Source organism: Aplidium turbinatum, chromosome 4 (genome assembly GCF_918807975.1).
Source record: "Aplidium turbinatum chromosome 4, kaAplTurb1.1, whole genome shotgun sequence".
Classification (NCBI taxonomy): Eukaryota; Metazoa; Chordata; class Ascidiacea; order Aplousobranchia; family Polyclinidae; genus Aplidium; species Aplidium turbinatum.
Window position 1 is genome coordinate 4069646 of NC_137475.1, and position 71922 is coordinate 4141567.

The 71922-nt window shown below is 38.1% G+C and overlaps 1 protein-coding gene, 1 non-coding gene and 1 pseudogene across 2 annotated transcripts; all 3 read right to left on the reverse strand.

The window, feature by feature from the left end:
* Nucleotides 1-7403: 7403 nt before the first annotated feature.
* On the reverse strand, nt 7404-8750 carry LOC145769338 (serine/threonine-protein kinase H1 pseudogene; annotated as a pseudogene).
* A 10704-nt stretch (nt 8751-19454) lies between these two features.
* Nucleotides 19455-39590, reverse strand: LOC145769680 (ubiquitin carboxyl-terminal hydrolase 33-like). The gene is made up of 23 exons (XM_082581354.1): nt 39468-39590; nt 38827-38880; nt 38648-38710; nt 38279-38383; nt 32231-32294; nt 31697-31892; nt 31049-31133; nt 30688-30795; nt 29704-29814; nt 29331-29488; nt 28659-28701; nt 27573-27756; nt 27088-27209; nt 26293-26462; nt 24879-24983; nt 24492-24627; nt 24132-24228; nt 23600-23726; nt 22984-23156; nt 22353-22543; nt 21407-21500; nt 20609-20677; nt 19455-20144 (listed from the first exon to the last, which is right to left on the reverse strand). Exons 1-23 carry the CDS (start codon nt 39531-39533, stop codon nt 20008-20010), a joined length of 2658 nt encoding a protein of 885 aa, XP_082437480.1. The 5' UTR covers nt 39534-39590; the 3' UTR covers nt 19455-20007.
* Nucleotides 39591-50214: 10624 nt separating this feature from the next.
* LOC145769776 (U6 spliceosomal RNA) lies at nt 50215-50317 on the reverse strand. The gene has a single exon (XR_014289089.1). It is a non-coding gene; the product is annotated as a U6 spliceosomal RNA (small nuclear RNA).
* Between the last annotated feature and the right edge of the window lie 21605 nt (nt 50318-71922).

The window sequence follows — 71922 nt, forward strand, 5'->3', positions numbered from 1 at the left end:
AAATTCAATTTTTCATTTTGCTGGGCCAACTTACCCGAGTCTCCCCTACTTTTGGATCCGGGCCCGGAATATTTAGGGGGGGCGGATTTAAAAGATTCCCCGCGACTTTAAACATTATCAAGATCTTAATATAATCAGATCTAAAGGAATTGCCATTAGAGGTTAAAACAGCCATTCAGCCGTCAGATGGTAAAGTACCGGACCCACTTCAGCTCTCTGGTGGTAAAATAGCCACTTCAGCCACCAAACAGTAAAATTGGAATTTAGTTTAGTCTAGTAGGCTATGTAGGCCTAAAAACAGAATAGCCTATAGTAGGCTATGTAGGCCTAAAAACAGAATATAGTAGGCTGTCATGTTTTTGACTGTTTGAGCGTAGACTTTACATTTATCGATAGGTAATTACATTGTAATAAAATACTTTTTTTTTTGTATTAGGAACTAGCACAATATCCGTGATCCCTCTTAGAAATGGTCAGGCTGTTATATGCCAATTTCATATGCGGTAGCCTACATGTAGCCTACTCTTCGAAGAAACAAATTTTGGTTTTCTAAACAATCTTTGCAGAATAAATTACCGTACTAAGTAGTGTTTGTAGTCTACCGCAGGGCTTCCCAAACTGGGCGTCGCGTAACGAACTTTAGGGGTCGCAGAAAGTATTTTGAAATTGATGTGGTAAAATGAAATCAGAATTTAAAGCGTTTTTGTTGCAATGTGAAGTAGGATAGCTTTCAAAAGTAAAAGACTGTCAGTGTTGAAAATTGGAGTCGTGATTTTTCTAACGAAAAAAAAATCAGACTGAGTCCACCACTTTCTAGGCAGTGACATCTGGTTTTTAAAATTATGCTATTTATCAAATTTGTTTGAAAAACTGAACGAACTTAACTTTTCCCTTCCAAGCAGAAAACATCTCGTACATTAAATTTAAAGCGTTCATCAAAAATAAGGGCAAAAAGTTGAAACATCTGTGTCACAATCAATGTGCAAGGCCTCGCGATGGACTGCTTTTTGTGTCTTCAACGAGTGTGTTGTTTTGATTGTAAAATTCTGGTGCGATGTGTTATTATCGGTTATGACCTGAAGTAACCTTTGATTGCGAATCTTTGTTATGTAACGTAGTTCTGGACCATTCTGTAAGATGCGAACCTCGAACATTCTGTTGTTTTCTCAATCACCAAATATCGTTTGTCATGATGTCACAAGGATGTTTACCAATGGATCTCTGATTGCGAAATCATTATTATGCAATGTATTTTCTAGAATCATTTTCCCTACGTGACAATCTAGAAACTTCGGCTTGTTTACGATTTAGTGCAACTTGACAGAACCATGAGTCCTATGATGTAACATTACGTAACCTTCTCGAAGTTACTATACCGAAAAATCTTCTATAAATAGGCTAGTGGTGTAATTTGCGTAATGATTATTATGGGAGTCGATTATGATGAGTTGGTGATGAGAGATCATTGTTGTAGTAGTAGCAATTGTTAATAAACGCAAAGATTATTGTTGATCGAGAGTTGAAGTATTGAATACGAGTAGGCCTAAAGCAAAGTTGATGCTAATATAATTTCTGATTGAAATTAGAATCGTATGAGAAGCTGTGAGTGGATCACGTTAAACTCGATCAAAAGCCGCAAGCGTTGGAATCTATTACTGTTACTTTGATTAATTGCTTGAAGTGGTGACGAACCATTCGTTGGAGTCCTTCAAGCGTTTTCATATATATCATTTCAGTGACTGGGAGTAGAACTATTCGACATTTAATTGACTGCTTTTCGGTTATAACCCATTAAACTACGTCATTGAACCTCTCCAAGTCTTTTTCCTGGTAAGAGATAGAAAAAAAAGCGTGACAATCTGCTTGAAAATGAACACCGGGTTGAAAATGGTCCATTTTTACTGAAAAGTTTTTGGCTGACAATGATGTAAAATCAGATGTTATTAGACTTCCGGTTACTAACCATTTGTCAAATCAGTTGAAACAGTTTCAGAAGTATTTTCTACCAAATTACATTGGGTTCAAAACCTAATTTATTTACAACTCAAAAACAAAGTACCGAGATCCTCTCTCAGGAAGAACTTGCTGATCTATCTTCTGATTTGATTGTAAAATATAAAGTGGTAGGCTTCGAGTGTCGTGAGGTTGTTTTTAGTTTTGATTAGAATTAAACCTTTCCATAAATATCACAAATGTATATTATGCTTATCATTTTTACCATGAAGGGTCGCGGGAAATTTTAGGAGATTGAAAAGGGGCCGTGAGCAAAAAAGTTTGGCAAGCCCTGGTCTACCGTATAGTGATTTTCCTAACCACGAATATTTACTGAAATAACACAAATTTCAAAATAAACAGGCTAATGTTTGTTTAAACTCAAAAACTGACATGGCACAGGTATAAGAAGATTGCTATCCGTATTTTTGCACTAAACATTAGACCAAAACCGCTTTTCAGATTGCAGCAAATGTTTGACCTAAGCCCAAACACCTTTCCCAATCAAATTGAATACTTTCTGACGGTCTGCATTAACGTTGCTGTAAATTCTTTTCTGGTGAGCCTAGAATGACCAATGAAACATCAATGGAATCGGGAAGTAATACCCTGAGGCAATGTGACAAATAAAAGTTCAAAAAAGCAACCGCTAGATAGAGATAGTAAGTTTTGTGGTTCAGGAAATTTCAAGATTGCGCAAGATTTGTTAAACGACCATGCTTTTGGCATATCGGGTTTAATCCAGCACAAAAAATGAAGCTCTTACATCTGACACTACAAACAAGAGCAGCTATTGCATTACAGGCTACCAGCAGCGCCAAGATTGTGATAAGCGCATATGGTGGTATGTAGAAAAATTTTAACACTTTTGAGAATATAATAATATATATATATAAATGATATTCCTCTTAATTTTCTACTTTGAACAGCGTGTATCATCCTCATTTTAACAGCACATCAATAAAAGTTTATACACAACCTTTATATTGAAAAATTGTCGATGAAGGAGGCCCGAGAAATCCTGTCAACGGCCCTGCTGAGTTGCGACTTTGAAAACAGGCGAAAAATGCGGATACTACGGTGGACGGTAAGTGCAGAATATCAAACTTTTCATGATAGGCGAAATCCACTGTGTTCCGAAAGCCAGTGTAAACTGCTACCACCACAACGTCTGCACACGTTGAATCAATGTAAAAATGACGGATATTTTTTGGGTTATTTTAGAGACAGAACAAAAGAAAGGCCAAAACAATCAATTTGTATCTAGCCTACATTGTGAAGTAAGCAACGATCGTGCTACTAAAAACGAAACTCAATATCAGTTTTGTTGTGTAACTATAGACTACCAGACACTTGAAATCCACAGCTAAAATTCAGGTTTTTATCCCTTCAACAACTAACTTACTCTAACCCACTCCAAGCTTGCTTTCAACATTGGTTCTCATAGTTACATTTGACTGTCCTCACAATTAGTTTGCATATATCAGGAGTTTGTTTCGTCATCAAGAATATTTGTTTGCAGTAACATTAATTTGGCTTTCAAGTTTATGCGCTGCTCTGTGACTTTCCATGCAACAAAATCCGTCGTTTTTACATTGATTCAACGTCTGCAGACGTTCGCAATGTAACTGTAAATGTAGACAATGTAACAGACAATTTAAAATGGACAGGTTTTGTTTGGGTTATTTCAGAGACAGAAGAAAAGAAAGTTTATTTTGCAAATGAAGACGAAGTTTTGCATAAAAGGCTAATTCGGACATCTGTAAATTAACCAATGAAAGATTTGCAGATGTGGATTGAAAACAGGAGTTACAAAACTTTTAATACAAAAGAGCTGACAACAACGGATTGTCTCGAATGTCTCGTGCCTGATGGTATCCATATAATGAACTCTTGCGCATCAACAAATTGGGAATTTGGTCCTTGATTATACTCATTTTCACATTAGTAAGCTCTTTCATTCGTCCAGATGTAGGCTAACTCACGAGGCTATCGTTAGATTTTGCTGATGTAAACCAATTCTAAAATATGTTCTTTGCAAATTAGTCTTAGGCCTACTGGTATTGTTACTTGACAAACGATGGGTGCAATTGTCTATGGAAGTTTTAATTAAACAAAAGCTAAGAAAATGTAAAGAATGCAACTTATTTTTGTTTTTGCGCAATCCAAGCCATCTAATTTGCATGCAAAGGTACAGGAAAACGAGCTTTCAAAACTGTTTATATAGTTCTCTATAATTAGAAAATAAATTCAACCTTGCGATTTTTCACTTGTTGAGAAAGTTGAAATCCAACAAAAGAAAAACAAACAATTAACAGCTTGGAGAGAAGCTTTAGTTTTCGAATGATCTTACCGCAGCTTAGTGGTGGTGCCAAGCGCCACGTTAGAGCAAGCAAATATTTAACCTCTTCAGATTATTTTTAGTTTCTGTTCTGCTTAGTCTAACAATTAAATCATCTCGTTTGTTTTTAAAATATATTATGTCAAAACAATTAAAAGAACAATGGCTCAACTCGAAGCCATTTTGTCGTGATAAATTTCAACATAGTCCACAGCGCATTATGCTTTGTATCACAACAGCTCAAAGCTGTCACACAACAGGGTTTTTAAAGAGATGATGATTTTTGATGCCCGTAACATTTCCAAAGTGCCCGAACACTTGAAAAACCACCGTGTATTTTTAGATATAGTGCGATTTGGGGCCGGAGGATCTCATTGGTACCTAGCCCAAACTATCTTCCCAACATTCTTGCCTTTTGTTTGCTGAATAGGCCAAACACTTCGGTACAACGTAAGTGTTGAAAATTTTTGGTTTCAGTTTGACTGGGAGTCCACTTGAGGTTGAAATCTTTTTATTCTGTCACAATAAAAACATAGGCTACCGTATTTTAAGCATTAACTTTTTTGCTTTGTCTTAACATTGTTACCACTGCAGTTCTGGCCAGAACTGTTTGAGCTATGGATAACTCAAGATTGTTTATGTGACGTGTTGCCAGATTCAACCGGTCCATCAACTTGCCTCTCTAGGAAGGCTTTACAAATTCAGAACATAATGGTCTTAATTTTGCAGCTTTAAAGCGTCTGTTAACGTAAAACAAATTATTTTATGAAAAGTATAACATTTTCAGCCACCTACTCATGAGCTATATACGAAGTAACATTAATCTGAAGCCAACAATCGACCAGTAGGCAAGACTCGGTTTGGTTTTAAATCTTTATCCTCGGACTGACAAAGCCTTGATTGGTTATTCCTGGTAATTTCGCATACTTGTAGAGGCTTTTGACGCAGGGCCGGTTACCGAGATTGGCAGAGTGAAGTTTTCCGATTTTTGAAGTCGTGTTGCCGGGGAATTATTCAATAAATTAGGAGCCACTAAATGGAGAGCAGTCCTTGAAATGCGTTGCTCCAGCGCACACCCCGAGATCCGAACCAGCGCCACTTGATTTTGAGTCGAGCGCGTAACCACTGAGCTAGCGGGTGGTGCGGGTGGACTCTTCTTACAATAGAGTTTGTCCCAAGGGAAAACACCTGACACGTAATGTTCAAAAATGAATGAACCAATTAAATAAAAGCATCACACTTTTATTTCAACTGTATAATATCGAAGCGGCAAAATAAAAATCCTGAAGCATACCTTGTGATTTTGAATGAAAATGCAGCAATATATTCAAAGCGATTAACAAATAGGCTTTCAAATTCAATTGCTGTAGTTAATTGAATTAATTAATCAACAAAAGATTTTAGCAGTAGACGATTTAAAGAAGTGCAAAAGCGGTTTGTAACAAAAGCAATGACAGGTCTATACACATCATATGCTACATTACCGACCTACCAAGGCCCGAGGGTGTAAGACAGCTTTAAGAACAATGAAAGGCTACATTGTGAGTCAACAATATAAAGCGATTAATATAGAAAACGTTTATAGCGCAAATTGCAATCTTAAATAATGAATAATCTAGAAACTTTAAGTTTTATCGAACACATCGCTTTATTTTGGTGTTCGTTATACTTCAAAATCAGCAGAATGTTCAGAACAAAATGTTTTTTAAGTGAGAATTTTATTTTTGTTAAGAAAATCGTTGTTTCAACCATCCATATAAAAATTAAACCAATCAAAACTAGCACAGCAAGACCAAAGTACACTATGTGTTCAAATCGCGTTCGATATTGTTATGGGGGCAAATATATTAACAGACGCAGTCACGATTCAAACACCGCGTGGCTGCGTTTGCATTTAGCAAAGAAGCTGAGCCACAGTAAAAAATCAATTCATTTTGGCATTGATTCAATGTCTGCAGACGTCGTTTCAATGCAAAAAAACGATTGATCACTGGTACCCCATGATATTGAACAGCCCACAAAACAACAGCAATATAGCGCATTGCACATTTAATTGCGTTTTGCGTATATGTTCTCAAAACCCGCTTTTTGTAACCAAGCTCAAACAAAACCATTCATAAACGGTAAACTTTGCAAGGTTGTCTGCATGTGAAAAATAATATTTTCTTATGTATTAAAATGCGATTTAACGTCAAACAATGACATCACAATGACGTATAACAGATACTTCGGGCTTTGTCTGGGTGTGAGTTATAAATACTGGCGCTTAGCGCACAGAAATAAACTTAATTAAAGACAAGCGCAAAGTTTATGGTGTAGCTGACGTAGACGTTTGACGTTACGCAAAACAGGACGTAAGCATAGAACTGTTTGTAGAGTATTTTCTCTTACATTTATCAATGATCGAAATGAATGCGTAGTAAGATATAAAAACAACAAAATATCAGTGAGTACTACCACACTAAATTTGAACATCAAATTTTATATTTTTAATGATATAGATCAGGGGTCACCAAACTACGGCCCGCGGGCCAGAACCGGCCCGCAAACTGATTTCATCAGGCCCGCCACGTGCTGCCGAAATTGCAGCTGCACTACAATAATTCTGTACATGTGCTTCCCTTGGCATTAGCAACCGTCTTTGGCTTTGCCTTTTTGTGTAATAGACACTTCTTTGTTAAAATTGTTCGTTCTTAGCCTATAGTTTGTTGTTGTATGTTGAATCTGTACATTTTTCCACCAGGCAGCCTACATGTTGGTGCTCTGTTTTTATCATTAGGCCACCACAAATGGGGACAGCCTAGGTCAAATTTGGAAAGATGTAATGCTTTTTCAAGAGCACGATGCCCTGTAATGTATCACAGCAGGGGATAACTTTACCAGCAACCTTTTGATTTTTATCACAACTTTGCTATTCCACCCCTGACTTGCTTATTTATTGTGCTCAATTCAAGTCAATGGAGATTCTAAATAGTTGTATATTTTTTTCGCAATTTCCATCCGGCCCGCAGCTTTTAATCTCGCAGCAATCCGGCCCTCAGAGAAAAAAGTTTGGTGATCCCTGATATAGATCAACAACATTTTTATTTTATCAGTTTAGTGTGTTGCTTTTTGCTTTTCCTTTTGCTCAATTAAAATCTTTAAAGACCTTAGAAGAAGAAGAGCTTTGCTCTGCGACCAAATCTTTATGGAAAGTTGTTGTGTCACAATAATTTGGAAACCAACAACTCAGACAACAAAATTCGCTATTTTTACGTTGATTCAACATCTAAAGACGTTGAATCAATGTAAAAATGACAGATTTTGCTATCTTGGAAATCTATGTTCAGTGCACCTGCTAATGATACATTTTTAATATATCATTAAGTTCTTTTGCTATAAATGCTCGATGTTGTGATCGCAATGAACGGTCCGAGATTACGGAAGACCCGTCGCTGTATGGAGAAGCAGTTCTTCGAAGAAGATTTTGTGAAATGCATCTGTGTAGATTTGTGTTTGATTGCGCGGAGTAGTTCACAACCCAAGGGTGCTGAAGTGCTTGTCGCGTATTCATACGCTTATCGGGGTTTACCGAAAGAAAAGACGAAACAAAGCTCTTTGCCGGTTTTGACACTTTTGGCCAAGGGTTGCCACAAAAAGTGTAGTTTCCACTGATGATATTTTTATAAAGCTGTTGCAGATTATCATTTTCAAACGGCATAATACCGCTTAGCAATATATAAGTAATCACACCAATTGCCCAATTGTCTACCGCACTTGTATATGGCTTCTTCATCAAGACTTCCGGAGCAATGTATTCAGGAGTCCCGCAAATCTTTGTCATTGTAATGTCATTGCCGGAGCTCCGCCATGAGGCAAAAGCAAAATCAGTGACTAAGATTTTTGAGTCGTTGCCTTTATGGTAATACAACAAATTTTGCGGTTTTAAGTTTCTGTGTGTGATGCCAAGTGAATGCAAGTAATCCACAGCTTCTAAAAGCATTTGTAAAATCTGCACAGCGTCTCTTTCTGAAAAACTTCCGCGAGCCATGATCCTGTGGAAAAGTTCCCCTCCTGTGGCGCACTCCATCACAATATAGGACGTGCTTGAGGCTTTAATGACTTCAGTAAGTTGCACAATATACTTGTGTCTCACTCTGCTCAAAACTTGGACTTCGGATTTGCAAAAGTTTCGAGCTATGGTGTCTGTCATGTCCACCACCTTGATGGCAAAGAGTTCCCTTGATCCTTTGCGTTCCGCTTGAACGACTTTGCTGAAGTTGCCACGGCCGACCAAAGCCTTGATGTCGTATTTTACAACAACTTTTGGATGAAATTTTTCCTTTTTCAACAAGGTGGATATTTGTCTGATGTACTTGGGGTTCTTTTTCTCATTCTGTAGTTTGTCAGGAAACTTCTTACTTGTTCCACAGCCCATAGGGATGTTGCAATGTGGTACCAATGTTTGGAAAGCTTAAAGTGTTTGGTGTCTTTGTTAAAGATATCTTTGAAAACAGCAATAAACATGTAGGCTACGTAGTTTCAAAAGCTTAAATTTAATCAAAATTGCTCTAAACATCGTAAATAACAAATTTAAATATTAATTTTTTTTAGAAGAACCACACAAAAACAATAACCAACTTCTGTAAGATATATCTAGTGTGAATTAATTCAAATGTTCTTTCGGGAGTTGTAGCCTAGTTACAAATTATACGTATGTTGATGTTTTCCAGCCACGTTGAGAAAAGGATGACATTTAATTGCTTCTTACAACACCGGTACCGGTATTGAAAAACATTATGATTCGGCAACCTACAACGATGAACCAAAGAACCGAATGTGGACATTTTTTTAGATTTACAAACGAAAAATCAACTCCGAGACTTTAAAAATAATGATTGATTGGTCATTGTCTTCCACTTTATGGCGTCATACTACTCATTCTAAACAAATAACTCGACAATTGAGTCAGAGACAAAAACAAATGAACAATGAATCAAGACAAGACAGAAACAATGAGGAGGAACAGACATAGGTCAATCTCTAATCTACACAACAAAGATAAACAAAATTCATCAACCAAATGAAATTCGTTTTCTTGTGTTTAGTTTAAACAACTGGAAACTTTTCTAAATCAGATCAAACTATTGTTGCTCGACATTTAATTTGGTCTTGTTTAATTTCTGCTGTATCAACAGTAAATCGCAACAACAGCACATGTGATCAAACAATTTACTTAGTAGCCTACTTACAATTACCAACGAATTGAATCGGAAAAAGGTTGTTTTTAAGTCTGGGTGAGAACAATAGAACACGTGTATTAAATTCGTAAGCCAGCAATTTGCTTGTGACTAATTTTCAGTGGTAATTCTGTTGGCAATTCATCCAAACCGCACATGTTTATGATACTTTCCGACAGAAAAAGTTTTCCTGTAAACAAGTAAGTTACTGTTTTTTCAAAACAGCTTTTTAGCTCCACTTCGAAATAACTTCGTCTTTACAAAGTTTAAAGATTCCATTAAAAACTGTCTTCTGCGGATTGAGAAAGTCTTTTCAAGATTTGAATTGCAATTTAAATTTATTTGAACCACGTTTAAATTAAGAATTTTATTAACTATTGCGGCATTATCTAGAAAAAAATGGCATAAAAAAGTGTAATTTTCTATCAAAAAACTGTTAAAAAGACCAAACAATAAAAAAATTTGAAAAACGTAGGAAACCATGAAAGACCAATAACAATATAAAATCAACATTATCATCATCATTGACAGCATCTACGCGTTGTCATTTGATGTTGAACTGATGTTTAACTGAGATGATTTACTGGAAGGAAATTATTTTATTTCTGCTTTGTACACTCGAGCTGCTAAACTGTTGAATCAGTATCGTGCTTTGGTTTAGTTTTGGAATGATATGACTTGACAGAAAAAACACTATAAGTCATTTACCAGAAATTATCCTTATCCGTTATCATTATTCATCATTATCCAACGGAATATTATCGTGTACGTGTGCAATAATTTTATTTAGAATTACATCGACTGTTATGGTAATAATAATTATTACCTGCATAATAGATTTTTTTTTTTTCAGTGTAACATGTGTTTTTGTGTTATTTGCATGTTCCTGAACAGTTTTGCACGTTTCTGCTAAACATGCTGTTGCTATATTGAAACTGATTGTTGGGTAATAAGTCAAGACTAAGTTGTTGTGTAAATGTCAGCATTTAAAAGTTAAGAATATGACAACGTTATGTTTATAAAACTTTAATTCATGTTTTTGAACTTTAGCTAAGTTGTAAAATTTTGTTTTCAGCTTAAATATTAATTTGCGTTTGTAAAACGGGGGGAGGGGTAAGAGACGCTTTATTACTCAAACTACTTTGCATCTAGATACTTTTTAGCATAATTAGTTATCTGAACGCTTACATAAACTGCAATTCCATCGATCTACCTTATCGAGCACAATACAAACAGGTTCCTGGTTAAAAGCGATGTGTACGATAAAGATGTTCCATTGTTCGTGTATTGTTCTGCATTTGGATAATTTTTTAGTCCACTCCTTTGCGACTATCTCTGCATTTCAGATATTTATACTCAGCGTTTAGAAATCTTTTCTTTGAAATTAAAACTTGTTCAACAATAAGCTTTGCGCCAAAGTTTTTACTTCAAACATTTTTTAATATTTTACTTTGCAGAAAAGCGTATTTAAATTTTTGAGGCAGGCCTATAATCTTCTTTCTAAGCTGCTTCTTTTGCAATAAATTCAGAATAGTTTCACACCTGTAGTTTTACTACTTTATAGAGATTGCCGATTGAGCTGCTTAATCTTTGCTAGAGGCAAAAAAAGTTTTGTGAGTGTTTCTGAAAACGATGTTGCTTATTTTTTGACATTTCTGAGAAGACTTTTTGTGTCTTGTGTATGCCATTCAAACAAAAAGAAAAGTTAATCAAAATTTTAAAATCTTTTTTACATGTATTGGCAGAGCAACATTTGCACTCACATTAGTTGCGCAACATTGTAGACGGGACTGACACTCCGCCGTACGCGTATGAATATTTTGACCTAAACACTACACAAAAATATTGTGTACAACCACGGATCTGCCGCCGGTTTTAACCAAAGTAGAAAAGTACCCTATGACTAGAAAGGGCTAAAGCAGTGGTTCTTAAACTGGGGGGCGCATGAAGCTCACAAGGGGGGCGCAAGAAATTGAAAAACTCGGCATGAAGTATGACTAAACATGTCTTTACAACTACTCTGGACAGTCGATTGTTGAAAATGAAACTTTGTATTACAGTGGCACTGTGTTTGTAGAGCATGTTGTTGTCACATTTCGCATTCTTAGTAATGTTTTAGACGTTGCTAAATGTTTGCACGACACCTCAACTCTCCTAACACAACGGCTTTCTGACACAACAGCCTCGAGCTTTAGTAAAGTTGTAATAATAATGGCAACAACTGACCAACAAAAGTGACAGAGGCTAGAAGTACAACAGTATCCCCATTCCCCACTTCTACAATAGTACCATACGTAAACTATTTTTTTTTAATTTTAGCATGGATTTAATTAGGTTTATTTTTAATTAATCAGTTCTATTGACATAAAATGAGTGGAGAAAAAGAGAAAGTATGACAAAAATTATCTGAAGTATGGCTTTATAGATGCCATAGTAAATGACCAAGTTGTACCACAATGCGTCATATGATTTTAAAATCTGAGCAACGACGGTTTGAGACCAACTCGTTCGCAGAGTCATCTTAAAAAAAAAACAGCTTGACCAATGGCCTAAAGTAAATTTTTAGCTTTTTTCCAATGCAAGAAAGACTCCTTTAAAAAATCAAGACTGCAAGTAGCGAGTGCTTTTGCCAATCGTCGTCAGCGGAAGTTGTAGTTCAAAAAGCGTCTTTCGGAATTTGGCATCGTTGAGTTGGCCTACATCGTAGACATTTTCGAAGCCCTTAATAATTTAAATCTGCTCCAGCAGGGCAAGAATACTAATTGCATCAAAGACTATGATGCCATCCAGGCTTTCATAGCAAAACTGGGGCTGTGGCATCGTCGAGTTCAAAAAGGAAACTCAGCTTCATTTTCCAACCGTGATACTGTCATTGAGAAAAACTAAATTGAACTGAAGGGCGAGCTTCAGTTCGAAGTGGAGTGCCACCTTCAACTTTTGAAACATAAATTTGAACGCTATTTCTAGACTTGGGTGACACCGAGCTTCCAGAATGGCAGATGACAAGAAATCCCTTTCGTCTAAATGAGAAAATTCTTCCGCACAATTTACAAGAGGGATTCTTGAAGCTAAAATGAAATTCTACTGCAAGGGACATGCTGTGGCTACTGTGGATGCTGTGGTGTGGATGCTACTGTGAGTGTGGATGCTGTGGCTATACGCACACTTCTTCCATTTTCACCCACTTACTTGTGCGAAATGGTTTTTCAACTCTCGTGAACATAAAGACGAAATCTAGAAACAAACTTGAATGTGAAGCCAATTTGAGATGTGTATTATCTGCTACTAATCCCCAAATTAAACATTAGGTATCCACAAAAAAGTTACATCCTTCGCATTAATGCAACTTATAAGTTGCATTAATACCTGGAAATAGTTGCAGGTATATCTGGAAATAAATTGCTGTTCTGCTGTTTTTGGATTTTGAAACAAGGTGGGGCGCGAGTTTTGTTAGAATTGGAAAAGGGAAGCGTGTCTCAAAAAGTTTAAAAACCACTGGGCTAAAGACTAAAAAATATATAAAAGATAAACGCTAGTGAGCACTAAGCCATTTTTCTTATGCTTGAAATTGTCACTTTCAGTCATGTTTTTCTTGCAGTAAACTATTCGACACGATGATTTGCTCATGTGATCTATATCACCTTAACGCTGTCGGTTGCACAGTGTTAGTTCGATATTAGGGAGGGCGTTCCACGCCTTCCGAGGACAAGCGCCTTCAGTGGTGTCTAGAACCAAACAACTTTTATTTTCTCTCCTAAAATCTGTGATTTCAACCAAACAAGCTATTTCGTCTTGAAAAAATATGGTGCACAGTTGCTGAATTTGAATGTTTGGAAAAAACAACACTTAGGTATGAAGATAACGACTTTTACTGCTTGTAAAAATACGCAAGGAAATTTTGTAAAATCACATCGATCGATTGTAAAAATACTTCAAAATTTCAACACTTTAGCTGCCTTTAAAAAACAATTGAGGAAACGTTTGCTATCGATTTTGAATGAATACAATCAGCAAGCGGTATAAATATTTATTTGATTTAGGTTTGATTAAAAATAACACAACGGTATAAGTTTAAGAGAATGCAATTTATTCGCTGTGCCTCAGAAAGTCATAGCAAATAAAATCATCTGTTTCATTTCAATGTTGTGCTTCCTAAAATCTAACAAACCGCCAAAACAACAAAACCTTACAATTTCTTGAAAATCATCACTGCATACCACCAACACATATATTATGTTAAACAATAAAAAAAATGTTCATTTTCTCACAACATTAGCCTTTTCAAAATAACTTTGTTTTGAAACGAAAAAAAACAGGCTTAAAAAACAATATTGCAAAAGACTATTTAAAAATTCCGAAACGTTTTCAAACACTGAAATGTTCAGACAAAAGCATTATGCATCAGAAACAATGCATAGCCTAATGTAAAGATAAAAAAAATATCTGCATTTTGCAGTATGTTATGATGCTAGAGATGCTTTAGCTTTAGTGAAATCATGGCCACCTGGAGTTGCGGCCTGATTTGTCACATTTTGCAGATTCTGATTACAGCTACTGCTAGTGCTTGACTGACATTGTTTGAGATGTTTTTACTTTTTGCGGTTTCCTAATGACATAAAACTTTTTTGTTGTCTTGGGGACGCAGTAGCAAATGAGAAAAAGTAAGTTGAAAAACGCAAAATCAGACTGTTATTGAAAAATTAACAGTCTGACTAAAACCTTCGAAATCAAAATTTCTTTGTTTTTCAACATGTGAGGATGTTAAAACCTATTGTGTCATCTGAGGAAAAGAATAAAGAAAACGTAAAAATCTAATTTTTCGAAAAATTTATTTAAACGTTCGCCCAAAGTTAGAAAAACCTGGAAGTTTCTGAAAAATGTGACAAATCAGGCCATAGCTTTAGGTGGCCATGGTGAAATACAAAATTTTTAAATTTCTTTGTCAATTCCACAACTTTTCTTTAACTTAATTGAAGCATTGCATCAAATCAGTTTAAAATTACAGCTAATAATAATTCGATCATGAACTGTGATTGTCTACACCAGCGCCTCTCAACCGGTGAGCGCGGAAGGTCGCCAGGAAAAGATAAACTTTCGTGGGGCCAATACGTGGCCCATTCATCTTATTTCAAGTTTTACTTGTCGGAATTAGCCTACAAATTTTTTCTATAAGCTTAAAAATTAAAAGCCATTAATAACATAGAAGTTGCGGCTACAATCTACGCGACTTTTGAAAGTTATCTTATAATTATTTTAACTCTGCAAAACTACAAGCCCTGAAATGAATTCCTGCTAGCTCTAGCTCAAATTAGGGCCTCATAAAAACTAGCAATAAGTTACAAAAGTCTTAAAATTAGGGTCGTGTAGATCTCACAAACGCGTCACATAGTTGGTTTAGCCTGATTCGGAACTTAATGGAGGTCGATACTCCCCATTGCATCATGTAGTTTATTGGCACCTTCCTTCAACTGTAAAACTTGATTTTTTTAAACTTAAATAATATACAAACATATTTATTGTCGATTGCATTTTGAACTTTATAAAGGTAAATATACAAGATTTAAGCATCTGGGGATGAGAAGATAATGTTCTCACTACACTAAGCTTTCGGAGCTAACGAGAGTAGGGTAGCTTGTTCCTTTTTTCGGCCGCCTTTCCTTCAGGAACTACGCCCACCCAATTTTTTCATCCTGGGTGAGCGGTGTTTTTCAACAACCAGCTTGAGCCGGGAGTCGAACTAGAATTGCATTATTAGAAAGCGAGCGCCTTATCCGCTGAGCCAAATCACCGCTTGCTTTGTTTGTTTGTTTGTTATATTTTTACCCTGCATTGCGGGAAAGCGGACTTGAGCGCTATGCATCGGTGTACGCCTTCCGATGTACACCTGACCCACGCTGCAGCCGACGGCAATGTCTGTTTCCGGTTGTCTACTCTACTTATGACTTAAATTTGGTACTACCCATTACTCGAAATCGATCACTGAGTAGAGGCTATCACTGAGTAGAGGCTTATAAAGCTATCCAAAAAAAGATCTTCACAAAAATCCTAAATCTCACTTTTAAGATCTTTACTCTTTTTTGGTAGTTGGTCTGCATTTAAATTTTCACATCTTGGGATAGACAACTTTCTGTGCCTCCACTTCACAAGAAAGTAGAGATTGACTACGCTTTGGCTCTGCAATTTTGCCCTCGGCTACTTCAAGAAGCTTATCATTATTTGTAAAAATGGCTCGGGTAATTTCATGATCAATTTCTAAATCGCAAATTTGGTGACAAAACAAAGGCTTTCATTGTGAGAAAACGTTTAATTGGTATGTTTCAAAATTGTATCAATGCAAAAATTAGGCAATGGCATAGCCATCTTTGATGGAAATGTTGCATGTTAGACAAAAGTTAAACACAAGACTGGAAGTTTTTAGCCTACTTTACCTGTGGTTGGTTGGTGGGGGACCCTAGAAATCTGTTGTTGGTAAAACCCTTGAGTTTAGCGGTAGATGTTTCCAGTGTTGTACGCGTCAATGAAATAAATTGACGGCGTCAGCGTCAACGCGAATTGCCTAAAAACTTTACGGCGTAAAGTACTGCATAAGCTCTTAACGAAATTGACGGCGTCAGCGCTAATTTGTAGCGCTATTTTAGCCAGGGCCTCACAAAACAGAAGTATTTCAACCAAGTTTAGGCTAACAATAGCTATAAATAAAGAGCAGGTTTTATGTTTTGAGACTGTATTGCAACTATAGCTGCTTTAGCATATTAGCCTAGTTATTTCCTTGTAGAAACACAAGCATTTCAAAACGTTTGTCTGACAATCTGCTGCGTTTGGGACGCATAATGTCCTTTCCAAATGAAAACATGCGTTCCACAGCAGCGCTGAATGGTATTGGTGTGTTGTATTTCAAAAGCAAGTCATGAAAACGTTTACTCGGAAAGGGATCACTGTTCCAAGCGTGCTGTGATGGCTTAGCATATATAAATCTTTTAACGAGGTCCACTGCACCAACATCGCTCTTTTCAGTGGCATAGAGCTCTTGAAATAAAGTACCTTCAACCACCGCGATGACATTCATTGATTTTTCGCTTTCTCTCTCTGATCCCTCGTTCTCGATACTACTCACGATATGAGTGATCACCAATTGGCGAACTTCTTCCGCTTGTATAATTGTATTCCAGATAGCTATTCCAACCAACGCGAAAGTGGGTAATTCGGATCAGTCGCGCTGGCCAGAATACATTGTGAAACTCTTAGTGTGAAACGAGATTTTCCATGAAAACAAAAAATGATGCATAGCGCGTGCGTCAACTAAAAAATATATTGACGGCGCTAGCCTGAGCGTCAACAAAAAGTTCACGACGTCAAATTGACGGCGTCAACGTAGGCCTACAACACTGGATGTTTCGTTGGATGTTCTTGCTGCAACGCCAACTTTCTCTGTAAAGATGTGATCGCCATTATCCATTGTGATGCAAAATAGTTTTACTTCACAATAATTCAATTTGGCTTCATTTGCAATGAGAATAAACCCAAAAGTTCTATTTATACCCTACTGGTGCAAACAATCAGCACACAAAAAATACAAACACGTAGCCGCTAATGAAATCTTAGGATTTTTTATGTGAGATATTTACAGTTTAAAGTCAAATCGGTACATATTTATATTTTTGTAGCATGATTTAACCCAAACCATACAGTAGGAACCACAATTGCTACAACTAGCAAAGTGTTGTTTTTTCCGAAAGTTATTGTTTTTTTGCATTAAGGTCTTGCTGCAGCATATCCATTGTTTTGTTTACATGTAGCCTGATTAACTTTACTGGAATATTCCATTTCTTTCGGCACATTGCGTAGCCTATATGCAAATATGTATTTGTATATCCAGTAACATGCCAGACTTTAATTCAGTTTGAGCGTTTGGCATTTCATTGTTGTTTGTATCAATAACCGCTCGGTGAAGATGTGCTACAAAGACCGTTCTTTTAGCTATCACACAGGCCACAAGAATGGTGAGCTTATAATCAGATTAGCAAGTCAAGTTCTATCTAAACTTTACTAATGTCTGTGCTCCCCAAACGAGTTCCAAGCCCATTGGAATCAAGGAACGAGTTTAAACTGTGAGTTGTGATGATGATAATAATTGTCGTCATATTCATTTGTTGACGTTAAAACAACAATAAATGTGATTTGCGTCTTTTCTATAACAACAAATGCTTTAGCCTACCTGGTACAGTCCACTTTGATTGTTCATATCTATTTCTTTGCTCACTGCATTATTAGAGCATAATAAGTTGACTTAAAACATTATTGGCAACGAATTATCTTATTACAGTCTCGAAGTTCAAGTGATTGCATTTTAAAGCACGACTTAATAATCATATTTTAGGTATTTGTCACAAAAGTGCAGTTTTTCTTGATGTTTAGTCAAGTGAGGTACTCTATTTTCACATGTTGTGGTTGCTTTGATTAGGGCTTTCGGTTAATTGAATCCCGTGTGGACGTATTTTAGTTTCAGTAGGCATTTAACTCGATTGCTGCCAACAGGCTGCATGAGCTTCGTTCTAATTGGCTGCAACAAACCAATTATTCGTTTCGGATATTGTCAGTTTTGTTACAAGTAAATGTCTGACCTTTGTGAAGACTTCAATGTGCAGATTTATCGCAGCGCGTATGCTGTGAAGGTCTAATGCCCAAAACATGCCTGTGTAAAATGTACAGTAAAATTTGCCAATACGAAGTTGTTTTTAAATGAGGTAACAAAATTTCTACCTTGGGCATCTACTGTAAGAAATATTTTTGCCGTATCCAGGCTTACACCGGGTGGTTGATGATTTTGATTAAGTGGACGAAAGGCAAGGAAGCCGATATTCATGTCCACCTTCAGGCATGCCTTTAAGTGTCACACACACAGCCATATGCTCCTGATTGGTGTCAAACCAACGCTTTCCAGTGCCTTACAAGAGCTCTCACCACTCGGCTATGCAGCCGACAAGTATAACATTCACCAATGAAAATGCAACAATGCGGGTTGAATACAAGCATGGAAAAAATACCAAGGAATTACGTCATGAAAAAATGCCCACCGAGAAAGTATCTCCCACAATAGGAGTGTTCTTGAAATCACGTTATTGTTCGTCTAACAATGTGGTGAGTGGATTACTTTGTAAAATCGATGTCGGTATCGAGAGCGGTCATTAAGACGTAAAAGCAGCCAGTCATGTCGATGGCAAAGATCTTTCAGCTTAGATGAAAACCACCTTGGCCGGCCAATTGTTACTTCACCAATGCATTATGAGCTTATAAACTTCTCCATTGTTTTATAATGTCACGTTCATTCCAAAGCTGCTCCAGCCTTTGTTTTCACTCTTTCTTTTGTCTTTTTAAACCTTGCAATTAATCGAAAGCACTTGTCAACAGACACCAATAGGTTTGAGTCGAAACAAGAGAAAGCCAATTGAAATTGGTATGTTTAACAAAGTAATTGCATGGTTAAGTAAATATCTACAAGCCTTGAGAAAATCATTATCGGCGTTTCATTAGAATTTAAACTAAGGCTTTTATTTAAAGCTTCCAAATTGAAACCTTTACGTCCGCAAGATGTTAACGCCAATGACTAATTTCTTGTTGTGTTTTGTTTTGGAAAAGTCATGAAAAAGTTCACAAAAAAGTAAACTTAAAATCTTGTAATTAATCAAATTACTTCGATATATTTAGTAACAAAGCGGTGTTTTGTTTGAAAAAATTGTGCAAAAGCTATTTCATCCTCGAAAGAATATGGCATTCTTGAAGTAAGATATATTTTTGTGATCTCACTATTGAGGTATCTCGAACAAACTTTGTTTTACTTTATTTCACAAAACTTTATTTCACAAGATAAGTAGATCACAAACTTTATTTTGTTGTGAACGAGATTCGTTGCACAGAAGTTTCATTTGAAACGAAGCTTTTGTTTCGGACTATTTTGTCTACAACGTCCCAGATATTTACTACAGACGTTAAATCAACGTAAAAGTGACGGACATTGCTGTCTAGGGTCATGCGGCTCTATCTAGCAAGTGTAGACAGAAAGGCAAACACCGCGTCTGTACATAAAAGAACGAACATTTGTTTCAAATAAGATTTGTAATCAACGGAACAGGACGTTTCAATTCATCGCAACATTAAACAACCACACACACTCCATAGGGAGCGAAACTTCTGAAACTATGATGAAGTTTCAAACGTGTCTTCCTCCCTGGGTTGACTCACAGTATTCACTGAATTGCGCTCAAAAACTCAACGTTATGACGTGAATGATGACGTCACAATGGCAAAAGCGTTGTATGGAAATGACATCACATTGTACGTGCTTAATGGCATAACAACGTCATATAGACGTAACAATCTGATTGCCACAAATTAGTCGGCACTCGCAAAATATATTATGAGAAACTTTGTTCACCAAGCGCCACTACGCGGCAACAATCAGTCGATTTCCATGACGTCATCAGGGGTGGGCGAAGTGCTCACTACGGGGGCAGGCCGGGTGAGGCAAGGGCCACCCCCGTATTGAGAATGAAGATATTTCCAAGCTTCCTCGGTGATCTCGCCGTAGTCGCTCCCTAAAAGTGATTAAATCGAGCTTAATGACAAAAAGTATCACACCCCGTAAATCCGACCTACCTCGTATCGACCCATGCGGTCGGTATATGAAAGCAACAAAGAGAATGAAGTGCATTGGAAGAAAACCGTGTTATTATATTGGATACTGATAACTTCTTGCTGATTGGATAACTGATAACTTCTTACTGATAACTAATTGCAGTAGTTTCGGCAACCAAGATCAAACTCTGTATAATAGATTATTAAATAATGTCGCTTGCTAGACTTGAAACCTGGCAACGAAAATTTTCAACTTTTTCATTTCCTCATTTGACAAAAAAATTGTCTTCGGGTTTTCTGAAGTATCAAACTTTCTCGCTCACGCGCAAAACTATTTTTACCAAACTTATCACTTTTGAATTTGAAAGCAAAAAAGCACCAATCAAACACGAAGTTTGGGAAAACGAAAACCACTAAAGCCTACCTTTTTTCACTTGGGGTTTCCCTTCCACAGTGACGGCGATTGAACTGTTGTCCACCTCTCCGGGTAAGTCTATACAATAAAAACAGTTTACACCATGTGTTGGAGTATCTACGTGTAGTGTAAACGTACCTTTCCTAGAGTGCAAATGCTGTCTTTTTTGTATCTTTTTAACGTCTGAAGGCATTGAAAAGATGTAAAAAATAACATTTTGCTGACAAGATTAAACACTTTCAACAAGGATACAGGCCGGCGTTTGCTAGGACCAAACATTAACACTCGGCTGTAGGTTGATTTTATTTGAATGTGATCGCTGAGGAAGCCATCTTTGAAGTGTCGAAGGCTTTATCAAATGTAAACTTATTCCATTTGACTAAACTGCCCAGCAGCGCTACAGACAATCATTCAATAAACTACCTCCGATTTTCTTCACACTTCTAACCTGAGTTACTAGAACTAAGTGGGCACTATTAGAATTACACATCAAGGCACTACATAATCTAAGTTTCATTATACATTGATCCGAAGTTTGCAAACGTTCGACTAATGCAAAACGGATGATTTTTTCAACTGAGCTATTCACACAACGTCGCTGCATAGCCGAGTGAGATAGCCTTGGCACGACGTTCGAAAGGGCGCTGGTTCGACACCGCTCAAGAGCATGTGGCTGTGTGCATGACACTTAAAGGCATGCGTAAAGGTGGACACGAAGATTGGCTTCCATGCCTTCCCACCCACTTAATCTAAGTCTTTGACCACCAAGCATAAGCCTGGATGATATAGTAAAACACCTGAACTCACTTTTGTCGCCTTGCAGATAATGTTCCCACTTGCGGAACCAAGCCATACTGATGTAGTACGAAGGAACCCTGTAGTCGTCCGAATGCTTGCTCAGCTGGGGAAATATGACGGGATTAGAAAAGGGGTTCCTAACAAGGATCAAATTCCCACCGTCGGGCAAATGATATCTATCAAGGGGTAAATCTATCCCAAAGACATCGTGTGCATGGTGAATGCCCAAATTGAGTTTGAAAAAAGGCGATGAGGATGAGTTTGAAAAAAGGCGAATTTACCTTCAAGCAAAGCTATAATACAAAAGAAAGTCTGTTTAAATTAGCTTTTTACGCCACAACAGGATTGCCTGTGGCGCAGTGAACGGGGACTACTGCTGCAGACTATATGAGCTCCATCCGTTCAAATTCTTTTGCTTAAGGTTTTCAGCCGTTTTATGTCTCGTTCATGTTTTTTCATGCTCTAAAGACAGATAAACCTCCCTTAATAATCATTCGCTATCTCCGCTTGCAGCAGATTGCGCATCAACATGGGTTACTTGACAGGGTTCCATGTGATTTTATGAGCCGTACTGCTTCCATGCTGGCTCAAGGCAGATTGGAAGAGGGTGATATGTCACCAGATTATTACTTAGGGAGTTTCGAATAACATTTAAATTTTGTCAATATATTTTGTGTTTTAGCAAGTCGACTTCCTCGCTGGGTGTATCGTAGCTCTATGGGGGTTAACCGACCCATGTATCCTAGTACCATGGGGTTAACCCATCCATGCATCGTAGCTCTGTGGGGTTAACCCACCTATGTATCCTAGCACCATGGGGTTAACCCATCCATGTATCGTAGCTCTATGGGGTTAACCCACCCATGTATCGTAACTCCATGGGGGTTAGTTCATTCGTTGGTGAGGATCAAAGGCGAAGACGATTTTTTTTTACAATTTAAAAATCTAAGTTTACCTTCATGAACATCTCGTGTTCTGCATGACGACGCTCCTCCAACATTTTCTCTTCCTGGATGCAAGTCTCGCATGGTTGGAGCCTCGTTATCGCTGGTCCTCCTCCAAAACGCTCCAGCAGAGCATGCCAGGTGTGCTCCGACACGCAGCACACCTTCTCTCCTATGTCACCCACGATGGCTGGAGATACGTCTAAACGATGAAAGAGAACATTGTTTCAACATGAGGAAGTGCCGCCATATGTTGCACATTCGACACGCCGATGAATAAATGTTCGGCTTCAATAGAACTAAGTTGTCCGGAAGCAGATAGCTCGAACAACCACGATACGTCATCACCACTAGCTTGCTGAGGCGTTGGTCTGCGGGGGAAAACTGAACGGTAAAGTGACAGTTGCGAGAGGTAAGATACGATGCCTGTTTGAAAGAGTTGTCTTTCTAAAGCAATCAAAACGGACAATCGGACACCAAAGTTGGCTTTATTGCCATCCCGTTCATTCAACCTCCTGATGTTAGAACCAGAACAAACATATTGTAATAGTAATTTCAATTGTTAAAATTTAGAAGAAAAACGAATGTAGCAAGTTGTCTATTGACATTATATCGAATTCAAGCATATGTAGAACCACTCACTGCCGTGGCGACACAGATAGTAGCTGTTGTTGATGGGGCCTGGCTCAGCAAAGGTTAGGAACTGGATGATCCACTGCACAGAAACATAGAATTTCATCAAGACCGGTTGCCTGGAGGCAAGGTCACATTTTGTCACTTGATCACGGAATGCACTTGCCTCGTCGCTCGCTTTGCTGGAAGTGGAAGAACAAGTTACTTTCTATTTCTAAGATCACACGGTACTTAATACTTATTCATGATTAGCTCATCAACATAGAATTTATGTTTTTTAAGTTCAAAATTTAGTGCTTTCAACATGAGCAAAACTCATTCAACATGAGCAAAACTCATTTACAGACGGTTACTATTCAACGTACCAGACCTGTACAATGTACATCTCCAAGGAATACAACGATCAGAACTAAAACTACTTTTGTGTCACATCCTGTGTTCGGTGCAACGTTAAAATGACGTGAATGTCTGTCAAACACACCAAAACATTGAGAAGTATAACCTATGTCCGAAACATGAGAATAATTGTAATTATGATCATAATTAATCGGAAGGTCGTACGCTGTGCAGGTTTGGTTTGAACACATACCGTGAAGTATATAGGATCGAACGAGTCGTGAAATACCTGTAGAAAAGTACATAAGCTTCAGCAGCAGAGACCGTCGATTCCGGAACTTCCGTAACATATTGGTCATCGAACTCGTACCATTTCTTGTTCAGAGGGTTTTTACAATATGATGTGTAATGGCCGCCTAAATGGACAAACAAATACGAATGAACATCAGGGATTGTTCGCATACAAGCCCAGAACATTGAAGTATTATAATACAATGCACTGTCAAAGGCACGATATATGAAGGCACAAAGCAAACGTCCCCCTTTCAGGATAAGCCTATCAGATGAAGCTGTAGGCCGTGGTAACTAAATTCATCAAAAGCACACATCAAAAATCTATGTGAGTAAAGGACAATCCATAGAATTGAATACTCATATACTACCTACTAGCTTGTAACCTGTAATAGCAAAGTTAAGACAAGTGCTGGGCGCTTTAAACTAAAGTATTCGAAGCTGTCGGTGTCGGGATAAAGCCATAAAGGTGGCTTTCTCAGTCCAAGGATGGACATTTTTTCAATCAATTAACAACAAAAAACCATCACCTCCAGCGCCACCATGATGAACGATGACTGACGTCAGATCGTAAGTCTTCACTTGAGAGTGGCAGTCGGTAGCCACGTATCGGCTCAGATCCAACCCCTGCAACGAATCGTTGTGAAAATGATCGGCTTCAAGAGAAATTATAAAACTACCATGTTGAAAAAGCTTTAGTGTCTACTTTTCACCAGTTGGCTAATAAGAATTAATGACTAATGCAAGACAATTTTTTTCATTCCTCTGTTGGATAAACTCTAGGATTGACTGAAATGAGATCTTGCAATCAACATCGATCACTTCCAAAGTGACCCAAATTTAGAAAAATGATAAATAATTGAAAATATTCAGTCTTCCAAACGTTTTACCTTCAATGGGTAGATGACAACAGAGGAGATCTTGGTGGAGTAAGAGGTGAGGTATTCGTGGCGAAATCTCTTGAGGTGGATGCAAAGGACCTCAGGGAGCTGGAGGAGTCTACAATACTTAACTCCATTTCTGAGTCTGCAACATCATCATACTAGCATGATTCTCAAAACACTAAATAAAAATACGTAAAACACTTGGATTGTTCTTCTATAGAAACTGATTTAGTCCAAGAGTAAAATTCTTCCAAAATCAAGTCAGTTAACTACAACACCACACCCAGTGCTGATTTGATACAGCAACGATTCAATAGTAAGCTAAAACATACTGCAGCATAACGTTAGAAAGTCTTGATTCACAACCAGTAAACGAATAACTTTTCGACCTACTTCTTGCACTTGTCACAGCTGTACATGTTGTCGCCCTTCAGTTCATCCGAGGAGAAGAAAGCAGACAAGCAATCTGTTAACGTTACGCTGGGACCCCAGAACCAACTGGAATGACAAACAGACCAATGAGGAGCTGGCAACAAGAAATCTGATGCTGACCAAGCCTCGTTTATGATGGCAGAAGATTTATCGGAATAAAATATATAACATTCAACTCTCAGCTGCTTTATGCAATAGATTGAGATTCGCTTTTAGCAGCATGATTGTTGTTTACTTTACGTGGATGCAAACGACCTGTTTTAGCCTGATGCTGCGAGTTCGCTGTGGTAATAGCGAATTGCACTTGCTTTCGGAACACAGTTCCCTCGTCATGTGCTATGATGAATAGTGTTGGAGTCAGTGGGTCGTTGTTTTATAAGTTAGCTGCTTTAATTTAAACCATAGACGTTAAGTACTTTGTTGTGTGGGCTGTAAGGTCGGTACCCGGTCATTTGGTCGACAGGACGTTTGGTCAACAGACATTTGGTCGACAAGACATTTGGTCGACAGGACATATGTTCGACAGAACAATTCATTAGGGTTAGGGTTAACTAACCCTAACCCAGGGTCACCTAACCCTAACTCTAACCTAACCCAAATGTCCTGTCGACCAAATGTCCTGTCGAACAAATGTCTGTCGACCAAATGTCTGTCGACCAAACGACCGGCTACGGTAAGGTCGTGGCTAGTGAGCAACATTCTTTTTATATAAGATTCTATTTGAATAAGGATCTTCTGATGATCCCCCTTTTAGGTGAAACAAACAGGCTGTCAAGGGTTTCGAGAGTAATAACTATATTTGATTAAATTTGTTTTTATATGCTGTATATTGGGTGTCTCACTTTTAGGCGACTTTTCAGGAAAATTAGGTTCGGGTCAAAATCGTCTCTTCCGGTCATTTTGGCGCCTGTCCCAACTCTCTAGCTCTTACCATATTCGTGATAAGGCCAAAATAACAAAAATCCGCTAGCTGGCGCATCAAGATGACGTCATAATGAAAAAATAACGTCATTTTTGAAATCAGTGACGAAAATCCAGTCAGAATTTGACCCGAACCTAATTTTCCTGAAAAGTCGCCTAAAAGTGGGACACCCTACTGTATGTTGTATATGCAAGGAATGTCACAACTACGAAAGAAACAGCTGTGCCTTTTGTACTTAAAAAATAAATGAAAATTTACTAATGTTTTGATATTATCACGACAGCACTGCACATCTCCGTGTGGCGGCCACTCTCATACCATAATCGGGCTATCAGAGCTAAGCGTTGTTCGAGCACAACAAAGTTCGCCGAACAATCGAACAACAGACCTTTCGTTTTGGAGTCCAACGCGCTCATAATGCGACAAAATTGCTTTGAAACGACTAACGCCCACCTCTTCAGCCATTCCCAGGCCGCGTAGAATCCATAATTATATCCTTCTGCATTTGCGCATGGGCCCCCAGGAGTAGGCGGGGATGGGGGTACGGACAGGGGCACGAAAGTGGGATGAGACCCATGCAGACGAACAGTGTCATCTTTCCCAGGGATTGGCAAGGACAAATCCTTAATGAATGAGAGTGATGTGAAAATAGGTCAACAACAAAAGAGACAAAGATGCAGGAGGGAATTAACTAAAACCAATTTGCATTTTGCATGTGCTGCTTTCATCTGCTTGTTGGAATGGGATGATGAGCACCTTCACGTGGTCCCTCCTGTGAGTAGCCAAGTTCAATTACAAATGAAAAGGCGAAACGAAGCTCATCAAAAAGTCAGAGAAAAAGACTTCATTTGCAACGTTTCACAGCGAAAACAGCCCTTTTGGGGGCATGCGGTCGTCCCAGCTGCGACAAAGACCGGAGAGAGGAGGATTCGGCAGGGGTCTTTCCGAATCCTCCAGCTGAACGTCGAAGGGCTCACGACCAGCAGCACCTGCTTGTTCTGTAATCTATTGACACATTTCTTATATTAGTGCAATACAAACCAGGTTTTAGAGGTCTGACAACGGCAAGATGATGTAAAGTCGAACACTCGCATTCCTTTATTATGATAAATACTGTGATGTTCCTTGATTTCGTTTGCTTGTGGAGCAGCAAAGCAATATCACTACATACCAGAACTAGCAAAAAATAAAAACAAACTATAGAATCGTCATTAAAACTTTTTAAAGCAACGCGAGACTCATATTAACTTGGAATGTTTCTCTTGTGTGAGAGAGTGACAAACAAGTCTTGCACTGCACAGAACTCCTCAAAGCGCCATCGAATATGTCGGATATGACGCTCCGGTGTTCGATCCTTGCCTCTTTCTTTGCTGCACAAACACAATTTCAAGTCAGCGGTTTTATTTTCGCTCGCTTTTCACCAAAACTTCAAACAACGCAAAATTCTTCGGTGACTTCAAGCGAGACCAAAACTCTAAATTAAATAAATCAACAAGCTCTGTGCGATACTACCAATATGCTGATTATAACTAGCAACACATAAACAATACTACACAAATAAAAAGCTAGTCACGTCCAACTCTTTTGAAGTCCTTTTGTTCTCTTTTAGCCTACACCGAGACATTACAACTAAGGTTGAGCCATCGTTACTTCTGGTGCTTGACTATGATGTCATTTTCACATGGAAACGGGTTTCTGGTATACCTTGTGTAAATACGTAGAGTCAGTCTCACCTTTGGTTTGCAGGTCGATGCTCTCTATCTGGGTGGTTGACCTTGAAGACGTCGTGCGCTTACGTAGCATCTCAGATCTCACTTCTGTCACCATGTGATCATGCTTGGCTGACTTTGTAGCAAGGGACGGAAAGGAATTGCTACGGAACAAAGGATGACCAGAGGAATGGAGTTCATCTAATTCCTGAACACATGTAAAAAGTTAATAACACCAGGTCGGCTTAAGGGAGAAAGAAAATAAATCTCATTTTTAAAGTAATGTTGTTGTTGGTCAATGAGTGATTTTATTATTTTCCTACCAGGCGTTAACTGCCCCCAAGATCACAAATTACTCAAAAAGTCGAGCACAAAAAAAATTACTTTCACAGAAAGCCAAACAATAGCAAGTCCATCACAAACTTGTAGCATTTAGACTTTCTATGTTGAAGCAAGACAGGATTGTGCTTCGCGTAAAAGCAAAGTGACAGCTGACAAAACACTTTCACCTGAAGCATTGTCTGCCATGCACAACAACTCTCTATTTCACGACTACTGTTTCAATACTTCTGTAAACCAAACTTTCTTTTCACCTAAAACTGGTGGCATCAACATGTCTCTAATACGTTTATACGACAAGGAAAACAATTTATGCTACGTATGGTATCACTCATTAAAAAACACAACTTGCTGCAATGTTCATCCCACTATCCTATGTGCCACTTCCGACTGGCCATCTATGTAGTCGTGGCGGTGTTACATCTAGGAACTAGGTAAGATGTTGGTATGATAGGTTTTCACAGAGAAGTTTTGTACTTCGACACCTATGCTTAAGGGCTAGTCTTTCAGCTCAGTCTGTTTGTTTTTGACCATCACAAGATCGTTACTGAAGTGAAACTTGTAATAACAGAAATATGATGAAGTGGTGTTTCCAGTTAAATGCTTATACGTTGCGAAATTAGAATGTGTTGCAACCATAAGTGCAACGCTACACTGATACGTCGGGAAAAAGCAAATTCGTAGCAGTGAGTACTTCGTTTTGTGCCGACAGAGCAATCGGGCTCTACATTTCTGCCACAAGTCATAATTATGGTAACATGCATCTTATACCTTCGGGAAATCAATGTCTTGAAGCATCGGTTGTGATTCATCGCTGCAACGAAGAAAACAACTTGAAGACAATGAAAGAAATCGATACAGAACAGATCGGTTGTGAATTGTGATGAAACAAAGCAAGACTGAAGCCTGTTTAGTTTTAAAACCTTTCTTGAACTTGAGTTTACTTTCTGCATTATATTTTCGATTCAGATTTCGTTTTTGGATTAAATGTAAAGTCTTATCCAGTGAATGAAACCAATAACTTTTTGTTTTCTTAATAGAGGCTCATAAAAACGATAACTATTTATAAACTTTATAGAATTGATCAGATACTTCGAGTGACTTTTCAGTAACTTTGTAAAAGTCTTGAAAAGTTTGCTGGTTTTCTTAAATTACTGGCTTTACAATCAAACTACAACATGCAGAATCTAGACAAGCACGGTATACACCAAGCAAGTTTGTTTCATTTTGAAGAAACTAAGTCGACCAAGAAACCGACGCTCAGACACTTTCGACACGACACCATCCACATCACGTGACTATTTCCGCAAGGCACATAATGCTTGAAGACACGAAGATTGGCTTCCTTTCTTCCCGTCCACTTGTGATTGAAAGCTTCAACCACCAAGCGATACCTTGAATATGATAAAAAGAAACTATTTTAAAATTCCAACTCAGCCCCACCTTCCCGCGGCAGCCATGTCTTCCATAGAAGCATTATTGGAACCACACGACATGAAACTATCTTCCGAAGAGCTGCTTATCGCCATGGAAACCGTGTCTTCCATTAACCGCTCACTTGTGACGACAGAGGTCGACAAGGGGTGGTGAGTGGAAAGACTCTGTTGGAAATACAGAAAAAGTATAAAAAATAAATCAAAAATTGTAACAAATCGCACCCTAGCACTAAAGCAAGGATTTGACATTGGGGTAAATTTACCCCTGTCGCATACTAGCACAAGCATTAAGTACTAATACCATGACAATTTAATCCTATTAGGTTGTCTTTTGGGATAAATTATCAAATTATAGTGAGGCACAACCCTAAGGCACTCACGTTGGCATCTCCCGCCTCCTGCTTATGTTCTGAGATATCGGAGACTGGAAAGGGAAGCTTCATGTCCTCATGGAGGCAATCCATCAAGCAGCGAAGAAATTCTTGTGTGTCCTGAAGGAAGCAACATAACCGTAAGAACATCGCTATGCACTGAAGGTTAATTCTTTTTATTGAATGGCAACAGAAGGTGAAAGAATTCGTTCTTGTTTTTAATGTGATTAAAATAGTGCGTGGGGGGCCCATATTGTGGATAAAAGATGGGATGCCTTATCGAAACTTCATTTCTGAGCGCAATGCGCAAATTTTCCAGTCCTGGCTAGTTGCTTGTATTTTTCGGCCTGGTATTATTCTCAACCTATAACGATTTGGTGGAAGTCCTTTGCACAGTAATCACAGGAATGCTGCATTGGTTTCAAAACTTTTTTTGCCATGAAAAGTGCAGAATTGCATTTAAACGTATCTTTAGTAAGATAAAATGTAATTGTAATTTTAAAACGATGTAATTGCCTTTACACTACATTCAAAAGTTTTGTTGATATCAAAAATTCTTTGACTGTTTTGAGTTACAGCGTCGTTTTGTGAAAAAGGTTGTTTTGATGTAAAATATATTTAAAATAGCATATAAAATCAACAAATAGCTTATTTAAAAAATGAATGGCATGACGAATGACATAAACATGACGCAAAGAAGGTGGATGACGTAGGATACATGTCAATTTTATGTGAGCAAACATTCTAATTTAATAGTTTAAACAGTTTTCGCTAAATTTCATTTTAATTTATTTTTCTTTGTCGGAATGCAAAAGAAACGATATTGTGGAATAAAATACAAAATTCTCTAAATAAACAGAAGGCGTCGTTGGATTTTCAAAAAATCGCCGAATAGGGAACTCGCCGAATCGGACTCGCCGAAACGGGCCATTCCGGGTTTTGAGTGCCTAACGGTAAATATCCCAATTGCGACCGTAACGCAAACAAACTTACTTGCTGCTGGTACCCCCGAAATGCGGGGTTGATGAACTTAACAGCTTGACTGAGAGCGGATGGGGAAACACTGGCGAGACGGGAGATGCTCCACACATCACTCGTCAGCTGAACCAGACAAACACGTCACAATGAGACACGTCAGAGAGACTTTGTTTCACGTACTATTACGTCATAATCTAAGAAAACGTCTTCAAATTTGACAGAACGATAATTTCTTTCGTGCTATAACCAGATTTAACTTGAACGGATGGTGATTGGTAAGCAACAGTTTAAAAAATGAATAAGTGCACGACAAACTGTAACATAATTATATACGTCAGCAAAGGTATTTAAATAGTGAAAAAGCAGATATACTCACCCGATGATAACTTTTCGACATCGTGCTCTTTTTCTCCATATTTTGAAACTTTCCGAGGGCAAGAAAGTGAAGGGTCAATTGGGGACTGTTTTAACATAAAAATATAACTTGGAAACTCTGTTATTGCAAAATATAAGTCATGAAATGCCATATAACCAGGTTAACAAAATTTAATTGTCAAAATTTGCTTTACGCAGTTGCCCAACTTAAAATAAAATTGCATATCAACAGTTGGGAGTTTGGGCAACTGTGCCCGACACAGTTGCCAAGCTAATGAATGATGTCATCATTCTCCTCTTGCTCTGAACCCATGTAAAGTTGACATAGACATCAATGTTGGAAGCCGTTGCCCTGGAGGATGATCCTTAGCTCACTGGTTTACTAAAATGAGGTTTAACCCTGCCGGATCTCCATCACTTAATCCTAGATAGTGGAGCATCTTGTTGTGATTCTAGAGTTTCTTGTTTTGAGGTTGATTTCAAGAGCATAGCCACGCCTCACTAGCTGCAAACTCGATAGGGACGTATGCAGCTGTTGGCACAAATCGATGGCAGAGGCGCTAATGCACAAAAAGTTCAAGTGTCACATAAAAAATATTTTTATGCTGAAATTACCAATAAAACCGCAGCGCAAGGACAGAAACCTCACCAATTGGAAAGGCTTTGAAGAGCAGCGTTCATGTAGCACGTATTTCCAAGGTTGCGTAGTCCAGTGAGCCCTCTAGTGGCAGTGATGCCACTGATATCATCCACATCATACATGAGGTCACTTAAGGACGCCAAAGTCGTGAATTTTATGTCGGATGACAGTTGATTAGGCACCACAAGTCTTTCTGAAGATTCTTCTGCACAAAAATAATACTTTTAAAAAGACTTACAAGTGTAAATATAGTGTGTCATTTCTGATAAATTAACAATGATTTATAGTTTTCATTTATAAAATCACATAGAAAACATAAAAAATATTGCAAAATTCAAGTCATTAAGCAAATATTTCTTTTCAATAAGACAGAATATGAATAACCTGCTCGTGTAATTTAGCTAATTCTTTCTACAAGTAGAAAATTATGCTACATTCAACAAAACCTGTCATTGTAAAATGTATTGTACATGTCAGCAGTTGCACATGCACAGCATTGTTTGCACAGTAGCCTACGTTATCTGTAACCTTAAGCATACTTACGATTCTCCTTATTAGCTGGCTTGGCACTTCCTGGTATTTTCTTCTTTGCTTGCTTCATGGCTTTCTGAAGAAACAATCACACCATAAACAGGCCTCGAAATTCACGGTCCGCCGTCACAGCATGTGATGTCCGCGGGAAGTACCATCTAGATCAGTCATATTTGTCCGCCGAGAAATAACACAGGAACTAGCGATACAAATCGTCGTTGCATAGCACGAACAATTGTTGCGAGAATATAATTTCCCGCGCATTCTAGCGCGCATCTATCCCTTAGCTTCCATTCAAGCAGGAAAACTTTCGATTTTTACGTTGCTTCAACGATTGATGACATTGAATCAGCGTGACAAAGGTGAATTCTTCGCTAAGAATCGATGGGAGTACCGTACTTCTACCTTCTACACTACAGTCATTCAGTCAACACCAGTGGTTTTCAACCTTTTTGGTGGAACGGAACCCAATGAAACATTCCAAAAGCTCGAGGAACCCCTGTTCAATAATTTAATTGCCTTATGCAAAAAACATGGTTTGATTGATAAAATTAAATTAAAATACTCATGTTCAGATTTATTTATGTACAATAAAAATACAAACTGTAAAAAATTACATTTATTCTCATAAAAAATTCAATGAGAAACTTGAGCCTGGTGTTTCTTACACAAGTCTTTAATATTGGGTCGTGTGTTTAACAGACACACACGAAGTTCATCTTCCACAGACAGCAATTGTGCTCGTCTCTTGTGCTTGATAGTTGTCAGAGCAAATGTATTAATAGTGGCAAACCTAATCAAAATTTGATTATATTTAAACAATATGCATATAATAATAAAATAGACTCTCGGATTTGAATGTAAACTTACGGAACCCCTAGACTTACTGGCGGAACTTTAGGGTTCCGCGAAACCCTGGTTGAAAACCACTGGTCTACACTAATCACGCGCAACTCAGTTCTAGTGTTACGTCACAATGTCTGGCTTTGATCTCCGAGTAATATTGATCAATCCAGATTGGTTACAAAATTTGTTAAGTTTTGGTATACAGTAAGAAAGAAAAGGCCCAGGAAAAATTAACTTTCGCTCACATGACACGCAAAAATAAACCTAAAGAAAAAAGCCTACTGAAACTTTGCACAACAGAAAATAGTAGCGTTAGTGTAGAAGTTTTCCAACTCGTGCCCACGACCTCGGCCGATGGAAGTTAATCAGTTATGCGGCGTATTGAACAGCTACGTACGCGATTTGACTCTTCAAGCGCAGGTCGTTGGTCTGATGAAAGCCTTTCAAAGTAACTTCGCTGAAGTTTTAAAAAGCCTTCTAAACCGTAGCTATAAAGTAGTTCTCAAATGGTGAAAAATTATCAAGATATAGTCCGGTGGCAGAGACGATTGACCTTGCATTGTTGTATTAAGTTTTTTTTATTGTTGATTTTGGTAGCCAAGGGTCTCTATTTTCAGAAACTGCTTGATGACATGTTGTCACCTTTGAGCAATTTGAAAAATTTAAGATGGCGTCCAAGATGGCCGCCATTGCCTATAAATGACCATAACTCCCTACCCATTCACTTTAGGAAGGAGATTTCTGTCTCTATACCTAGGTTGTAGGGGTCAAGCTATCCATTGGAACTAATTGTTTTGTTAATATCGAATTACATAATGGTAATTTCCAAGATGGTGTCCAAGATGGCCGCTTTACCTATAAATGACCATAACTTCCTACCCATTCACATTAGGAAGGTGATTTTTGTCTTTATACCTAGGTTGTAGGGGTCAAGCTATCGTATTCCACACTGGTAATTTCCAAGATGGCTGTCGTGACACTAAAATATCTTCTATATACATTATATACTATTCACTCTTGGAGGTAAATATGAAAAGGAAAACGACCACAGGTGTTATATTATAACAAATGTTCTTAATTGTAATTTTGACTTCTCACACAGACTACCAAAAGCGTATTATACAATTCATAAATAAGGATGGTTACTACTTTGCAAGTGAAGTACAGTATTATTCAATACGATGAAATATTATCTAAATTCAATTCAAGTAAAATTCTCTTATAAATAGTGAAAAGAAGAAAATTGAAGTATTTCGGACACGCAATAAGGAAAAACTCGTTATAACGATCATTAATATAAGGGAGGATAAATGGCAGAAGAAACAAAGGCAGACCAAGCATGATTTGGACATCAAACATCACTAAATGGACAAAATTTGTTATGAAAATGCAGTAAGGACAGCTCATGGTCGAGAACAGTGGCGCATTGTATCCAACCCTCAATACGAGGAAGAAACATGATGATGACTACTTTTGCAAAATAATCTACACTGTTGTGCATTGTGTTGCCCATGTGCATCACAAAGACATGCAATCAGCTATTATGTTAAGTTACAGCAACCCTGATTATAACAGGCGCAAAATATTGTGCATTTCATGTTTGCAGAGTTGCAACTACAAGCACGTGAACTGCATGGAGTAGTACTGTGGCATCCACATTTTATTAGACGTAGTAGACCATCTCTGTGGCTAGTTCGACTTCATCAGGTAGGGTGACTGGTTGAAGGGACTTGTTTTGGTCATCCTTTACCCAACCATATTCCATTGGGTCCAACTCGGGTGGATTCTGCGCTTCTAGTGACTGCCATACCAAAGTCTGATAGTGAGCTCTTTTAACATTCTCTTTGAATGCCTCAGTTGTTGGTGGCAAGGTACACAATTTTGGTGTTGATGACACTTTGCATGTTTGTGACAGCCATACCTTTAACCTTGTCTCTGAAATTGTACTACAGTCTGTTTGTCCATAGCACGCGGAAGTGAAGGAGGTAGCCTCTTGAATAACAGATTCCATAGAATGCCCTGGTACACCCAACAAGTTAAGTGAGTGCCCCGATCAAAGTGTTTTGAGTGCAGTAGCCTTTCCGATTTTATAATAGGAGGCGACGGTGTCACAGCCAGAAAGTGCATGTGCCGGGAGTATTCCTTCGACTATCTGACAATGCTTCTGCACAGTTTTTCCTATATCAAGCTATTCATATTTCACTATTGGTGATCGTCATATACTATACTATGGTCTATACCTGAAAAGACGACAGTGAATTATATTAGTGCCCGTCTATTACAATACAGGCCTCGAAATTCGTTTTCGTTGACGGCGGACAAACGTGTTCGGTCTGAGCAGCTATCTCGGCGGACAAATTAAGTCTCACGGCGAACACACCAGTTTTAACGGCAATCGCCATGCTTAATCACTTTATCTTGATAATTATTCGCCATTTGAGAACTATAGCTACGCTTTGGAAGGTTTTTTTAAATTTCAGCGAAGTCACTTTGAAAGGCTTTCATCAGACCAACGACGTGCGCTTGCAGAGTCAAAGCGCCGTGTAGCTGCTTCATACGCCGCATAACTGATTAATCGGACGAGGTCGCGTAGCTTCTTGCATCACAATGCTCTGGGCATAAGTCGGAAAACTTCTACGCTAACGCTAGTATTTTCTGCTGTGCAAAGTTTCACTGTTTTTTCTTTAGGTTTATTTTTGCGTGTCATGTGAGCGACAGTGAATTTTTCCTGGTCCTTTTCGTTCTTACTTCTCGTCTATACCAATACTTAACAAATTTTGCTGCATCTTGCTGTAATAGCCTTCTCATATAATCTAAATTTATAACCAACTTCGCCTTATCAATCTTACTCCGAGATCAAAGCCAGACATTGTGACGTAAGACTTGAACTAAGTTGTGCATGATTAGTGTAAAAGCATTGGTACTCCCATCGATTTTTAGCGAAGATTTCACTTTTGTCACGCTGATTCAATGTCATCAATCGTTGAACGTGAAGCAACGTAAAGATCGAAAGTTTTTCTGCTTGAATGGACACTAAGGGGTACAGTATTCACATTTTCTAGGTGCGCGCTAGAATTCGCGAAAAATTATATTCTCGCAACAATTGTTCGTGCTATGCAATGATGATTGTATCGCTAGTTCCTGTGTTATTTCTCTGCGGACAAATATGACCGATCTAGATGGTACTTCCCGCGGACATCACATGCTGTGACGGCGGACATGCCCGCCGTGAATTTATGGGCCTGCAATGTGATATTTACAAGGAGTTATGGTCATTTATAGGTAATGGACGCCATCTTGGAAATTACCAGTATGTAATACGATAATAACGTAATAATTAGTTTTAATGGATAGCTTGACCTCTACAACCTAGGTATAGAGACAAAAATTACTTTCCTACAGTGAATGAGTAGGATGTTATGGTCATTTATAGGTAATGGCGGCCATCTTGGACGCCATCTTGGAAATTATCATTTATGTAATACGATATTAACGTAATACTTAGTTTTAATGGATAGCTTGACCTCTAAAACCTAGGTATAGAGACATAAATCACCTTCCTAAAGTGAATGGGTAGGGAGTTATGGTCATTTATAGGTAATGGCGGCCATCTTGGACGCCATCTTGAATTTCTCAAATTGCTCAAAGGTGACAACATGTCATCAAGCAGTTTCTGAAAATAGAGACCCTTGGCTACCAAAATCAACAATAAAAAAAACTTAATACAACAATGCAAGGTTAAGGGAAAAAATCGCATTTGGCTCCCAGACTATAAAGTGATTAAGCATGACGATCGACGCTAAAACTGGTGTGTCAGCCGTGAGACTTAATTTGTCCGCCGAGATAGCTGCTCACACCGGACACGTTTGTCCGCCGTCAACAAAAACGAATTGCGAGGCCTGCATAAAGCAAAGTGGTTTATAGGTTATTCAATATCATTTGATAGTGCACAACTATTGACGTGCACTTTATTTGATTGAACATTTTACGTATCTTGTACAAAAACGTTTACAATAACACATTCTTTATACTCACCAGTCACCAGGCATAAATGATGTCATAAAAATCAGGAAACTGTCATTTTATATATATGTAAAGAATTTATAACAATTTACTATAAAGTAAACATATCAAAGTTTTTTTATAGTAGGAATAATAGCACTTTAAAAAATTTTTCTGCCTCCCATTGAACTGATTGGCATCCAAGGAAGAAACGTGGACTTTGGTTCTTCTTCTTTTCGCACCATGCCTGTTCCAGGCTTAGGCATTCATGCATAGTTCTGAAACACTGCCAAGAGTAACCGATCGGAGCATGTCATAGTCTGAGGGTTAGAAGATTTAATTTTAAACATACTAATCTTTTTGTATTTCTTGGCTAGGTTTTTTCGCTGGCCGTTTTTCTCCACAAACATTTTCTCTTTTCTAGCACTAGTTACAACGTTCGTCTGATGAAAGTGAAAGCAATGAAAAAAGATTGATTGGTCTTCACTGCTTCACGGTCTTCACTGCTTAGGCATTCATGCATAGTTCTCTTCATTTATTCTAGTATTTGACTGTATTAAAAATTGTTGTGGTTGTAACTTGAAGTGGTCCTGGAGATTATTGAGGAAAGTGAGACGCTGTTTCCACGAGCTCGTTTTCCTTTGATTATTCCAGAAAAAGCTTGTTTGTCGCTTGATGAGGTTTTTTAAGAGAGTTCTGGTTTGATCGGTTAGAGTTATTACGATTTCTTTTGTTTTGTGGCTGAGGTATGATATCCGTTGTATTTTTCATATGGCCCATACCTATGACTTTGATTCGCCTACAGTAAATTTAAAAGACTGAATAAAATATTGTATAGATGATGCAATTAATAAGATTTGCAATAGATTGAGTTTCGCTTTTGGCAGCATGATCATTGCTTACTTCACCATGTAGATATTGACAACCTGTTTTATCCTGATGCATTGAGTTCGCTGTGGTAATAACAAACTACACTAGCTTTCGAAACACAGTTCCCTAGTTCAATAGTTCATCATACATCATATGCACATGAACATTCATCATAGCACATGACGAGGGAATTGTGTTTCGAAAGCTAGTGCAATCCGCTACTACCACAGCGAACTCGCAGCATCAGGCTAAAACAGGTCGTTAATATCTACATTGTGAAGTTAATAGAATTTGTTTGTTACAATCTAAAATTTGCTACATTCAAGAGTAAAGAGTATGTACCATTTCATTTGGAGAAAAAACTTCAGGGAGCCGCAACTCCTTTTTGCAAGCATAGCACCAAGTTCGAAATGTGCTCAAGTTTATGGCAACTGGATGTTCAGACTCCTGCAAAATATGTTCATTTTTCACAGAAAGTAAGAACAAATCAGAACAAAGCATTTAACCAACATTGAAGGCAAATTATAAAATGCTTTGAGAAGATGTAAAGATCATAAGATAATTGACAACACATCGCTTGTGAGTTGAAACAATGGATAATTGAATATATACTTGAGTTTTAAAACAACTGATTGATGGATATAAAGACTAAAGAGTTTATGGAACCACTACTGCAGATATAGTTTATCACACTTGAAAATGTCAACCCACCTCAAAATGCTTTGAGCTGTGATCTTTTCTTGAACCTGGGCACCCAACAAAGTCACAATCATTCTAAGAAAAATAAGCTTCATAAATACATCATATGTACGACAGTTGCAAATCCAGTGGGCACTTAAATAAATGTAATGGCTTTCATTACTTCTTTTAAATAAGGTAGTTAAGCATACCTGTAAACAGCTCCAAAGATTAGGTCCGGTACTACCGCAAGCTGTACAATTTCCCTAAATATATAAACAAAACAAAGTTATTCTGATTAAACAAATAGCTTTTTTATGCAACATTTCACACAATAAGAGAAAATATTTTTCACACTATTGAAAACAATGGTGATTTTATCAACCTCAGAATCACACAAAACTTAATAAAACAATAAAACTCTGATATATATCAGTATTATATAATATGTGTTGGTGCATAGTATAGCTATCTCAAATATAATGATATATAAATCTGTTGAAAGCAGTGAATAGGAAATTAAGCCTGTTACACTGTTAGGCCTTTCCAACATAACACTAAACACATAACTTCTCGTCAAACATCAATACTACAAGTGACTGCTTTAAGTCTATTTCTAGAAAAAACGTAATCATTTTCTGCAACGAAGACACCATAACACAACTCTACAGCACTGTGTCTAAGTTTTAAAATGTTTTAACTGAGATCTTTACTTTGCAAAACTTTATCATTACAATACGAAGGGAAGCAAGCAGCAAACTTGAACATCCCATCACCACTAACTAAACACTGATAAACTAAAATGATGACAGAATTGATTCACCAAAGTTTTTGTTTTGTTTCAACAACTTACTTCTGATCTTTTGATAAGATATTTTGTTGATATCTTAAAAACCGTAGCACAGTGCTCACATGCCATCAACTACTGCAAGGGATTAACAAATGTTCAACTTTCAAATTTATCATAAACTAGTCTAAATAATACTTCATCATTTTATTCATTGTAAAAAATTATTAAGTGTCTCACACATCTAGGTTATGCATGGGTGATTTATCAGTAGTACAATTTCTGCACTATACGTTCCCACGGATGATGCTGACGCACTGCGAGAAAAAGTCAAGACAGATGTAATTCGACTGTTGCGGGAGACAGGTTGATACCGAGAAGAGTGACACCAATACCAGTCACGATTTAGAGGATGATTTTTTTGGTGTGTTGGCACCATGCAGTGAAACGTCGATGCAGAAGGAAACAGCAATTATGGACGCCTTTTTTTCGGACAGGAGCAAGTCCTGGAGCTTTTCGACTTGATTGATTGGTTTATTTTGTTGTGCAATATCATAACAGCAAAATCATTAAATGATGCAGCACGCCTAACGAACACAATTGAAACAAAGAAAAATAACAAATGTACACTGCATCGTTGAAGTAAGTAAATCACAACGGGAAGCTGCGAAGTGACCATGACGGTCTTCGAGTCAAGCAGCCACCCTCAGCCAAGTCGATGATAAACATTTAGTAAACATTACACTAAAATATCTACACTTGCAACAAAGAGTCAAGACAGAAACAAACTTGCATCCATGATATGACAAAATTACAAGTTCCAATATTAGGTGTTGATAGTCAACGATTAAAAGCTTAAAGAGTTTCAGTCCACATTAGTAAATTACACTGCAATCAACTTTAATATTCTGCAGGTACCAAGTTAAAACCGAGTTAAAACATCTGTTCATTAAATACAACACCCCCATTCCTTCTAGTGCTGTGGTGGAGAAACTTTTCTCTGTTGGAAAAAATGTGCTTAAGCCAAAGCGGGTAGGATAGGACGGCCGTCTTTAAATGTAGCAAACCTAGCAAGGTAGCCACTGCCCACTTTAACAAGCCGAAATTTCAATGTAACCCACTTAAAAAGTAGCCACTTTATTATAAATGTAGGTTAAAGTGCCTTCCATAGCAAACCTGGTAGCCACTTTAACAAGTCGAAATTCTGCCACTGAAATTAACTAGGATGAAACCGCCAACCAATCATAAGCTACGGTTTAAGTGACGTAAAAATGGCGAAAAGAAGATGATAGAAAGCAAATTAAGTGATGGATTTTTTGTCAGCTGGTTGGCTTAGGGCAGTGGTTCTCAAACTTTTTTTTGTTGCGACGCCTCTGAAAAAGTTTTTTGGACTTGCGACGCACCAGCAAATAAAAGTGAATGAAGAAACTTAGGATTAAAGTTTTGTTTATTGATACAACAACAAAAAGCAATGCATATTATTTAATGTGACGTGTGGGCTTGTTTGTTTTCACAAAGTTCATTGAATCTTGAGAGAATTTTTGAAATTGCCACCAGCATTTCTCTTTCACTGTTTATTCGTGATCGATATTTGGTTTTATCACCGCCAAGGCAGAAAATTTTGCTTCACATAAATACGACGTGGCGAATGGGATAATAATTCGCAGTGCTTTCTTTCACCAAACCTGGATAGTGGATAATCGTCATTCATTGAATCCAAAAATTTGCCGGATTTCCTACTATGAAAGGATCACGAGTCCATTCGTAGTTTGGAAAATTTTCCGGGAAGTATTTTGCAAATTTCGACTCGAGCTTGGACAAATGTAGATAAATATGCTTCGCAAATTTGAAGGGAAAAAAACGCAATTGCAAGTTGCAACCTCAACTCTTCACTATTTTCAAACTGAAACAGAGTTGCCAGATTTTGAAAAAAAAAGTAGCCAAAAAAGTAGCAAATTTGCTCCCAAAGTAGCCCAATTTATAGCAGGAGCGCGAGAACTATGTTTTCCAACTTCTGGGGGGCGAAGCCCCCCAGACCCCCCGTGAGGCGTTCTAACACTGGCTGCAGCTTAAGAAACCCAGTGAAATTGCACAAATTACTCTGCTAAATAGCAACAGAGTTACCGGTACATTAAGGCACGTTCACATCAGGCTCTATCGCAGTGGTTCCCAACCGGGGTGCCGCGGCACCCTGGGGTGCCAATTGGAATGCTCAAGGGTGCCGCGGGATATTGAGATATTTGAATACTGCGGCCCATTCTTTGTTTTAACTTTAACCCGTTAAGTGCGGAATTTATTTATTTCTAACCGAGTTTTAGTGTGTAGCCTATTAAGTTTCGCATCTCGCAGTTATTCCCGGTACCTTTCTGGGGAGTTGCTTCTTCTTCTTCATCGTGTGTCACACGCCATAGCCCGGAGTATCACGCAAGCTCTTGCTGCTCTATCGTTGAACTCGGCCAAATCCTGTGCAGAGCACCTTTCTTTTAGGTCAGGGCATTCGAGTAGAGTTGCATTGTTTGCGTTTGCTCCTGTCCGTATTTGTAACTTGTGCTCCCCGTGGAATACCCCCAGTGTCCCAGGAACCCCAGGAGAGTTGCTTAGTGGGGAAGCCACTGGCTGTAAGTAGATAATCCGCGGTATGCCTTTGTTTTCTCGCCCAGGAAAAACAGCGTGAAAGAGATTTTGACTTGTTACTGTTCTTTCCTTAATAACGTTTGAAACGTAGCATTAGCCTATTGCCAGGTTTCATGATTTTATTTTGCGTTTCACGGCGCACGATTGGGTCTTCAAATTAGCGAATGCATTAGATATCTTTGACCATTTAAATAACGTAAATGGCAAAAATGAAACTCTCTTAACTTCAAACGATAAAATGAAAGCACTGAGAGAAAAACTGCAAATGCGGTCCTTAAAAGTGGAGAACGGAAACTTTGACAAGCTTTCACATATCTCTGAAATGAAGAACAAAGAAGTTGTATCATTAATATCTCAGCACCTAAAATCATTGGAAGAAAAAATTGAGAAGTATTTTTCCAGCTTGTCAAGATAGACTCTCATATTGTTTTGAATCTTAAATAAAGAGAAGAATTAATTGACATTCGTAACGATGGAAATTTTATGCTTATGCACAAGCAGATGCATCTCAACGAGTTCTGGATAAAAATTCAAAATGAATATCCTTGCTTTGGAAAGAAAGCTATTGTGCTTTTGCTGCAGTTTTCCACGTCATACCTATGTGAGAGTGGATTTTCCGTATCATCGAACATAAAAACTAAACAACGAAAGCGACTGCTTATAGTCGAGGAAGAAATGCGGGTGGCTTTATCGAATGTGCCCCCAGATATTAAGCGACTTTGTGCTAAGTCAAGCCCAAATTTCACACTGACTTTTAAATAAATACATTTATTTACGTGCGCTATTCTGTACAACTCATTCTGTGTTATTTCATACAGTTATTTTTAATACAGAAACCTCATAAAATTGATCCAGTTTTGCCAGGGTGCCGCAAACTATTTATCTCTTTGATAGGGTGCCGCAAGGTCAAAAAGGTTGGGAACCACTGCTCTATCGGGTACAGATTAGATTCTCACTACGTTTTCAGCACACTACTTTTCAAGCACTTCAGCGTTCTGACTTCTACAGTAAGAGTAAACTGTAAAGACATAGAACGGAGATAGCGTAACGCTAGAATAGTCTAGAAACTCACTCAACCATGTCCCTTGCTACGTCTTGGAAACATGAGAATGCGCTGTAAAATTTGTAAACTACAAATACACTGTCAGTAGACTGCAAGCGAAACTTACTTTAGTAAGAAATTTCCGATGTAAAAAAGTCGCAATCTTGTTATATTGTCGCCAATCTAAATTTAAAAGTAGCCCAAAAAGTCGCAAGTCGCCAAGCTCAATTTTTTGTCGCAAATCACATATGGAAAGTAGCCCAATTTGCGATAAGTAGCCCAATCTGGCAACACAGAACTGAAATAACACCAAGGAAAATGATTCAGAGTTTCCAATTTTTTTTGGAAGGATAGACATCCAGTACTACGTTAGGGTATCAGCAGTGGCAATTTTTTTAGTTAATTGCGGTGTAGGCTAATCGGCTAAGTGCATTGGACACATGTGTCCCAGCGGTCCTCAAAGGGTTAACCTCATTTTTATAATCATAAACTGAGTTCAGCCAAGAAACAGAACTATTTTGCGACGCCCTTGGAAAAGTGAAACGACGCACCAGGGCGTCGCGACGCACAGTTTGAGAACTACTGGCTTAGGGGTTAGGGTTAGAGCTAGAAATATTCATTTCATTGACGCGTGTTCGATTCTCACCACTGCTATTGCTCTTTTTCTTCTGTAATTACCAAATAAAGTTCAAAACAAGCATTAACTCTCTGGATGAGTGCTAGAAGGGTCACAATTGGACGGTAGCCTCTTATAACACGTTCTGATTGGTTGGCGGTTGCATTGTAGTCAATTTCAGTGGCAGAATTTCGACTTGTTAAAGTGGCTACCAGCAAACCTCGCAAACCACCAGGTTGCCAGATGGTATATATTTTTTAATTGTTTTTTTTTAATTTTTTGGCGTTTTATTTATCGGATGCATGTTTTTTAAAACCTATTTGGGCTTTTGAATGTGTTATTTGTTTAGTGTTGATGTTCTATTTTTATCAATAAAAAGATATCAAAATTTCTGCTTTGTTGGTTATAGTTAGTTTTGATATAAATATGTTTAAATCAATGTACGTTTAAAGCTACGTATAAAGCTACATGTAGCGTATAATAACAGCTATAGAATTATATTTCATATTCCGAGACGTATAAGTATAAGCTCTGTGATGGTAACTAACAAAATTACGACGTTTCATGCTCTCCTTCGTAAAAGTATATATAAATTTACTGATCGCTGCTTTAACACATCGAATACGTGGATTCAGCATTTGATGAATTCCGAGTGTTATTATCAATCTGCTTTCTTCCAGCATCGTGATCGTGCTCTCCAGCCTGAAACTTCTGGTTAATATTTGTGTAGTACCGATAGCTGCTACTCGATTTCTGCAGTGCCGGATTAACCATTAGGCAAAGTAGGCACGTGCCTACAGGCCAGTCAAAAATCCAGGCCACTTTCTTGGATGAGTGTAGAGAGAATTTTGACAGTTATGAGCAGCAGGCACGTGATCGCAGTGGCTGCAGCATACTGTATATAAATCTGAAAGTCGGCGAGCACCAAAGTGGCAGAAGCATGTCAGTGATGGAGCTGCTACAGATGATGTGGAAGGGATGTCGGGCCAGCAAAAATTTAAAAGCAACACGTTTTATGTGATCATCGACCAACTGAAGAGTGCACTACAGAAACGTATCGATGCATATTCCATGGTGCTGCAGAGGTTTGGGGCTGTAACTGAGTACGACTCCATGTCTATTAAAAACATCGATGTTGCTGTTGCAGGTCTGGTTGGTGTGTATTCAAAGGACCTGTCTTCCCATCAGAATTTCGTCAGTTTATGTGCTGGTATGAAGACTATAAAGAGCAAAGACGCGATGAAACAACGGCAACAGGAAGTGCCCAGAAGATGTTTAAAATGCTGCACACTACTGGTGTTTATAATGCATTTCCGAACACTGAAGTAGCACTTAGAATATACTTGTCTCTAATGGCTACGAATTGCTAGGAGGAACGCTCGTTTTTACAACTGAAACGATCAACAATGATTAACAATGTGTCAACAACGTCTTGGTACACTGGCACTTTTGTGTATTGAAAGCGATCTACTCCGTAAGATTGACCTCCAAACACTAGTTAACGCGTTTTCAATCACAAAAACGCGCAAAGTTGTTATTTAATTAGGCATATGACCAAGTTTTTGCACGGTACCCTGTGTTATAGTTGCAACAACGATCTTTGTGACAATGATTTGGCAACATTGATAATTCCAATTTTTTTAGTTGGCAACCCTGATTTTCGGGCCACTTATAAAATGTGCCTACAGGCCAGAAGACCGTTAATCCAGCACTGGATTTCTGTGTGGTGTTGTATTTCGTTTTCTTTGTGTGTTTGTATCCTATGGACCAATTCTACTTGTGTCTGAAACAAAATCCAAATAAAATAATAAATAATGCCTTTGGGATCAACATTTACATCTGTACACACATCATTACAGATGACTAGGGCAACAAATTTTGACCTAATGTTGACAATAACTTTCTGCGTTTGCAACTCAAATGCGAAATACAAAGCATATTAGAAATCAAACTGTTAGGTAAGGATATCTTCTTTTTCAATAGAAATAAAAGAAAAATGTGGAAGACTTAAGGACACCACAGCTAACAAACAGGTAATAGTCACTCGAAAAACTGTAAAAGATAAATAATGGAGTGTCTTTAAATATCCCGAAATTACTGAGAGGGTTCTGCAGTATTATACTTCAACATTAAGTAATGTTTCATATTATCGCCTTTGAAGTTTCTGTCTTCTGTCATTCACCTTTAGGTGTTGTGGTAAACTCAGAAGCGTAATCAAGCAGTGTACTACGAACTTTAGAAGAATTTGATTGCTTAATCTTCGGCATAATTACAGGCTAGCTAAAGACAAATTTGAGAACATCAGGAAGCTAAAACTCAATATTATTGTATGTATAATAATGGTTTGAACATTCATCTAACCAAGACCACCAAAGATCACGTTACCTGCCTAACACGCCTAGCCTACTTAATATTCAATCGTCAGTAGGCTATAGTGGGCGAAACAAGATTAGGCTATTACATCAGAAATTGCAACAAATGGATGATTACGTCAGAATAGCAACAGAAATTGCAACAAAAAATCAGTAGGCTATCTGTGTAGCTTTAATAAATATCAATAGAGAGAAGAAAAACTACGTTAAAAGAAAATTTTGACCTACCCATGAAATTTGACTTTTTTTGACTTAATAACTAACCTTTCTTCGTGTCAGCCTGAAATTTAGTTTATGGACGTTTTATAAACTTTGAACAAGGCAGAAAAATTTTGACTTTATTGACTTTTGGTTGCCCTACAGATGACATTGACAATAAGTTTTTGTGCTCAGTCTAAAAAAGCAGCCAACTTTCTAGACTAGTCCCAGTTTGATTAATTGATTAAATCTTTATCCTCGGACTGGGAAAGTCCGAAGATTTTGTTTTGGAAATGCTCTCAGAGCGCACCAAATTGGAAGTGTTTTTCAAAAATTTCTGGGGGAGGCCCCCAAAACCCCCCGCTGGAAGTGTTGCCTTCGGCAACACGCCTTCGGGCTTCGCCCGACGGTTACGTCCTTCGTGCCTATTACCTTGCTGCAGCATATTTCCAAGTTGCTTTCCCAATGGTTTAAGCCACCGAACGTCACTGCTTGCGAGGAATTCGGAGTTCGCGACATTTGAAGACGCCCGCTGAGAAAACCTCATAACTATCAATTGACAAATGCACAAACCTTCCTCAAAGTCATAGCCTAGATAGTAATTACCATCACTAAGTAATTGTACAAGCCTGAGGTTTGCTACATTTAAAGAAGCAGGCTTGTCAGACAGCTATTGAGAAAAAGAGCCAAACAATGTCGAAAAAAGGGCCAAACTGGGCAAAAAAGAGCCAAATTGTTCAATAATGTTAATAACGTTGCTAATAAAACATAATAACTTTAACAACGTTAATAACATTACAACAACACAGTCTACATTCTACAAGAACAATTCCAAATTTTCATCTTCTACAGCGTGGTCACCAACTGGCGGCCCGCCACGCTGTATCGCTGCGGCCCGCGGAAGGTATCAGCGCACAAGTATAACCAAAAATACTTTTCTTGAGGAGTTAAAGAGCACGTAGGCAAAAAATGCTTTCCGGGAAGCATATTTTCGCTTTGCATACGATTCCACCGACGGACCGATCAGATTAATAGTTCTAAGTGGGGATCGCTTGAACTTATTCCAATGCGATGTCCAGCCACACTGTCCCAGTGGTTGATTAAAATGTCTGTTTTCGAATTTCGAAAATGTCTGTGAGCATAGGGTTGCTTATTTTAAGTTTGCAAATGTCATGTAAACACTAGTGTGCGTTTCACCGTTATTGTGTTTCACGAGCAGTGGCTCCGAGAGGGGGGGGAAGTCGGGCCAGTTTCCCCCCTAGCAAAACATTGTATAGGAAAAACGAGTAGTTTTTTATTTTTGCACTTTTGAGAGGGGCCCATTTTTAATACTAAAGTAAAAATGTACCAACCAAATAATCAACAAATTCTTAAATAAGTGCGTATAGTTCCAAGTATTTCTCAATCATTGTAAATGTCACTCTCGATGCTTCTCATCAAGAACAAATCAGTTTCGTGTTAAGGTAGGCGATGTTGAACAGCTTCAAGACGTAAAATCTGAAGCTGAAATGATTTCTGTATCACTAAACGGTTTCGATTGTATTGATAGTTTCAACTTGAAAACTGGTGCTGTTTTAGCTAAGCGGGAACTATTTTTGCTTGACAACTGAACCTTAACTTCAAAATCTGCGTTGGCCAGGCATAGGATGTTGTATCCAATATAAGTTATCTGGGAAAGTTAAAGGTATCAGTCCAAGCACGATTAAAGAATGTAAATTCTGTATATTTTTTGCTTATGGATCATCATCATCAGTCATTATCTTCGCCTGCAGCAGATTGCGCATCAACATGAGTTATTTGCTTCCAAGAGTGGCGATTTTGAGCCAGCTCGCCCAGTGTCGCCAAGTTGAGTCAGGTCCATGATTGGATGTTGTCTTGCCATCGTTTTGGTTGTCTGCCACGTTTTCTTTTTCCTTCTACTTTTCCTTCTGTGCAAACTTTGCTGATTCCGGATTGTGGTCTTTTAGTGTGGCCGAGTAGTTTTAAAACTTTTGATTTTATTATTGCTGCAATTGGATGTCATTTTGTCATAATTAAAAGATCTTCTGTTTTCGTGTGGTCAAGTAGCCTTTTGTTGGTCATGCTTCTCATGATGTGATTTGGGAAGGTAGTGAGTTTTTTTCTTTATTTGAGTTTTTTGTTTATGGATGTTGTTGCTTAGGCTAAATCTAGTTGGAATTCATAATGTTGCCTACAGACAGCGTTGTTCAAATGTCTTATCATTTTCGGAGTAATTGATTATCTGTAAGCTTGTGGCATCTTTAAAGTTAAAGCCCAGTCAGAGGAAAAATTCTGAAAAATCTAAAGAAAGCTGTCCTATCATCTTGCAAAGAAAATTGACTTCGAGAGGGTAATCAAGGCGTGGTGCAGTCAAACCCAATGCTTTACATTACACTTTTGAAATTGAAGCTCTAAAGAGGCTACTTAAATGCATCAAGTTGGAACCAACAAGGGCTTGATCGAAAGCTGAGTCAATGCTGAAGTAGCCTACAACTAGCAGTTTTAAATTTGTGACTGCTTTGCATTATGTGGATTACGTTCCTAAACAAGATTCACTGATGAATTTAATGAAATTAAAGGAAGATGTAATCTAAGTAAGAGAAAGCTGAGAAGAGTAGGCTACTACTGGCAAGCTAAAGTTGCAGTGGCAATTATAAATTTAAAAGAAAATGATTTCTTTTCCTGAGGACAGAACGCTTTTATAACTCCACTTTACTAGCTGAATCATTCGAAGGAAATGTATTCTACCGTATACATTGCAAAGGATTCGATAGTTGTTGGATCTGACAAATGTATCAACAAACTCAAACATATCGTCGATGAGTTTGAAGTTCCATGAAAATTTCATCGTATGTCTGTTGTGCAGTTGCGGGCATGTGGACAAATTTAAACCATTTGTAGGCTACAACAATGACATTTTTCAAGACATTTTGGATGAGTTGGTACTTTTGACAGAAAGCCACACAGCAAACTTCAGCTGCAAACCAGAACGAACCACCCCATAATCTCTACACAAGGAATCATTGATTGCAACTTTCGAAAGTTTTTTTCCAAATAGCTTTGTTATGATTTTTTTTTGTGTTCCAGTAGCTACCTCCAACGGTTGCGCTTTGAAAACGTGGTTTTAGCAATTACTGAAATTTGTAAAGAATTGTTTGCGCTCCAGTAGGTCTATGATTTCAAACCGATTGAAAAGCCTAACTGTACAATACATATTGTGCATAAATTCAGACGTCGCAAAATTTTATCATTTGATGCTGTGATCCGTAATTTTGCATTGCAAAAAGTCCAGAAAGGATTGAATTACATCAGGGATGTCCAAAGTCCGGCCCGCGGCCCAATGTTGTTGTACAATGTGTTATATTTGGCCTGCAGACACACAAAAATCATATAAATTCAACTTGCAGTTTTCAGAAAAATTATTGTGGCTGTTGGCCGCGAACACTTATTCTCAAATCTGGCTCGCGTGGGAAAAAGTTTGGACACTCCTGAATTAAATGCTTGGTTGAACTATTTTCGTTGCTTGTAGGCCTATTGTGTGTTTACAAAGCTTTCTAGACAAAATAGTTTGCCTCAATGGCATTTTTGCTGCAAGTGTCATCAAGTGATTATTGATGATTTTTACATTGAACGAAGTTCTTTTCATGCTGAGGAAAGTAGGCTAATTTCAGCTTAACACTAACATGCAACGCAAGATACAATTAGTTGTATATTTGCTAAAAATATTATGGGGGCCCATTTTTCGTATTGTTTCCCGACCAGTGCTGATTTCTCTCGGAGGCCCTGTTCACGAGTAGTGTTCTCTTTATGCAAGTTTTTGTTAGCAAAATAGATCGGTGTACCAACTCAATTTATAATAAATTGGCAAAGTATCATATATAAATATGACTTTTTCTGATTGTATTATGAAAATGTTTAGCTCAGTAGCCTACTGCAAAATGTTTTTTTTAAAGAAGTATGGAACGCTTCACGACTTTGCGTGTCATCCTTGCGCAGGGACCATGCTAATCTTCTCTGTAACGTTCCAATTTTAGTATTGCCGAAGCATGTAGGCCTACTACCAAAGTAAATAATAATAAAATACTGCAAAATGTTGTTAATCAACTAATTCTTGCCACGCTGATAACCATCGCAAGTGACAGTTGTCTATAGCCTAATAAAAGAAAGACGGTTTTATAGACTCTCACAAAAAGGATGAAAAACCAACTTAATGCTTTTTTAGAGGGAAGACTGTTCATGAAATACGATAAAATTACGATGTTTCGATGATTTTCACAAGCGTTTGTTTCATGGTGCCTGGTTTCTTTCTCCTTGTTATTGGAGCCTATTTTTCGCTGATATGTTTGCAGATCACTATTGTTGCCTGTATTGCGATGTGTTAAACATTTCCTTGTTTACTGAAATTGTTGATTGCAAGATATTTTTTGTGAAGCGACTTAGCGAAGTGACAACACCACTCTTGCTTGGCGATGAATATTCTGATGAAACCACTCGTCTCGCTATAAGTGCGCAAAACAAGTGGCCTCGTTTATTAAGCAATTAGGCATTGTCAAAAAAGTCAAACGTGTTGTAAAAGGAGCTTGGCCTGGCAGTAGCGTTGTTCTATTAATTTTGTTGCTGCGGTATTTTAAGATAAATATTAACAACATGTAACGCTGGATACTGGGTACGAAATGCGTTCTTTTCTAGCATAAGAGTCAACCCACCTAAAATGTTATTAGTGCAGCCCGCCACAGCTCTCGTTAGTGCCAAAGTGGCCCGCATGCAAAAAAGGTTGGTGACCCCGGTTCTACAGTGTTTCCACTCGAATCTTTGGCATTGGCATAAACATTGTCAGCTAAACACTGTCTAAAAAATCGTAATAACACTTTTCAGTCTCAATTTCCGAAAGACATTTATTTAAATAACTACCAGTTTGATAGTATGTGCCACCCAGCTAGAAAGCTGCGTATATTACACGTTGATTTTTGGTTGATTTTAGGTAGTATGGTATCTTAGGTAGAATTCAGGTGTTATTAAGGAGTTTGTGTACACCAACAAAAATTCACTTGTTTAAAAAACATTTTTTTAGAGACATATTTTAGCTATTATTTAGTATGACTAGTGTGTAAATATGATTCTAAAAGTTTTATCAGGGATTATTTTGTGAATATAACTCTTGCAAAATCAACACGTGTTTTCCACGTATATTACACGTGTTCAAAATCCTATGATTATTTGACTAATTTTTAAGGTATATAGGCCTAAGGTAAAATCACACCCAGAAGAGGGCATACAAAAGAGAAAAAATGTTTACCCGAGCAGAAGGATGTTTTACCGGAATTTTTTGTATGTTGATTATATGTTATTTCCACGTGTATTGCACGTTTCCATCTGTTGAAAAGTAACACGTGTTTTCCACGTATAATAAACGTGTTGAAGTTCTTTCGTTCATTTGGGCAATTTTTAATCTGTGTTAGGTAAAACTACCTCCCAAGGACGGTATAAACAGAAAGAATTCTCCACTCAAGTGGATTGGTGTCAACCACGCTCCTCCGCATTTTTTAGGATATAAGTTAGATTATGTGTTTTTGTAGGTGTCTTTACACGTTTTTATTACGTTATGTAAAAAGGAAACTTCATGACATTTTTTAGTCGCAAATTAATGTGATCTTTTAACGATAGTTCTTAGTGTAAATTTAAGTGGTCTCGCTTACTGATATTAAACAATTACTTACTAAGGTTTGGTACGGTAGCCACTTTAACAAGTCGAAATTCTGCCACTAAAAATGACTAGAATGAAACCGCCAACCAATCATAAGCTCCGGTTTAAGTGACGTAAAAATGGCGAAAAGAAGATGATAGAAAGCAAATTAAGTGATGGATTTTTTGTCAGCTGGTTGGCTTAGGGGTTAAGGTTAGGGCTAGAAAGTAGTCATTTCATTGACGCGGGTTCGATTCCCACCACTGCTATTGCTCTTTTTCTTCTCTAATTCCAAATAAAGTTCAAAACAAGCATTAACTCTCCGAATGAGTGCTAGAAGGGTCACAATTGAACAGTAGCCTCTTATAACAATATGTGTTATACAAATGTGTTAAATAAATACAAATGTGTTAAATTGTTGATTTCAGATACGGTACGCGGAAATTAGGTAGAATGTGGGTGTAAAAACACGTAAAATCCACCACAAAATATACGTGTAATACACGTGAAATAATGTCGACACTTATACGTGTATTATACGTGAAAATTAACGTATAATACACGACCCAAGGAACGTAGAATCTACGTGTCAGATACGAGGAAATTAGGTGTAATGCGGGTGTAAAATACGTAAAATCCACCACCAAATATACGTGTAATACACGTGAAATAGTGTCGACACATATGCGTGTATTGTACGTGAAAATTAACGTATAATACACGACCCAAGGAACGTAGAATCTACGTGTCAGATACAAGGAAATTAGGTGTAATGCGGGTGTAAAACACGTAAAATCCACCACAAAATATACGTGTAATACACGTGAAATAGTGTCGACACATATGCGTGTATTATACGTAAAAATTAACGTATAATACACGACCCAAGGTACATAGAATCTATGTGTCAGATACGAGGAAATTAGGTGTAATGCGGGTGTAAAACACGTAAAATCCACCACCAAATATACGTGGAAAACACATGTATTAGTGTTGTCAGATACGAGGAAATTAGGTGTAATGCGGGTGTAAAACACGTAAAATCCACCACCAAATATACGTGTAATACACGTGAAATAGTGTCGACACATATGCGTGTATTATACGTAAAAATTAACGTATAATATACGACCCAAGGTACGTAGAATCTACGTGTAATACACGTGAAATTTCTAGCTGGGCAACTGCTTCCAAAAAGAGCCCAAATATTGAAAACAAAGGGCCAAGGGGCCAAACAAATTTTTTTGAGGCCAACTACCTCTAAAAAGGGCCAAATTTCACAAATTTGGCCCCAAAAGGGCCAATCTGGCAAGCCTGTAAAGAAGAAAGCCTTGTAGAGTTGCCAGATTCTACAAAATTACCCAGCCAAAAACAATCTTCAAACCAATCCCAACAATAAACTTTTTTTTTTTTGAAAGTAGCCCAAAAAGAAGCCCAAGCATATAGGTACAGTATTTTAAACACACTTCAAATGACCAAAACTTGGAAAAACCGGTTTCGTTCACAAAATATCCCTTACTTTCTAAACACACACAAAAACTTGTCATTAGGAATTTCTTCGTCGTGTGTCACGCGGCGTAGCCCAGGGCAGGAACCACGGTCGCCTGAAAAAGTTAAGTTTTATTTATCGTCTGCAGCTCGGTTTTTAGAAAACCAGTGATTAGTGAACTCACCCAACCATGGTCTAAGGCAGTGGTTCTCTATCTTTTAATGATTGCGTACCACTTAGCAACTTTTACTAGCGCTGCGTACCACCCAGTAGCGTAGCCAGTAATTTTGAAAGGGGGGGGGTTGACGGCCGGCGGGCGAAGCCCGACGGCGTATTTGCCGAAGGCAACACACAACGGCGGAGGGTCTGGGGGTCCTCCCCTAGAACATTTTGAAAGTTACTTTGAATTTGGTGCCTTCTGAGAGCATTTTCAACAAAAATGTGGCATAGCAAAGTACCACTTGGAAACCTCCCCCGTACCACTAGTGGTACGCGTACCACAGATTGAGAACCACTGGTCTAAGGGATTGAGTAATGAATGTCTGACTACCAAATATTGCGTTAATATTAACTTTTAATGTCTCACAAATGTTGATTGCAAAAGCATTGCTTTAAACGTATTTATATCAAAACTAACCATAACTAACAAAGCAGAGATTTTGATATCTTTTTATAGATGAAAATAGAACATCATTACTAAAAAAATAACATGTTCAAAAGGGTTTTAAAAACAGACACTCGATAAATAAAGAGCTAAGAAATTAAAAAAAAAATACAATTAAAAAAATACCATCTGGCAACCTTGTGGTTTGCGAGGTTTGCTAGGTTTGCTACATTTAAAGACGCCCGGTAGGACTTAGTGACTCTTATTTTGAAATGCTCTTGTTTTTGAAAGATGCGTAACAATAAATTTCCCTTAGAATGTGTTTTCTATACTGACGTTAAAATGACAGTGTAAACGAATGATAACGTTCGTTTTCAAGGTCATTTTTGCGTCACTTGGGACTTGAAGAGTGTTTCCTATAGTGTCATTTTAGACAAAAGTAGCGGAAGAAGTAGCGGTATTGCGCGCTATTTTGGTCTGAGTAGCGGATAGCGCGCTACATTTGTAAATTGGTAGCGGGTAGCGGTAGCGCGCGCTATTTTGGTCCAAGTAGCGGTAGCGGGTAGCGCGCTACTTTAAAAGTAGCGGGTGCCCACCTCTGTAAAGCAGTACGGTATTATAACTATTAGTAGCCTATATATTGCTAGTTGTGAGTGCAACATCTATCAAACCCTTTTTTTCTGGTGTGTTCAGACTAGCCTATTCAATAATTCATACCGTAGCCTACATACTACATAGCCTATACAGACATTCATATAACCTCACAGATCTTTTTTTAGAGGTACCAGTTGAGCACCTGACTTTCTGCACCAAAAAATCTCAAGATCAATGGTCGCTGATTTGGTTTCACATTTTCATGAACAGCTCACCATTCTGCGGTAGCCTATCTATTCTAGTGAATAATGGTCCTTCTATGGCATCTAAAATCCCTCTACCGTCTCCTGGCTCATTATTGAAATTGCAAAGTGTCCCATTCTCCTTTTTCCTAAAACCTGTCAATCAAGAAGAAGTATTAAAACATCTTAATAATCTTTCTGTCTCTAAAAGTACAGGACATGATGGAATACCTATGAGATTTGTCAAACTATCCTCACCGATAATCGCCCCTTTCCTCACCAACTTATTCAATGAGTGTATCGATAAAGGTGTATATCCTGATGTACTAAAAGTCGCTCAAGTTACCCCAATCTTCAAAAGTGGCTCCAGGAAAAATTGTTCCAACTATAGGCCCATATCACTATTGTCCCCTTGACCAAAATATTCGAAAAATGCCTGTATGAACAAATGTACAATTATCTAGCAAAAAAATACCTGATCACACCACATCAGTATGGATTTAGACCACAATATTCCACTTCGTTAGCTGTGTCAAACGTTTGTGATAACATCTTAACTAACCTAGATAATAAAGATACAACTTGCTCTGTATTTCTTGATTTAGCTAAAGCCTTCGACACAGTTGATCACACTATTCTCATACAGAAACTGCAAACATACGGTTTTCGGGGCCTTCCATTACAATTGTTAAAAAGCTATATCAGCAATCGTCTACAGCACACGGTCGTCAATGGAATTTCTTCAAACTCAAGACAGGTTACCTGCGGTGTGCCCCAAGGATCGACATTGGGACCCCTTCTTTTCTTACTCTATATAAATGACTTACCAAATTCAACAAACATGAATGTTAAACTATTTGCTGACGACACCAATATTACGATGAGCGACAAATGTGAAATAAATTTGCAGAACAATGTGAATGCCGAAATGCAAAAAGTTTACAACTGGTTGAAGCTTAATAGATTATCATTAAATTTCTCAAAAACTGAATACATGCTAATAACAAATAAAAAACACATAAAAAATTTTAACATTGACATTGGTAACACAAGCATTCAACAAAAAGATCAAATAAAATACCTTGGCGTTTACATAGATAACAAATTAACATGGAAATTTCACATAGATAAAATTTGCGGAAAAGTAGCAAAAGGTTCATGGGCGTTGCTTAAACTCAGGAATTATGTCAACACAGACACTTTAAAAGATGTGTATCACGCTTTGATTTACTGTCATTTGCAATATTGTATTTCAAGCTGGGGAAAGGCCTGTGACAGTGCGCTGGATCCATTAACAAAATTACAAAAAAAGGTTATAAGAATAATTACGAAACAAAATTACTATGCTCACACTAATTTTTTTTTTTTCAAAATGAACATCTTGAAACTAAAAGACATACATAACATTGAAATAAAAAAACATATGTACAAAGTTCATATGAATGAGTATCCGTCTACGTATTCGTTCTACGTATTCTACGTCTACTATTTATTTACAAATGCTTCATCTATTCATCAGCATAACACAAGATATCAAACAGGCAACAATTATTTTATAAACAGAGCACAGAATTTGGCAAGAAGTCCATGCAGGTATTGGGACCAATGCTCTGGTCAAAGGTTCCAAGTAGGCTAAAAAACTTATCATTTCATTGTTTCAAAAAAGAGATCAAAACGTTAATTTTACAAAGCTACAGTGCAACGTAAGTGATATGTTATGGAAACCAACTTGTCAGTTGCTTCGGAAACTTTATTATTCTCTGCTTGCTTCATGGAATTTTGTGTTTTGGCCTACGTTATCATCAATATGTTTTTTTTTTGTGCGTATGCTGTTGTTGAAGCGCGGGAACGTTTCAATTATTATTTTTCTCTTGTAAGCTTATTTCAAATGGCAAAATCGTAATTTTCGTAGGGTGGCAATTGACTAGTAGACCGTATGGTCGTCTCGTTGTCTCCCTGTCGGTATGGGAACTTGTGTAGCTTTTGTACTGTGTCTTTTGCATATTTCAAACATGTAGGCTACCTATGTTCCTGTTACTGACAAATAAAACATTGATTGATTGATTGAATAAAACAATTCATAGAAAATAACACTTCGGCAACCGAAAACTCTACGGATGCAACCCAGTTCGTACTCTGAACAGTTTGTACCCTCAGTTCGTACCCTGAAAAGATCGAGAGAAAAAATTTAAAAAAGCCGAAGTCGCTGATCGCAGTTTCCGCAAACAAACAAAAACTCTTAGGATCATTACCAGAAATTTTAAAATGTTTGCGGAAAAAGCAACTTTGGCAAACTCTTAGGATCATTATAGGGATTGTAGATTGTAGGACCGGGGTATTATGAACCAGGCCATTTTCTGAAAAACTGTTGAAACCCTGAGGTCTCATTTGCATATTTTAGTCACATGATCACCATGCTTTTTTTGGTACCATCATTTTTGGTCAACAATTCTTTGTTCTCAGTAGAACTGGAAAAATGTAGTTTTAGGGGTCAAAAGTAAATTCAGCTTTCCATTTTGGTAGGCCTGGCATGCTTAGTGCAAGGACTGTAGAAATCTAGATTTTTATTCAGGGATAGGTTATAGTTATGAAATACTGCTGCAAACTGATTTTAAGCTTTATGTTGATTCAGTTTTGTTAGGCAATAACTTGAATAAGAACACTTTAGCCGGGGTATTATGAACCAGATGGTTCATAATACCCCGACTATAAAGTTCACTTAAGTTCAAATATTAAGACCACACTGGTCAGTGGTCACTCAATTATTTGGTAATGCTATTGTATTATATTGAAGATATATATTACTGAGGATAAATCATATATAGTTATTAGCCCCTAAAAGATAGGCTATATAATATAACATTGTCAGCAAATATTTCACATTGTGTTGGTACTTTCAGGCTAAACTTTCAGGATGGTAAGAAAATACATTAAGAAAACTACGCATGCTAATTTCTCAGCTGAGTCATTAACAGCTGCTCTTGATGCCATTAAAAAAGGTGCGAAAGTGAGAGTAGCTGCAAGAGAACATGATATAAGCCACAGTACACTTTTGCGCTACATGAAGAAGGGGACGGATGAAGTGCAGAAACCCGGTGTAGATCCAGTTTTTTCTGATGATGAGCAGAAAAAATTAGTTAACCACATTGTTATGTATTTTAGTTTATTTGCATTGAAACGATGTACTTTGTTTTCGTTTCCCTCAGGTCTTCTCTTTTGCTTAATATTCATCCGCCTGCTTTTGTTAATTGGCACTTCTCGTTTTGGGCTTACTTTGCAGGTTTCACTCTATATCTTGGCAGTGTTGTCAGATTGGGCGATTTATCTGCAATTGGGCTACTTTTAGTTGGGCTTGGCGCCAAAAACTGTTGGTTTGCGACTTGCGCTTTTTTGGGCTACTTTCAGTCTCTGATTTGGCGCGAGACGGCGCTTAAATTTGGCAGAATTTTAAGTTGTTTGACAGTGAATTTTGAGTTGGCAGAACTGAATAATTGGTAGAATCCGAACAGCCTTTGAAAATGTTGGTAAAGTTTCGGTTTATTACGGAAAAAATGACGTTGTTTTTTTGATTCGGCATGAGGATTGATTTTACTGCTGACCATTAGCAGCTTTGACTGTTGTTACAGCAATGCTGTATTCATTTTCATCCGGGAGAATGGAAGGACTGACTGGCGAGTGGTGAAAGCGAAATTGCACTTGTATCGAATATCGGAAATTATAGGGTAGTTATGATCTTGGTTTAGTACCGTACCATAATTTTTGAAGCTTTTATTGGTGTCTAAGCCATAAATTAAAGTGGGAAAAATTGAATGTCAGTGGAGAAACTTACTGAATGTAAACTGGTTTTCCTTATATGATTAAAAAACAATGATATATTCTTGTATTTTTTGTACCAAGGTGTACGAGTTTAGAAATGCTGCAGGGGAGTATAAATTTAGAGAAGTTGCTCAATTGGCACCAACAATGTAGCCTATACCAATCAGCAATGCATTACGGTAGTTGAGCGAGCCTTTTCGAGAGTTTCTGCAATCAAAACCAAACTGCGAAATCGTATCGGTCTTCAACTTTTGTCAGCGATTGTGAGGATCAGAACTTTGCTGCAACAATTGAAAAAATGCTGTTTGATCAATGCGGAAGCATGACAGCTCTATATATGAAAATGAAGCTTCAGCAGTTGATGATAGAATTTTGTTGGGTGTTGGTTCTTGGTAGTTCATCTGAGTTGACAGGCTTATGCTATGCATTAGCATCTACTATGGAACCATTTGTATCTTGAATTTGAAAATAGGAATTTGTATGAAGTCTGTATAGCATTGGCTCGTCTAAGTTTTTTTCTATTGAACAATGCTTGATTCAATATTGAACACTGTACTTATTGTATGTTGTATTAATGTATGTATTTTGTATCTACACAATTAGCATGATGGACAAAGATGTTGCTTTGTCCATGACTCTTGGGGGCATGCCCAAAACCCCCCCTAGAAAGCCTTCGCCTTCGTTGCTCAACCGTCGACGTCGCGATGGCAAATTGGGCTACTTTTAAGTTGCTTTGGCGCATTTTTGGGCTCTTTTTTGTAAAAAAATCTGGCAACACTGTATCTTGGTTGTGCAATTTTATAATAAAACAGAATTCCAGTATGACTCTGATTGAATGAGCTAGAAACACAACAGAGTTATTTGGCGACGAGGATGGGATGCTGAACGTCTGAACGAGAAACTTACAGTGGTACGCAGAAGTGTTCAGTTTTAGTCCCTACGAGTTTTACTTTCTACAAGTTTTAGTTTTTTTTAAATTATTTACAATATGGACAAGGTGGTGGAATTAATGCAGTCGCAGCTAGAACATATGCGACAACAAATGCAGCAACAAGAAGAACAGGCGCGACAACAAATGCAACAGCAAGAACGTCATCATGAAGAACAACTGAAGGAGTTAATTTCAGCCCTCAAAATTCCATGCGAATCAGAAAACCAAAATCGATTATCTCAAGCTATTCCTAAATTTTGTGAGTTTGATTCAATTTTAGAACTTTGGACTGATTATTGGTCACGTTTTTGCACATTTGTAAAAGCACAGTCCGTTCCTGATGATAAGAAGGCTCAAGTTTTCCTCACTAACCAGTCAGCCAGCATCTACAAGATGATCCTCAATCTGGCTGCACAAGAGTCTACAGCAAAGCCAATCAATGAACTTACAATGGAGGAAATTTCTAATTACATGAAGGCACAGTTCGACCCTAAGCGCTTCGTTATTCGTGAACGATTTCGCTTCTGGAGCAACTTGAAGCGGAAACCAGGTGAGACTGTTCCAGAATTGGGTGCACGAATAAGGCAAGCCGCTGCCACGTGCGACTTTTCTTCTATTACTAATCCTTTAGTGTTTAGATGAAGCTTTGCGTACCTGTTTTATGTGCTCGGTAGGAAACGAAGCAGTTCTTAAAGCTCTCTTTAAAATTAAACCTGATGATCTTACTTTTTCACGTGCTCTTGAAATAGCCATAGAAACTGAAGACGCTGCCAAAGTGGCTAAGGAGACGGTGTTTGGCACTGAACCGTCGGTGGTACATAAAGTTAAAGGCACCGATAGACGATATTCTTTCAAGAAAGCTACGGTGGTCAATGCTAATGCGAACAAGCAAAGTAAGTGCTATCGATGTGGTAACTCTAATCACCTTGCTAACAACTGCAGATTTAAAAATGCGGTCTGTCATTTCTGTAAACTTACAGGGCATGTACAATCCGCATGTCGTAAAAAAGCCGCACAAGTTCATTCTTCTAAGGTCAACTGCATACAGGAGGTAAATACTGTTCATAATTCGTCGAGTAAAGTTCCTAAACTCGAGGTTCAAATTTTTATTAAGTCTTTTCCCGTCTTAATGGAACTTGATACAGCTACAGGGGGAAATTTCATCTCTTCTGAAGTTTGGTCGCAGCTAGGCAAACCTATCTTGCAGACTCCGCAGCTACGTTTTCAGTCGGCAAGTAAGCACTCGATGCCTATTATTGGATCTTTCACTGCCGAAGCGAGCTGCAACAAATCGGGAAAGACAACCACAGTTCAATTTATGGTATGTGAAATCCCTAACCTTAACTTATTAGGGCGTGATGCTATTCAAGCACTAGATATTTCGGTAGATAAGTTCTTTTCTTCATCTTTACATGCTATTCATCGTCACAACGACATAGATTTTAACTTGCAAAAATCATGTTCCGAGTTATGTGACCAATACGAAGACTTATTTAAACCTGAGCATGGCCACCTAAAGATACGGCCTGATTTGTCACATTTTGCAGAAATTTCCAGGTTTTTCTAACTTTGGGCGAACGTTTAAATAAATTTTTCTAAACATTATATTTTTAGGCTTTCTTTATTCTTTTCCCCAGATGACACAATAGGTTTTAACATCCTCACATGTTGAAAAACAAAGAAAATTTGATTTTGTAGATTTTAGTCAGACTGTTAATTTTTCAATAACAGTCTGATTTTGCGTTTTTCAACTTACTTTCTCTCGTTTGCAGCTGCTTTCCCAAGGCAACAAAAAAGTTTTTTGTCATTAGGAAACCGCAAAAAGTAAAAATATCTCAAAAAATGTCAGTTACGCACTAGCAGTAACTGTAATCAAAATCTGCAAAATGTGACAAGTCAGGCCGCATCTCCAGGTGGCCATGACCTGAGTTAGGTTGTCTTCAGGATTACGAATTAGAGATTGAGTTTAACTCTGATTGTAAACCAGTGTTTTCAAAGCCCAGACCAGTGCCTTTCGCCATTCAAGAAGACTTAGCTCTTGCCTATGACGCCGGCATAGAAAAAGGTATCTGGACACCAGTACAATTTTGCGACTGGGGAACTCCTGTAGTACCAGTTCGCAAGGCTTCTACCGAAGGTAAGAAATCCAAATTAAGGGTTTGTGGTGACTATTCTTCGACGGTTAATCCACAACTTAAAACTCACAGGCACCCTTTGCCTCTGATTCACTAAGATTGACCTGGCAGATGCTTATAACCAGATTAGGTTAGGTCCAAAGAGTCGAAAAATATCGGCATTAAGTACCCATAGAGGGGTTTTACTGCAAAATGTTATGCCATTTGGCATCTCTTCTGCCCCAGGCCATTTCCAAAAGATAATGGATGATTTAACTAGTGACCTTCCAGGTGTAGCAGTGTACCTGGATGACATTTTGATAAGTGGAGCTACAGCGGAAGAGCATTTCCAGAACCTTAAACGACTACTCGATCGTTTATCTTCGAAAGGTCTTAGATGTAGGAAGGAAAAATGTAGATTTGCCCAGGCAAATGTCGAGCACTTAGGTCATGTTCTTTCTAAACAGGGGATTTCAAAAGGTCCTAAAGTCGATGCTGTGCTGAACATGCCTGCTCCTTCCAATGCTGCTGGTACCTTACGTTCTTTTCTGGGGTCGGTTCAATTTTATTCTAAGTTTATGCCCCCAGATTTTTCTACGGTAGCGCAACCGTTATATCATTTAACCAAGAGTGGTGTTCCATGGAGCTGGGAACATAAAGAAAAATGCGCTTTTGCAAAATTAAAAACGTTTCTTTCCGCAGACGATGTTCTCGTACACTTTAACCCGTTGCTTCCTTTAGGAATTGCATGCGACGCTTCAAGCGTGGGCATTGGCGCCACACTGTTTCACCGCTCCCCGGACGGAAGCGAGAGGCCAATAGCCAATGTGTCGAAAATCTTGACAAAGGCCCAAAGAAACTACAGCCAAATCCAAAAGGAGGCTTTATCCATCATCTTCGCTTTGAAGAAATTTTACCAATACCTCTACGGTAGGAATTTTATTTTGGTAACGGACCATAAGCCTTTACTTTCACTTTTTGATCCAGATAAACCTACCCCTTCGCTGGCGGCTAACCGGTTAGCACGCTGGGCGTTGTTTTTGAGTCAATTTAGTTATACTATGGAGTATCGCAAAACAACGCATCACCAAAATGCTGACGCCTTGAGCCGTCTTCCGTCCAACGATGACACAATTTTTGATGGGGAGGAAAGTGCAGATGATGTTGATATTGTCTGCGCAATTGATACGTTGGATTCGCAGGTTAATCATTCCGATTCTTCTACTTTGCGCAAGGAAACTTCCAAGGATCCAGTCTTGTCTAAAATCATTCGCTTTACACAAGAAGGATGGCCTGCGAAATCAAATGCTAACGATCCAATCGAACAGTTTAGAAGAGTTGCTGATTCTCTAACAACATGTTATGGTTGTTTATTATATGGTTCTAGAGTAGTTACTCCTTTTAAACTCCGCAATGATATTCTTTCTCTTTTACACGAAGGTCATTTCGGCATGCAGCGAATGAAACAGCTGGCCAGGACAGCAGTCTACTGGCCCAATATCGATGCGGACATTGTCGACCTCTGCCGAACATGTACTACATGTGGTGAGCATCAAGCTGCACCAAGCAAGGCTCCTATCCACCCATGGATAGCTCCAGAGAAGCCTTGGAGTCGAATTCATGTCGATCACGCTATTAATTTTTTAGGTTCCAATTGGCTTATTGTTACCGATGCTTATAGTAAGTATCCTTCTATTCACCCAACTTCTTCCGTATCGACGTCTGCTACTATTGATCTTTTAGAGCAGGATTTTGCCCATTTTGGATACCCCCACTCCATTGTCTCAGACAATGCGACTACGTTTTCTTCAGAAGACTTCAAGAATTATTGTAAAGCTAGGGGTATAGTCCACATCACCGGAGCACCATACCATCCAGCTACGAATGGTGCTGCAGAGCGTTTGGTGCGCACTTTCAAGCAGGCGTTGAGAAAATCGTCGTTACCGCCTAAAAGTACCACCACTCAATTCTTGATGCAGTTTCGCCGTACGCCTAATGCCAGTGGTTACTCTCCCAGTGAGTTATTAAACCACCGACAACTACGTACTAAATTAGATATTTTACTTCCTTCCTCAGCTCAGATCACGAAACCATCGACGAGTCCTTCGCCTCGGAAACAAAACCGGAAAACAATTAACTTCGATGTTGGTGATCCTTTTTTGATCCTTTTGTGATCCTTTTTTGATCAAAAGCTTTTAATTTTATGGAACCAAATTTCTCATAAGTAACACCTTAGCCTGCTTGAATAGCTGTTTACATCTTCGTTTGTGTATTTTAGGTCTACAATTGAGTTTGTAGTATGAATATTTTTTAGTAGAGAGAAGACAATTGAACAAGTTGTTGAAATTATTTGAAATTTCTTAGTTCAATTTAGGTGCTTTTAAGATTGTGGATTTGTGTCAAGTCGCATCACAAATATCATGCAGGCTCGATCATAAGTCATTTCGCTTACGGGTGTTTATAAACATGACTCATAAATTACATCCACAAAAAATACAGCATTTACATCAACAAAGCTAAGTTCGAAGCCCACTTTTTATTGAAGATTGCGTCAATCAATTTGAAAATACATTTTTAGTCCGCCAGCGTCGAAACAATGCAACAGCGAATTGAGGAACATGCGTAAACAAAGGAAATGTGAAATAACCCACAGTCAGCAAATCTACATAAATTTAACGTTTACAAATGTTGAATCAATGTAAATAGACTGGATTGTTGACTGGGTCCTTATTGTTTGAAGCACAAAAAATACGCGTAAAGGCGACAACATCAGCAAGGCAGTGATTATGTTTCTGGCCAAAAAAAAATTAACTTTTGACTTCAAAGATAAAAATGATTATAACGAAGCTTCAAAGTTAGTCGTAAAACATTTTGCAGAGATACAATAAACATAATCACTTTGTGCCAGATTGTGAGAAGACTTCCTAGATTCTTTCCAACCATTTGCATGATTGCAAATTATTTTCTATAACTTTATATTGCCAAAAAAATGGCTTCTTTGTTGAAACAACGTGGCTAAAATTCTATAAAAAATTCTTAGGCCTACTACATTGAAGTAATGAAAAATTTTTTTGTGATTTTGCTGATGACGTTTTACAATATCCGAGAAGTAAAAAATAATAATGATGAATTATTTTACAAACCGTGGTTTGCAAGCGCTTCACAAAAAATTGTTTGGGGAAAATTTACTATTAGAAGTAAAACGTTTGTAAAAGAAAATTGTCGGTTTACGTATTTATAATGTTTATTGCGCTGTTATCGAATTATACACTGCCTGTGTTGTCTACCTTTGTGGTTGCCGGCCAGCTTAGAGCAGCATGCAAACTAAGCGTTTTTGGTATTTGCATCGTGTTATGATTCTTGAAAATTTCCCACAAGGTCTTTATTTTTATCGTGATATTTTCTGCCTCTTCTGTCCTAAACTTGAAGTTATTGTGCAGCACAATCCACATCGGTTTTTAGACTCAGTCTCCATTGAAAATCTTTTGTGTGGTGCATCATTTCAAGTAGTGTCTTCCCCTAAACTGTTACACAAATCGTCCAGAACCAGGTTGATTATTATGTATCTTACAGCCGTTGAGAGCCCGTTATTGTATGTGTGGAATTATTACTGTAGATGTCTGACTAAATTCATGCCAAAGTCGAGCAAATTCTGCTTTCGGGATCCTTGCCGTTATTTATGGTATTTTTTGTTGATAAGTTTAGGCAGCATTTTTCCAAGATAAATGAAGACATCGGTATTGTTCGTCACTTAGATTTAGTTTTCTCAGCATTGTTTATTCATTCTTTGATCCACTAGTTTGTCCCACTTTTGGTATAATCGGATCGTTTATAAATGGCGGGTCTTCACAATAGCCGGCCTCTTATACATTGGGGCAACGTATTCAGATGTTGAATCAATGAAGAAGAAAGCTGATTTGTTGTTTGTCTTATGTGACGCCTAACTTTATGCCTCGTCTACATTACAAAATATTTTGTAATGTACATTATGTACATTTTGTTTGTACATTACAAAATATTTTGTAATGTAGATGAGGCATTATCATCTTTATTTTGCGCTCTTTGGAACAAAACACAGTGCACTGTGAAACAAAAATACAGGACATAACAACAAAAAGGCGACATAAAGCAGGGAAGGGACGCCATCGAGTTAGCTGCTACGTGTAAATGGAGCCTATCTCACAATTTTGAGTGTATCTCACAATTACTGTTTGCAAAAACGCTATTTCTCCGGCTTCTCCCAAAAGCATTTGCAGTGATACATTTCCTCAATTGCAAGTTTTGTCAATGAGAGCATTTCCATAGAACGTTTATTTCGAAACCAGGTTTTCGTGTCTTTACCCAAGAGAAGATTTCTTATTGTAACGTTTTTTATTCGTCAATGAATATTATCTGCTTGAAACAACTGTTTTGAATAGTTTGTGGCCTACATAGCCTACTATTTTGATCGTGGATTGCTATTCTTCTTTGTAGAGCTGATAACGCAAAAAACGTTTGCTATTATTGTTTCTAATTAACAGCTTTGCGATCACTGGCTTTTCTTTGTAGCATAAGAAATAACGCGCTTTGTATTATTGAGGTCAAACCAAACAAAGGAAAACAAGAGGATGCTTTTCTCTGCTCGCGCATATCGATGCACGAAGCAATTATGAGCTTATGGCTTGTTATCGCAATGTAATCCATTTCACGCTTTGCTGGAAGTGAGCTAGAAATAGCAAAAATTCACTAAAATCTTGAATTTACAAGAAAACTACACAACTTTTAGCATCAAATTTAATATCATCAGATCCGCCTGGCAATTTTAGGAAAAGTCAAGAAAAACCAAGTGCATGGCGTTACTGTGCTTCAAATAATTAAAGGAAATTTGAGGGGGGGGGCCAAATCTGGCCTCCCTTTGAGGAGCAAAGTGTTAAGGCGATCAAAGAGGAGACGCCAACCACCTCTTCGTTATGGGTGGTCATAAATTTTATTGGGGAGGTGTTATGTATTTTAGTTTGTTTGCATTGAAACGATGTACTTTGTTTTCGTTTCCCTCAGGTCTTCTCTTTTGCTTAATATTCATCCGCCTGCTTTTGTTAATTGGCACTTCTCGTTTTGGGCTTACTTTGCAGGTTTCACACTATATCTTGGTTGTGCAATTTTATAATAAAACAGAATTCCAGTATGACTCTGATTGAATGAGCAAAAAACACAACACACATCTTGGAATGTGCTAACACATTTCACGGCCTGTCATTGAAAAAGACCAGAGAATTAGCTTTTAAATATGCTATGGAGTTAGATATCATCATTATCTAAAAACATCATTATCTAAAAACACCATGCTGAAGCCCTCCATGCTAAGCTATCAGCACGCAACAACTTGCTGAGATGCCTAGCTGGAACATCCTGGGGCGCTAGTACATCCACACTCCGTACAAGTGCTCTTGCACTTGTTTACAGCACCTCCGAATATGCTTCCCCCACTTGGTGCCGCAGCGTACACACTTCTAAAATTGACACTGCCCTCAACACCACCATGAGAATAATCACCGGTTGCCTGCTTCCAACTCCCACTGACTTTCTGCCGGTACTATCAGGCATCGCCCCAAGTAGACTTCGTAGGGAAAACCACGTACGTAGTCTGGTCCTACAAGCTATGTCAAGGGATGACCACCTCCTCAACCAGATTGTTCTAAACTCGCACTCCCAAAAGCCCCAGCGCTTGAAATCTCGACGCCCGTTCTCCCGACATGCTGCAGCTATGTGCAAATCGAACTTCCACATTTCCGAAGTTTGGAACCGTGAATGGAGAGAAGTTGCGAGACCAACCCAATTCACAGTCTTTCCCAATACCAACACCCCACCAGGAGCAGAACTACCCCGGAAGGAATGGGTGAAGCTCAATCGCCTGCGGACTGGTGTGGGCCGTTTTAGCAGCAACATGTTCCAGTGGGGCCTCGCCGATTCACCATTTTGTGCGTGTGGCTCAGATTTTCAAACTGCACGCCACATTATCTATCAATGTCCTGTATACCGACCACAAGATAGACATGTGGACCTAACAACGCTCGATGAATACACAATCCATTGGCTGCTGCGCCTGGATGTAACAACGTGATCTGTGGCGGCCTCAAACGCAAGAAGAATCATTATCTAAAAAGACTGACTTTAAACCAAATTTTCTAGTGCATAAGCAATATGTGTAGGCTAATAACGCTAATAATGCTATAGTACAAGAGATTCTAAGCACTCTTATTATGATAAATTGTTTAGGTGAAGATTGGGAGCAGGATTTTCGGAAACGGCATGAATCTCTCTCATTAAGAAGCCCCGAACCAACCAGCATGGCGAGAGCGAAGGCCTTCAACAAAGAAAACGTTATGCTGTTCTTTAATTTGTATGAAAAGACATTACAAAAGCATCATATTACACTAGAGCGCATATTTAACTTGGACGAGACAGGCAGTGTTGCCAGATTTTTTTACAAAAAAGAGCCCAAAAATGCGCCAAAGCAACTTAAAAGTAGCCCAATTTGCCATCGCGACGTCGACGGTTGAGCAACGAAGGCGAAGGCTTTCTAGGGGGGGTTTTGGGCATGCCCCCAAGAGTCATGGACAAAGCAACATCTTTGTCCATCATGCTAATTGTGTAGATACAAAATACATACATTAATACAACATACAATAAGTACAGTGTTCAATATTGAATCAAGCATTGTTCAATAGAAAAAAACTTAGACGAGCCAATGCTATACAGACTTCATACAAATTCCTATTTTCAAATTCAAGATACAAATGGTTCCATAGTAGATGCTAATGCATAGCATAAGCCTGTCAACTCAGATGAACTACCAAGAACCAACACCCAACAAAATTCTATCATCAACTGCTGAAGCTTCATTTTCATATATAGAGCTGTCATGCTTCCGCATTGATCAAACAGCATTTTTTCAATTGTTGCAGCAAAGTTCTGATCCTCACAATCGCTGACAAAAGTTGAAGACCGATACGATTTCGCAGTTTGGTTTTGATTGCAGAAACTCTCGAAAAGGCTCGCTCAACTACCGTAATGCATTGCTGATTGGTATAGGCTACATTGTTGGTGCCAATTGAGCAACTTCTCTAAATTTATACTCCCCTGCAGCATTTCTAAACTCGTACACCTTGGTACAAAAAATACAAGAATATATCATTGTTTTTTAATCATATAAGGAAAACCAGTTTACATTCAGTAAGTTTCTCCACTGACATTCAATTTTTCCCACTTTAATTTATGGCTTAGACACCAATAAAAGCTTCAAAAATTATGGTACGGTACTAAACCAAGATCATAACTACCCTATAATTTCCGATATTCGATACAAGTGCAATTTCGCTTTCACCACTCGCCAGTCAGTCCTTCCATTCTCCCGGATGAAAATGAATACAGCATTGCTGTAACAACAGTCAAAGCTGCTAATGGTCAGCAGTAAAATCAATCCTCATGCCGAATCAAAAAAACAACGTCATTTTTTCCGTAATAAACCGAAACTTTACCAACATTTTCAAAGGCTGTTCGGATTCTACCAATTATTCAGTTCTGCCAACTCAAAATTCACTGTCAAACAACTTAAAATTCTGCCAAATTTAAGCGCCGTCTCGCGCCAAATCAGAGACTGAAAGTAGCCCAAAAAAGCGCAAGTCGCAAACCAACAGTTTTTGGCGCCAAGCCCAACTAAAAGTAGCCCAATTGCAGATAAATCGCCCAATCTGACAACACTGGAGACAGGTGTTACCACCGTCCAGAAACCAGGCAAAATTCTTGCCAGCAAGGGCAAAAAACAAGTTGGAATGATTGCCTCTGCTGAAAGAGGATCTTTGGTTACAGTTTGTAATGTAGTAAGTGCATCAGGTCAAGCTCTTTCTCCTGCTTTTCTCTTTCCGAGGGTCAACTTCAAAGACACCATGTTAAAGGGTGCTCCCATTGGTTCATTGGGACTTGCAGTAAAATCAGGGCTGGATGACTACAGCACAATTTCCTCAAGTACTCAAGCACTTCATGAAGCGAATGAATGTGTCTAAGGAGAACAGGGCAATGTTGTTGATGGATAATCACAGCAGTCATGTCTCAATAGAAGTGAAAAAGATGGCACGTGATTGTGGGCTAAGCATAGTAACATTTCCTCCACATTGCTCCCACAAGTTGCAGCCGCTTGACGTCTCTGTATATGGCCCATTCAAAAAGTTTTATAATCAAGCAGCAACAAATTGGATGACATCAAATGTTGGTAAGGTGATCAGTATACAGAGATGGGCAAGATCACCAGTATTGGTGATCTTGAAGATCAAGATCACCAAGAATAGGTGATCTTGAAGATCAAGATCACCAAACTATGTGATCTTGAAGATCAAGATCGTGATCTTGAAGATCAAGATCACTTTTGTGTAGCCTACTTGAAAAAAAAAATTAGTTTTTGATCAATGATGTTGCAAAAAGTAATTACTGTAAGCAACCTGGGTAAAGGTATATAGTTGGTATTGCTAACTTTTAGTTTTAACTACCCGATCGCTGGCCTAAGAATTGTAATAAGTTAGTGACTGTTGCTATTAGGCCTATCAATTGTTGACGTAGTTTGCCTAGAATCGTAACATCACACCCAAGGCCGAGGTTAATTACTTTAGTTCTGAAAAAGTCGCAAAATTTGCAATTAGTTTTATACTTTTTATTTATAATAAATAAATGGAAATAAACTTTGAACTGCATCTTTTTTTACCAAATTTTCGTCTGGCTCATGTGGGAGTTTTTATTCGTGTAACTAAGTAGTTTTAACTTTCACTGTATTATGTCAATGTTTATTGCACCATTTACCCATCTGGCAACCTTGATACTGTTGTCTGCTATCAAAAAAGTTCAGAGGTTTGCGGTCCGACAAACCGCTCCATACTCAGATTCTAAAAAAGTTTTGGTCTGGTTTATTTGCTGCAATAAACCACTTTACATGACCAAAGTCGGCTAAAATCCACATTTTATAACACCGCCATTCAAGACTTTTGAAACATCTAAATTTGGGTCAAATAAAGCAAACATTTCTTTAAAATTCACACATAGAAATTGTGAACAAAGTTAAATCATTTTTTATTATACGTCAACATAAAGTACACGGAAGTTGACTTCTTTATTATGACCAACACAGAAAACTTTTTCAATTTTGAAATGGCAGCACTGACCAGATTAGATTGAGACTTTAAATCGTCTTTTGTTGGACACATTTCATAATATTAACAGTGACTTTATGCTAGTAGTTGCCACTAACTCCTTTGTACAGTACGAGTTCTAAAAAATTGCCTCTATCTAAGAAGTAAAATTCAATTTTAAAGTGATCTTTATCTTATTAATCTTCAAGATCAAGATCACACAAAAAAAAGTGATCTTAGATCAAGATCAAGATCACCAAAAAAGAAGTGATCTTGAAGATCAAGATCACGCCCATCTCTGTCAGTATATATGAGGTGGCCGAACTCACATCATACGCATTCAACAAATCTATGACAATAGACAACATAATCAGTGGATTTAGAGCCACGGCAGGGTTGCCAGACTGAAATTTGAAAAAAAGGCCAAACTCACCAAAAAAAAGGCCAACTTGAGGCCAAATAGGTAAAAAAAAGGCCAAAAATAAGCCAAACTCAAACAAGATAAACTAAGCATTGTAAGTCGTGACTCAATGTGCCAGAATGTGAGCTTGGATTTGTTCTTGTTGAATATCAGCATTTAGAAGCAGAGATGCCAGACTATGAAAAGGTCAGCCAAAATAATACAAAAGGTTTGGTTTTTGGTTTTGAATCTTTATCCTCGGACTGACAAAGCTTTGATAGGTTATTCCTGGTAGTTTCGCATACTTGTAGAGGCTTTTGACGCGGGCCGGTTACTGAGATTTACAGAGTTAAATTTCCGATTGTTGAAGTCTTGTTGTCAGGGAATTATTCTATCCATTAGGTGACGCTGAATGGAGAGCAGTCCTTAAAATGCGTTGCTCAAGCGCACACCCCGAGAGTCGAATCAGCGCCGCTTGATGTTGAAGCTTCTTCGTTCACGAAATCACGCGCTAAGGCTAACCAACTGTGCTATCGAGGCGGACTTAAAAAAAGCCAAACAAGGAAAATATTAGATAAAAAAAGGCCAAATGGATATTTACCTGTTTCTATCAAAATACTGTCTATAATAT

Bases quoted from the DNA above. Each gene is read 5' to 3' on its own strand.
- LOC145769680 (XM_082581354.1), bottom strand. From the start codon at position 39,533: ATGGCATGTGAGCACTGTGCTACGGTTTTTAAGATATCAACAAAATAT. The intron at 24,984-26,292 runs GTGGGCGTTAGT...TTGTCATTCCAG, and splicing joins GCCTGGGAATGGCTGAAGAG to TTGGTTCTGGGGTCCCAGCG. The intron at 24,229-24,491 runs GTAAAACGTTTG...GATTCGTTGCAG, and splicing joins TTGTCATCTACCCATTGAAG to GGGTTGGATCTGAGCCGATA.